Source organism: Callospermophilus lateralis, chromosome 7 (genome assembly GCF_048772815.1).
Source record: "Callospermophilus lateralis isolate mCalLat2 chromosome 7, mCalLat2.hap1, whole genome shotgun sequence".
NCBI lineage: Eukaryota > Metazoa > Chordata > Mammalia > Rodentia > Sciuridae > Callospermophilus > Callospermophilus lateralis.
Window position 1 is genome coordinate 124,400,478 of NC_135311.1, and position 71,387 is coordinate 124,471,864.

At 43.0% G+C, this 71,387-nt stretch overlaps 2 protein-coding genes across 2 annotated transcripts; one reads left to right on the forward strand and one right to left on the reverse strand.

Annotated features, from left to right (window-relative positions):
* The first annotated feature begins 8,607 nt into the window (after positions 1-8,607).
* Positions 8,608-29,982, forward strand: Rpa2 (replication protein A2). The gene is made up of 9 exons (XM_076863133.1): positions 8,608-8,879; positions 9,086-9,195; positions 14,748-14,849; positions 14,980-15,093; positions 21,773-21,847; positions 22,513-22,629; positions 27,597-27,704; positions 27,909-28,003; positions 29,315-29,982. The coding sequence occupies exons 1-9, from the start codon at positions 8,870-8,872 to the stop codon at positions 29,397-29,399; spliced, it is 816 nt and encodes a 271-aa protein (XP_076719248.1). The 5' UTR covers positions 8,608-8,869; the 3' UTR covers positions 29,400-29,982.
* Positions 29,983-36,979: 6,997 nt separating this feature from the next.
* Positions 36,980-52,836, reverse strand: Themis2 (thymocyte selection associated family member 2). Its single transcript, XM_076863134.2, has 6 exons — positions 52,743-52,836; positions 47,372-47,512; positions 44,763-45,173; positions 41,103-42,169; positions 38,153-38,312; positions 36,980-37,765 (listed from the first exon to the last, which is right to left on the reverse strand). Exons 1-6 carry the CDS (start codon positions 52,834-52,836, stop codon positions 37,710-37,712), a joined length of 1,929 nt encoding a protein of 642 aa, XP_076719249.2. The 3' UTR covers positions 36,980-37,709.
* Between the last annotated feature and the right edge of the window lie 18,551 nt (positions 52,837-71,387).

Consider the following 71,387-nt stretch of genomic DNA (forward strand, 5'->3'; position numbering starts at 1 on the left):
GCGTCTGATCTAAGGCAAGGCGGGGAATTTACAATCAACCAGTCTGACAAGCATAATACAAAGGCAGGGAGATCTACATGGCTTGACATCTCAAGGTAGGGAGTAAACTCAGATCCAACATCAATGAGGAGCAGCTGGGATTTCAGGGAGGGTTGTTATCTGGTCAGGAAGAGATGGGCATGGGTAAGTTCAAAGCACGGTCAGGAATCCCAGGCAAGTTTTTAAGACATCAAAGTATGGTCAGGCCAAATAGAAATCTTAGTATTGTAAAGTAAAACAAAAATGATCATGACTTTGTGATGAGGCTGTTAGACCAGGATGCAGAAAAAGACCACTGACTCCAATTAAAATCAAATTAAAGCAAGCTTATTATTTCAACTGGCTGGGCTGCCTCTCCCTCCCAAAACTGCGGGAACAATACAGCAACCCCAGCTTTCCTGCAGCCCAGCTTTATAGCCCATAAAGTTACACAAAGGGGGGTTACAGATAACAGAACTCTGACAAGCATCACACTAATGGTAGTTTACATTTTTTGCTGGCCCCAACATCAGAATTTATGAGGACCATTAGAGCCTCAGAGAGGGTTGTTGTCTGGCCAGGGAAGGCCAATATTTATGAGGTGTCACTAAAGTTTCAGAGAGGGCTGCTATCTGGTCAGAGAGTCAGGCATAGGTGAGTTCAAGGCACGGGCAGGCATTCCAAGCAGGTTCAGAATTTGCAGTAATTTATAGTAAAGTCGAAATTATCTTTTCATGGCTTTGTGGCGAGATGGCTCCCAATTTTAAGAAAAGATCAGGTTGGGTCTATCAAGGCTCCCAGTCTTTTTTTTTTTTTTTTAAGTTGTAGATGGACACAATATCTTTACTTATTTTTATGTGGTGCTGAGGGTCGAACCCTGTGCCCCACGCAAGTGAGGCAAGTGTTCTACTACTGAGCCACAACCCCAGCTCCCCCAAGGCTCCCAATCCTAAAATGGAATTAGGCTGGGTTCATCGAGCACCACATAAAAATAAATAAGTAAAAGTGTTGTGTCCATCTACAACTAAAAAAAAATATTTTAAAGAAATATTCAGGGCTGGTGTTGTAGCTCAGTGGTAGAGTGTTTGCCTTGAATGTGGAAGGCCCTGGATTTGATCCTCAGCACCATATAAAAATAAAATAAAGTTATTGGTCCATCTACAACTAACAAAAAATATCTTAAAAAGAAGAAGAAGAAATATTCAAACCATAACAGAAATCCTCATGAGGAGTGGGGAGAGTTTACATTGGGAAACTAATAAGTACTGGTAGGGAGGAATTAACTAGACTATGACAGTTGATCAGTTGGGGTAATTTGTGTTCTCACCTTTTTTTTTTTCTTTCAGTGCTGGGGGTTGAACTCAAAGCCTCACATATACTAGGCAAGCACTTTACCACTAAGCTACAATCCCAATTCTACATCTGCTTTTTAAAACCCTGTTCCAAGTAGATAGACAAGATTGCTTTTGTGGGGCGGGGAGCACCGTGGAAAGCCATATCACATTAAAGATAGCCACTTTCAGGCTTTTGTCCTCTGTTCTGTTAGTGAGGATAGTAAAAGTAGGGAGAGGACACCAGTGGGGTGGGGAGCAGACAGATTGTGTTCCAGAAGAGTCCAGGTCTTCTCTAGGAGTTAGCAGAGCCTCACATTGGAAGTCCTTGGATATTTGTTTGGGTTCAGTAAATATTGAGTGTGGATTAGACTGCAGGCCTTACAGACAATGTGGTGAGTAATGGAAGACTCTGTCCTGGTAGAGCTTGCATTCAGCAGAAGAATGGACACAACCCAGATGAATCCACAAAGCCCCCAAGGGGCAGAGCTGAGAGCCGCAGGAGAACTGTGGCCCCCAAGAACAGTATAGGCTGTATCAGCAGTGCCTACAAACCATTAAAACTAAAGCTCCATTCCTGTTCAGAGCCCTGGGTCACTCCAAGCAGAAAGACACCATCAAAAATAACCAATGAGGGCTGGGTTTGTGGCTCAGTGGTAGAGCGCTTGCCTAGCATGTTCGAGGCCCTGGGTTTGATCCTCAGCACCACATAAAAATAAACAAAATAAAACTATTGTGTCCAACTAAAAAATAAATATTTTTTAAAAAATAACCATCGAGACTGAATTTTCTGCCAGTCCAGAGGGCTTGGGCTCAGAGACCAAATAGTATTGATTTAAAAAAAATAAAGCTATGTGAATTTTCTTGTATGCAAACCTGTGGCCTGACTCACAACTTCTGGAAGGCTTCTAGGGCATCCTGAGATCCTTTTAGAAGGTAACCAATGGAACTGGTGGGGGCAGGGCAGGTGAGGGGTCTAGGGCCACCACCTCCCCAGGGCTGAGCAGGGTATTGGCAATGAGACTCAAAATTGGAATGAGGGGGAGAATCAGGAGCATAGGAGATTCTCATAAACTCACCAGAAGGGTACTGGGATCCCACTCACTTTTGACTGGGGTACAGGGCCTTCCTTTAAACACTCAGCTTTTTGGTCAGTATTCCCAAAAGCCCCATCACCATCACCACCACTAACCTATAAGACATCTTTAGGCAAGTTTTAAAAAGCACTTCTCTAGGCCTCTGTGTGAATTAGAAAAAGATTCCCTCAGGGGCTGGGGGTGTAGCTCAGTGGTAGAACTAGAGCCTTTTTCTGGGTGGAGGCCCAGGTTGGATCCCCAGCACCACAAAGATAAAACATAAGCAAACAGAAAGGAAAAAAAGAAAGGGAAGAGGGAAAAGAAAAGATGCTCCTATCCCTGATGAACACAGTTGGCACCAAGTGGAGCCAGAGGGGAGTCCTGTCCCACCCAGCCCTCTACCAGGAGCCTGTTACTAAAATGGTAGTGGCTTCTTTGTGGGCCAGGTCTGACCAGCTGGCCCAATCTGTGCTGGGTTTTCTGGGGAAGTAAACAGATCAGAAATCAAAGAAATCTTAATGATTCGGATTTTGCTTTTTTTTTTTTTGGCCGGGGGACCGTACTGGGGATTGAACCCAAGGGCACTCGAACACTGAGCCAGGTCCCCAACCCTGTTTTGTATTTTATTTAGAGACACAGTCTCACTGAGTTGCTTAGCACCTTGCTTTTGCTGAGGCTGGCTTTGAACTGGAGATCCTCCTATCTTAGCCTCCTGAGCCACTGGGATTACAGGTGTGTACCTCTGGCCTAGTTTAGATTTTGCCTTCTTAAGTACAAAGAATTCCCTTCTTTAAATGACCAAAAACATTTATTTGACTCTTGGTAACTGTAATTTTCAGAAAATCTCCATCACTCTTAAGGTAAAAGCATGTTGGGGTGATACTAACAAGAGGCAAGCAATCTTCACATTCACCTTTGCATAGCCCCTTCAATCCCATCAACTCAACAGTGTATACAAAACAAGCACCCTGGTGGCAAATCCCTCCAAGGAGTGGAGTGGTGGGTGGAGGCCAGCTCTCAAATGCCAAAGACCTTTGTCCATTCCTAGCCTTGGAGCCTCTGGGAAGGTAGGCTGCAGCTGTGGTAGATTTGGGGTTCAAGTTCACAGAGAACATAGTCCAAGAAGGTCAGGAATGGGGTCGGGACAGAATTTGTGAATGCTGACATGCGTCCCAAGCACTCTAAAGCAAAGGTACATTGCTCTTTTGCCCTCATAAAATCATCTACTCATTCTTCAAATGTTTATTAGCAGATACTGAGCCAGGTGCTGGTGAAAAAAGTATGAACAAAAATGTTTACAGTTTAGTGAGACAAAGAGGCTTTAGGCAGATTCACACAGATAAATGTAAAACCATAACTGTGTTGTTATCTGGTTTGGATGCCATTCTAGGACCTTGAACTTCTTCCTATAGGTCATAGGGAGCCACTGAAAGTTTTGGAGCAGGGGAGTGAAAAGATCATAGAATAATTATTCAAAATATTCCCTCTGCAGCAGTGACTGATCCAAAAGAATAAATACTTGATGATGGAACTGTAGGGACAAACGAGGCAAGGCACTGAAGATAGCAGGAAACAGTTTTATTTGGCTGCAGCCAGGTTCGGGGGCACAGCTTTTGCTGTAATCAATTAATCCCCTGAACCTCGAGTTCAGGGAATTTCAGAGTTTTATACCCAGTGTATAAGAGGAGGGGCTCAGAATTTCACAGTCTGCAGAAGTTCACATAAAAGCAGCTTTTTCTTTCACTGTTCTGGGCAAGTCAACTCTTTAAGGACAACACCTGAGAAGGGGAGAGCTTCTTCTCCCCTTTCTTTCCTCCCCCTGCCAGCTGTTACCATGGACCCAGTTGTAACTTATCTTAAAAATGTAGACATCTCTGTGAAGCCCAACTCAAGGCCAGAGGCCTTGTTTGCACATTTCTTCAAAGTACTATACTTGATATGTTTGTGAAAAACTAGTAAGGGGGTGTCCAGCACCTGGAATGCTGGTATCTTCTCGGCCAGGGCCAAGTAAACAGAGCGACACGAAAATAGGAAGTTTATCTACATTGAACTCTTTTGCAGAGACTCTTTTGCAGAGACTGCTGACAGTCCTAAAATCAGCCATGTTGAAGATTTCTGGAGAGGCCCAGTTAAGATTTTTCAGTTGAGAAAGGCTAGGAATGGACAAAGGTCTTTGCCACTTCAGAACCTGGGAGGCCTTAAATTATACCATAGAGTTGTTTCTGCTGTAAGCTGAGTTTTTGTAATTGCTGTTCTTTAAAGAACTCAAAGACAGCCAGGTGCAGGGACACATGCCTGTAATCCCAGCTACTCAGAAAACTGAAGCACAAGGATCACAAATTTGAGATCAGCCTCAGTAATTTAGCAAGACCCTGTCTCAAAAACAAAGGAAGGCTGGGAATTTACTGCAGAGATAGAACACCCTTGTGCTCAATACCCAGCATCAAACAAAAACATAAAAACAAAACAACAAACAGCATAAAAACAAAACAACAAACAAACAAAAGTCTCATAGAGAAATTCTAAATTTGTTCACAGCTGACAATATGGGCACAACCAAATATTCACTGAGGAAACATGCTTCATTCGTGGTTCTTCATCTATAGAGTTTCTTGTCACCCAGGTTCACTTTGAGAGTCAGTTCAGGGTTAACACATCTCTTTGTACAAGATATGCACTCATAAAATCAATAAATGTATGTTGAAGTAAATGAAGTTGACTAGATGAATTAAAAAAATAATGACAAACACACCTTAAATCTTCCCCTTTTCTATGACTTCTGCTTTATCTGTGCTTTATTTATTTATTGTACCGGGGATTGAACCCAGAGGTGCTCCACCACTGAGCTGCATCCCCAGCCCTTTTTTATTTTTTATTTTGAGTCAGGGTGTCACTAAGTCCTCCAGGCTGGCCTTGAACTTGCAATCCTTCTACCTCAGCCTCCCAAATCACTGAGATTATAGGCAAGTGCACTGCACCCAGTTTATCTGTCCTTTTCTTTCCCTCTGTGTCTGGTGTGGTTCGGGCCCCCACCGTGGCTACCTTGGTCTGTTAATCCAGTTTCCTAACAGATCTCCTTGCCTCTTATCTCAAGCAGCCCCAGTACTCCCTCACTCTGCCCACAAGATCATCTCAAAACCTGGAAATGATTTTGTAACTCCCCTGTTCTAGAACCTTCAGTGGCTCCCCATGGTTGTGGTAAAAAAGCAAAGTTCTTAGCATGACAACTAGATTGGGCACTATCACCCCTTTGTAGATTTCTCTTACTGTCTGTCCTCCAGGGTATACTTCTCTCTCGGTTAGTCTAAAATTACAAGGTTAGGGTTGTAGCTCAGAGGTAGAACATTTGCCCGGCATGTGAAAGCCTCAGGGTTCCATCCCCAGCAACACACACACACACACTGCAAACTTTTTAGCAAAGTGACTGTAAGCCTCTTTTTGTTACTATTTGATTGACAACAGTACCAAAGTACCAAGTAAGGGCTCAAGTGCTAACAAGGTTGAGGGAATGAACAACAACAACAACAACAATAACAACAACAACAACAACAAAAAACGAAAAAGTATAAGGAAAGACAAAGCATTGTGGGAAAGACTTGGGCTCAGGAGTTATGCATTGCTGAAATTGCTCCCAGCTCCTCTATTTAGCAGCTGTAACTAGGCTGACCACTCAGTCTCTCCAGAGTGGCCAAGTACACTGATGCAGTTCTCAAAGGTCAAAGGTGGCCCACACCTGTAATCCCAGTGGCTCAGGAGGCTGAGGCAGGAGGATCGAAAATTCAAAGCCAGCCTCAGCAACACCAAGGCGCTAAGTAACTCAGTGAGACCCTGTCTCTAAATAAAATACAAAATAGGGCTGGGGATGTGGTTCAGTTGTCGAGTACCCCTGGGTTCAATCCCCGGAACCCCCACAAAAAAAGAGGTTGTGGGGGACTGTGGTTGTAGCTCAATTGTAGAGTATGTATGATTTACTGGGTTTGATTATCAGCACTACATATAAAAAATAAATAAAATAAAGGTCCATCAACAACTAAAAATATATATTTTAAAAAAAGGATTGAGGACATAAGTCAGTGGTAGAGTGCCCCTGGATTCAATCCGCAGTAAAACAAACAAAAAATCACAGGAGTTGGGCTTGGGATGTGGCTCAAGCGGTAACGCGGTCGCCTGGCATTCGAGGGGCGCTGGGTTCCATCCTCAACACCACATTAAAAAAAATAAAATAAAGATGTTATATCCACCCAAAACTGAAAAATAAATATTAAAAAAATTCTCTCTCTTCTCTCTTTCTCTTTATCTTTAAAAAAAAATCACAGGAGCAATGACATAATGAGGTAGGTATTCTTCATAAATCAGCCAGAAACCTTGAATAGCACCTCTCTAGGGTATGTAAGTCATCTTAGTTTGAGTGAGGAGTGGAGGGGTGGGGCTATGTCCATGGGACAGGGTATTTCCTGTTTGTCTAAAAACAAAATTATGATATTTTGATTTAAAGTTGCTTTTTCTTTTTACTGTGCTGAGTATCAAATCCAGAGCCTCTCACATGCTAGGCAAGCACTCTACCATTGAGCTACACATCCAGATTCCTGATTTATTTTTAAACATTATGATCTTATTTGTTGAATTTATGACTAATTGAACCCCAAGTGATGCCAATGAACTTGAGTGTACCTTCATCTTAAATTCCCCAGAATGCTATAGTCTTTATTTCAAATATATTCATATTAGACATTAAAATATGCTTAATATCAGATTGTATGTTTCAACTACCTTCGGCTTAATAAACTAATGCCACCTTGGTATGCCTCAGTCTTCTGTCCTTGGCTATATCTTGTTTATTTCTCAGTGATTTGGGGGCTTATAGAATTACAGAATCTAAGAAAGAAGTGGTACAGAAGTTAACATCTGCAGATGTGCTGACTGCTGCTACTTTTTGTTTGGCCCACATTATGTTTTCCAAAATTTTAAATTTATTTATAAACATGTAAAATTCAGAAATTTTGACATTAGAAAAAAGATTTGTCATCTTCTAAAAAAAAAAAAAATTTGATGACCAAGCACCTAGCAACAGTTATTATAGCAGTTATTATTATTCTTGTGTGGTTTTTGTACAGTATAGAAAAAATATTTATTGAAAATTACCTGCTCCAACCCACCATATTTAGTTTTCTTGCCTGAACCCCAGTTGTCATTATGAGCTCTTGACCCAGTTCTAGTAGATGCAGTAACCACACCAGGTCATGGAATCAGCCTCCCTGGGCTTGAATGCAGACTCCAACAATTTAGCCTTTCTGTGCCTTAATTACGTCACTTGTAAAACTGCAAATAATAGCACATCACAAGATTTAGTAAATGTGGTAAACATGGTGGTTCACTCTTGAAACCCCAATGACTTGGGAAGCTAAGGTAGAAAGAATGCAACTTCCAGGACAGTCTCAGCAACTTAGCGAGACTCTGTCTCCAAGCGGTAGCGCGCTCGCCTGGCATGCGTGCGGCCTGGGTTCGATCCTCAGCACCACATACAAATAAATATGTTGTGTTCGCCGAAAATGAAAAAATAAATATTAAAATTCTCTCTCTCTCTCCTCCCCCCTTAAAAAAAAGAAGAAAAAAAAAGACTACCGTGTGAGTGGAGTTAGAGTGAGACAATTTGACTCCTTATGATAAACAACAAGCAACCCCCCGAGGGGTTGCTGGGAGGCTACCTAAGGTGTGCAAATGCCACATGACGATGAGGCCAGAACGTCAAACTGGGATCTGTACAAATGGCAATTTCGATTAAGCGTTGATAGCCCAGTGATATTTGGAGGGAACTTGAGAACATCGCGCAAAGGAAGTGACGTAAGGGGTCGTTCACTTGACAGGAGTGGAATTACGCGTTTTACGGAAGTGCTTTTTTTTTTTTTTTTTTTTTAAGAAAGAGTGAGAGAGAGGGAGAGAGAGAGAATTTTAATATTTATTCTTTAGTATTTGGCGGACACAACATCTTTGTATGTGGTGCTGAGGATCGAACCCGGGCCGCACGCATGCCAGACTAGCGCGCTACCGCTTGAGCCACATCCCCAGCCCGGAAGTGCTGTTTTGATTGGCTGTTTTCTTTAGATACCATCCTATCAGCATCTCGTACCTCCTTTCGTTTGCTTGTGCGACAGGTTTTGCCCTTAGTAAAGATGGCCGCAGAAGCTTCTGGTTCCACTTGCGGCTGTGCGCGTTTTTGGAATCCTGGCCTGAGGAGACAGGAAAAAGCGTAGGATTCGTGAGCGTTGATTGGCCGAAGCGAGAAACGTCCTTGGCGCTCACTGGCTCCGTCATTCGCGGGAAGGAATTTGTGGCGCCAGAAAAAAGTAGAAACAACGTTGTCGCAGCAGCGGGATTCTGAGGAGTTCGGCAAGCCCACCAAACCGGAACTTTCTGGACTTCTTTCCCAAAGAACTTGCGACCGACATGTGGAATAGTAATGATGGGTGGGGCGGGAGGAGGAGAGGCGCGGGAGGATTTAGCCTGAGCGCTAGCCTCGGGTGGGAGAGACAGGTGGCGGCGGGTGGCGCGGGGAGTGTGGTGGAGAAGATGAGGAAGATGGGGCAGTGTTTGGGAGGCCTGAAATTTCTGCTCCCAGATCCGGCCGACAGCACAGATACTAATACTGTCGTTCAAAAACAGGTGGATTTGAAAGCTATAGCAGCTCCACCACCTTTGGGGGAGCCAGCAGCTACACTCAGTCCCCGGGGGGCTTCGGATCGCCGACACCTTCCCAGGCTGAAAAGAAATCAGTAGGTTGAAAGACTTTGTTTTGTTTTATTCCATTCTGTTCTGAAGCTCTTCACTCACCCATAAGAGAAATTTTTTGAGGCGAAGTAAGAGTGTTAAACACGAACTGATGATGTCCCATGTCTTTATGATTAGATACTGTAAACTCTAAAAATGACATTTTCCGGGCTGGGATTGTGGCTCAATGGTAGAGCACTCGCCTAGCATGTGGAAGGCCCTAGGTTCGATCCTCAGCACCACATAAAAATAAATTAAAAAATAAAGGTATTGTGTCCAGCTACATCTAAAATATATAGATTTTTTAAAATGACATTTTCCCTAATTTCGCATCCGCAGTTCTTCGGCTTTGTTTTGAACTTGACCATAGTTAATGACTCAGTCTTGTGGAAAAACTCTGAACTTATGTTAATAACTTGTTTTACATTGTTTGTGTATTCAGAGGCTTTTTCTAATTAATTGTGGGGAGGTAACAAACTGCAGTGGAAAGAGCATGATTCTCTAACTTTGCTTGCAGCGGAGCATTGCATACTTTTCTTGACCCATTGTGTCCTATCGTTTTAGATGCAGAACATCTATAGAAAATGATAAAACTTATAGGACATCTTAAAATCGCTCAATTAAGTTTGTATAGATATCCTGCATAAAGAACAGTGAGTCGATGGAATATTATTAATCTTCTTGGGAGTCAGTTTGGCACCCACTAAATGAGGTTAACACATACTTAACCTTACAGGGTTGTAGTGAGACTTAAATACAAAGTGCCTTCCCAGTATAAAGGGTTCCTGATGTTATTACTAAAAAGAATATGGGTTTTAGAGGCAGAATACATAGGCTACAGAATTAATTTTGCCTTTTAAGTGGCAGTCTGACTTTGGGGAAGCAACTTGAAGCCTGTGACCCTTCACTTTTCACACTGGTTGATGGTACCAGTACTACTGATATCACAGGATGGATCTGAAAATTGGTAAAGAGAACTGTAGGAATGTGATCTATAGGAAGCTGTCTAAATGTTTATTCACTCTTAACCATATGCTGTTGAATTCATCTTGTAATACAGAATTGATTTGGCTTCTCTATAGGTGTCAGATGTGTTGTTAAAATTCAATATGAGCAGGTTGTATGTTGCCTTACCTAACACTTTTTTTTTTAATATTTTTTATTGGTTGTTCAAAATATTACAAAGCTCATGATATATCATCTTTCATACATTTGACTCAATTGGGTTATGAACTCCCATTTTTACCCCAAATACAAATTGCAGAATCACATTGGTTACACACTCACATTTTTACATAATGGCATATTAGTGACTATTGTATTCTGCTACCTTTCCTATCCCCTACTATCCCCCCTCCCCTCCCATCTTCCCTCTCTACCTCATCTTCTGTTGTTCAATTCTCTCCCTTGTTCCCCCCCCCCCCTTTCCCCTCACAACCTCTTATATGTAATTTTGTGTAACATTGAGGGTCTCCTACCATTTCCATATGCTTTCCCTTCTCTCTCTCCCTTTCTCTCCCCCCCACTCGTCTTTGTTTAATGTTAATCTTTTCCTCATGCTCTTCCTCCCTGTTCTGTTCTTAGTTGCTCTCTTTATATCAAAGAAGACATTTGGCATTTGTTTTTTAAGGATTGGCTAGCTTCGCTTAGCATAATCTGCTCTAATGCCATCCATTTCCCTGCAAATTCTATGATTTTGTCATTTTTTAGTGCTGCGTAATACTCCATTGTGTATAGATGCCACATTTTTTTTATCCATTCATCTATTGAAGGGCATCTAGGTTGGTTCCACAGTCTAGCTATTGTGAATTGTGCCGCTATGATCATTGATGTGGCAGTATCCCTATAGTACGCTCTTTTAAGATCCTCAGGGAATAGTCCGAGAAGGGTGATAGCTGGGTCAAATGGTGGATCCATTCCCAGCTTTCCCAGGAATCTCCATACTGCTTTCCAAATTGGCCTCACCAATTTGCAGTCCCACCAGCAGTGTACAAGTGTACCCTTTTCCCCACATCCTCGCCAACACTTATTGTTGTTTGACTTCATAATGGCTGCCAATCTTACTGGAGTGAGATGGTATCTTAGGGTGGTTTTGATTTGCATTTCTCTGACTGCTAGAGATGGTGAGCATTTTTTCATGTACTTGTTGATTGATTGTATGTCCTCCTCTGTGAAGTGCCTGTTCAGGTCCTTGGCCCATTTATTGATTGGGTTATTTGTTATCTTATTGTTCAATTTTTTGAGTTCTTTGTATATTCTGGATATTAGGGCTCTATCTGAAGTGTGAGGGGTAAAAATTTGTTCCCAGGATGTAGGTTCTCTATTTACCTCTCTTATTGTTTCTCTTGCTGAGAAAAAACTTTTTAGTTTAAGTAAGTCCCATTTGTTTATTCTTGTTATTAACTCTTGGGCTATGGGCATTCTATTAAGGAATTTGGAGCCTGACCCCACAGTATGTAGATCGTAGCCAACGTTTTCTTCAATCAGACGCAGTGTCTCTGTTTTAATATCTAGCTCCTTGATCCATTTTGAGTTAACTTTTGTGCATGGCGAGAGAAAGGGATTCAGTTTCATTTTGTTGCATATGGATTTTCAATTTTCCTAGCACCATTTGTTGAAGATGCTATCCTTCCTCCATTGCATGTTTTTAGCCCCTTTATCAAATATAAGAAAGTTGTAATTTTGTGGATTGGTTTCTGTGTCCTCTATTCTGTACCATTCTTACCTAACACTTTTAATTCAGAAGTATGTGTGGGTGGTGGTGGAGGGGGAAATTCACTGATAATTCCTATACATTTGGTCATTGCTTTATATTTTTTATGCAGATTATTTCATTTAGTTGTATAAGGTGGTTATTCCAATGTACAGCAGAGATTCATTGTATTTAAGGACATAGCTAGTGAGTAATTGGAAGCAGAGAATGCATATGTGATACTAGGCAGATTCAAAATCTGGTGAGCAGGAGCTTCTCTCTTTTTTTTTTTTTTTCTGGAAAATCAGAGGTGACTTCACTCACTGTCTTTTATTTATTTATTTTTTTGGTCTGGGGGATTGAACTTAAGGGCACTTGACTACTGAGCCATATCCCCAGCCCTATTTTGTATTTTATTTAGAGACAGGGTCTCACTGAGTTGCTTAGCATCTTGCTGTTGCTGAGGCTGGCTTTGAACTCAATCCTCTTGGCCCAGCCTCCTGAGCCACTGGGATTACAGGCCTGTGCCACCATGCCTGGCTTCTATTTTTAAAATTAAAAAATTTTACATGGAATCCAGGGCCTTGTGTACCAAGTGTAACTACTGAGCATACTCCCAGCCCCTGAAGTTTCATTTCTCCAACTTTTTCTTTCTTTTTTTATTTTTCTTTTTCTTTTTTAATTATTTTTTAGTTGCAATTGGACCCAATACCTTTATTTCACTTATTTATTTTTTATGTGGTGCTGAGGATTGAACCCAGGGTCCCGCACATGCGGGGCGAGTACTCTACCACTGAACCACAACATCAGCTCCAACTTTGTATTTCTTTAAAGAGAAAACAGGAGATGGATTACTAGTTCTTATTTTTTCTCAAACTTAACTATTTTTCTCCATTCTGGTTATTAGAATTTTTAATCTTAAAATCTCCAGTTTGGGCTATGCATTAAGACAGCTTCTCAGAAAAGAATGATGGTTAGTAAGTTAGATAAAAGCCCTCTCTAAAATGTTTCCTATGGATTATAAATTTGTTATATTTGGTTGAAATTTCCTATGCTGACCATTTCTTATCTATATTGTGATTTTTTATCATACAGTACTGTTAGAATAGCTCATGGTTCATACTGTTATGAATATTTAATTTAAAAAAATTAAACGTACTTTTGCAGGTACCTTTGATCAGTTCCTGACATACAGTATATGCTAAAAAAGAAAACCAAGAAATACCTGATTTAAGATGAATTAGAAGACGTTAACACCTCAACCATGTCCCATATGTAACTTTTTTTATGAGTAATAATATTTATTTAATATCTAGTATGTACAGAGATTGGTATTAGCACTTTATATACATTGTATGTTTTGCTTAGAACTTGAAAGGTAGAGACACTTACTTTCAGAACGGTGGCCACAGCTTCAAGCTGAGTATCTCCACATCTGTCCAGGCAGGGGGCCAGGAAGGGGAGCTGAGGAGATGTCCCCAGGAGGGAACATAGCTTTCTTTCCAGACCCTCTTGGTACCACTTCCTCTGTTGCACCTCCCCTACCTTGCCCCAGTTCACTGGACTCCAGACAGACTGAGCTACAGAGGGAAGTTAGGAGCTGGGACAAAACTCAGATATTAGGAGGGGGCGGGGAATGGAGGGCTGAGGGAGACAGGGCTCTGAGGAGCAGAGCACAGAGGAGAGGGTTGGGCTTAATGGGTCAGACCTGTTGTGCAAAGCCTCTGGCTCCTCTGCACCCATCTATCCTGCCATTGCCTATGGTATTTTATAAGTGAAGTTATGTTATGTTAATATTTATATTATTTTCAGAGGTTCTAGGATGTATGTCTCATAATCTACTATATTTCTGTTTTAACCTATCACAACTGAGATGTTCATAGTATTTTCAGCATAAACTAGGAACCTGCACAGAAAAGCAGCAAAGACATGGTTGTGGGGCCAGAAAGTACTCTAGACCTGTACTCAAATCCCAGCTCCATAGCTGTGGTTATGCCACCACCACCTGGTTTGACCCCAGCACTGCAAAAATAAAAAATAATTAAAAAAAAAAAAATCCAACTCAAGAAAACTCTTTTAGGAAATTGCTATTTCAAATTAAAAAATAAAGGGCTAGAGATGTCGCTTAGTGTTAAAGTGCCTCTGGGTTCAATCCCCACCAAAAAAAAAAAGTTGAAGGAGGCAAATCCTGTCTTACTTATCTTTATGTCACCCAGATTACCCCTTCTCAGTGACAGGCAAAAATAAGAGTTTATACTTTTGTCATGCTGCTTTAGGATATGATTTGAGTGTCTGCAGTAGAATCTTCTGTCCATCCTATCTTCTCACAATTAAAATGTCCAAAATGGCTGAGCTCTTGCCTCATTTTCCTTAGAAATTCCATCTGATTGTTAGAACATCTGTTCTTAAGAAAGCCATACATCTAACTTTTTGTTACATTTTATTAGAAGACTAGAACTCTAAAGTTCTATCTCTGCTACCTATTTATCAAACCCTTTCCCAATGCTTTGTCATCTCATCAATGTCCTGAACAGCCTGCCTTCACCGTAAAGCTGTGGTTTTTTCCTAAATGTTCTGCCAGCAGACCTTATCTTAATCTCCTTTGGGGTCTACATATTTGGGAAAATCCACAGTGCAACACAGACTCATTCTGTAGGAACTTTGGAGACAGGTAAACAAGTGTTTGAATTCCAAAACATTTGTTAGCTTTATGACCTTAGTTTCTGTCTGTAAAATAAGAACAATGAGTTTAATTTTGAAAGTTCATGTTCTAATTTATTTAAACTACTTGGCACATGGTGACTATTAAATGAGTGACAGTTGTTATTCTCTCAATTTAATTTATGTACAATGTTTTCTCTTCAGAGAGCCCGAGCCCAGCACATTGTACCCTGTACCATATCTCAGCTGCTTTCTGCTACTCTGGTTGATGAAATGTTCAAAATTGGGAATGTTGAAATTTCACAGGTGTGTAAAAGAATTTGTAGAAAAGTCACTTTATCATGAAAAGAATGAAATAAGACTTTTTTAAAAGTATATAAATGTTGCTTTGGTTTCCAGAAAAATTGAACTCTTGTATTTTTCCCTCCTAACCTAGGTCACTATTGTGGGAATAATCAGACATGCAGAGAAGGCTCCAACCAATATTGTTTACAAAATAGATGACATGACAGCTGCACCCATGGATGTTCGCCAGTGGGTGGACACAGATGTAAGCAACTGTTTTTGGATCAGGGTGGGGTTACTTTGGAGATATTGAACTCTTTTTTTTTAGTCTTACCTTTTAAAGGCTTTTCTTATAAAAATAATATATAAGCAAGATATGAAAGGCAGAAACCCTAAGGTGAAAGGATATTTGACTATATAAAAGTTTAAAACCTGAATTTCGTAAAATACTGTAAATTAAAAGGGAAGTGGCAAGAGACAGTAGAATGTAAAGTTCATGAGAAGGATTTTTATCTTAGTCACTAATGTATCCCTAGGCGTTGAGTAAGTATTGTTTAGATGAATGGGAAGAGTATTTGCACATTTTACAAACATCTAAATTATATATATATAAATTTTTTTTTTTTAGTTGTATTTGGACACCATACCTTTTTTTTTTTTTTTTTTAATGTGGTACTGAGGATTGAATCCAGGATCCTACATGTGCTAGTGAGCACTCTACTGCTGAGCCACAACCCCAGCCCCCTAAATTTTTAATTAATAAAAAACACTACAGGGGATGGGGATGTAGCTCAGTGGTAGAGTGCTTGCCTAGCATATGTGAGGCCCTGGGTTCAATCCCCAGCACCATAAAGAAAAGAAAAAAAGCAATTGCACCTTACAGAAGTGAACAATAGAAAATGCTCGGATAATTTAAGAAAGACAACACAGTACAAATGGTGACAACAGTAACAAAAGCATTGCAATAATAAACATTGAAATTTTTTTAAATATTTATATTTTAGTTGGATGCAATACCTTTATTTTATTTATTTTTATGTGGTGCTGAGGATCAAACCCAGGGCCTCACACATGCTAGGCGAGCGCTGTACTACTGAGCTATAACCCCAGCCCTGAAATAATTTTCTTTTTAATATCTTTATTTATTTATTTTTTCATGGTGCTAAGGATTGAACCCAGCACCTTGCATGTGCTAGGCAAGTGCTCTACCATTGAGCCAAACTACAATCCCCTGAAATAATTTTTAATGTTTTAGATTGGCAAAGGAAAAAAACAATATTGTCTAGTTCTCGTGAGAACAACAGCTAACACAATATCTCTACTACTTAGAAGGCACTTAAACAATAATTTATTTGTCATTGTTTTTCTAAGGAAATGGATGCCATATAGTCTTGAGAGTATGAGTATAAACTGGTATAACTTTTCTCAAAAATAAGCCTGTATCAGAATAGTCAATCATAAAAAATGTTGACCTTGAATGCCATTATTTCCATTAAGGAAATAATTCAAGACACATACAAAGATTCAGTTTAAGAATGTTGATCATATTTTCGAATGGTGGTCTAGGCCTGTAATCTCACTGTTTGGGAGGCTGAGGCAGGAGGATCATAAGTTTGCCTTGGCAACTAAGTGAAGTTTTTTTGTTTTGTTTTGTTTTGTTTTTGGTACCAGGTATTAAATTCAGGGGCACTTGACCACTGAGTCACATCTCCAGCCCCCCACCCCCTTTTTGGTTGTAGATGGTCACAATATCTTTCTTTCTTTTTATGTGGTGCTGAGGGTTGAACCCAGTGTCTCACCTGTGAGGCAAGTGCCCTACCACTGAGCTACAGCCCCAGCCTCCCAGCCCTTTTTTATATTTTATTTAGAAACAGGGTCTCACTGCATTGCTTAGCTCCTCACTGTTGCTGAGGCTGGCTTTGAACTCATGACCCTCCTGCCTCAACCTCTCAAGCCACTGGGTAAAAGAGTCTTTTAAAATAAAAAAAAGAAAAGAACTAGGATGTAACTCAATATAAAATGTCCCTGGGCTCAATCTCTGGTACCAGGAAAAAAAAAATACTGCAAATGATTTAGAAATATATGTTGTCCAAAAAAAGTGTGCTCCATAAATTGTCGAGGAAAAAATATGTTACAAGATAGTATGCATAATTTGGCTGTGTTGTTATAAAGTAACATGAGCATATAAAAATGGAGAAAAGAATGAAAAAGAATATTTTTTTTTTTAAGTTGTAGATGGACACAATACCTTTATTTTGTTTATTTTTTTATGTGGTGCGGGGGATGAAACCCAGTGCCTTATGCATGCTAGGCAAGCACTCTACCTCTGAGCCACAACCCTGGCCCGAACACATGCCTTTTTATCCTTTTCATTTTATTATTTTTTCATTGTCTCAGGTTTTTTGAGGTGGGGATCTTGCTATGTTGCACAGGATAAACAAATTCCTGGGCTCAAGTGATCCTCCTGCCTTAGTTTCTCCAATAGCTGTGACTGTAGGTGTGTGCCACCTCACCCAGTTTTGTGGTTTTTAAAATGTATTCATTATAGCATATTTGGAATAGACATTTTTAAAAGCTGTTTTCACTTCAAAAACCCCAAGTCGTCTGTGGATATATAACTTGATAGTTATGGTTTTTCTTTTACTTTCCAGAAAAATAGAGGGAAGTTCATTTAATTGTTATTATTGAAATGCCAGTTGTGAACCAAACTGAACTTTGTTCCAGATATACAAAGATCAAAAGATACAGTCCCTGCCATCAAGTGGGGAGGTGGTTACTACAGATACCTAATACTACATTCTCATACAAAACATGCCATGCTTACTTATAAGACATTTTAAGGGCTGGAGATGTAGCTTAGTGCTACATATATGATCCCCAGCACCACACACACAAAATAAAAACATTTTAAAAATCACCTGGGGGCTGGGGTTGTGGCTTAGTGGTAGAGCACTTGCCTAGCACACATGAGGCACTAGGTTCAATTCTCAGCACCACATAAAATAAATAAATAAAATAAAGGCATGTGTCCATCTACAACTAAAAATAGAGCTGACTATTATAACACATTTTGGTAACTAGCTTTTCATTCATCTGTCTCAAATGTCTGTACATAGAGTTGTACACATATATTTTTTACCAAATATGTTATGCAACTGTTTTGTAATCTCTTTTCATGCAAAACTATGTTGTGAAACTGGCTTTTTTTTTTTTTTTTTTTTCTCTCATAGGTGAGCACCATACCTTTATTTTGTTCATTTAGTTTTATGTGGTACTGGGGATTGAACCCAGGGCCCAATACATGCTAGGCAAGTGCTCTACCACTGAGCTACAACCCCAGCCCCATGAAACTGATTTTTTAAATAATAGATAGAAGCTGGGCACAGTGGCACACACATATAATCCCAACAACTTGGGAGGCTGAACAGGAGGATATCAAGTTCAAAGCCAGCCTCAGCAACTTAGCAAGGCCCTAAGAGCCAGGCACTGTGGTACATTCCTGTAATCCTAGTGAGACCCTGTCTCTAAATAAAAAACCAAATAGGGGTAGGGATGTGGCTTAGTGGTTAAATACCTCTGGGTTCAATACCTGGTATCAGTAAACAAATAATAAAAAATATAGATTTGCATCATTTTTTAATTACTGCCTATATCATAGTAAGAATATATTGTCCTGTAACAATGGACACTATTAGGAAACATTTATCGTGTTTCTAATCATTTACTGTGGTAGACAATGTCCCAGTGAGGTGTTTTGTTTTGCTTTTGTGGTGCTGGGGATCTGAACCTAGGGCCCTCACATGTGTTAGGAAGATGTTTTATAACTGAATTATATCCCCAGCCCCACCCATGAGTTGTTTTGTGTGTGTGTGTGTGTGTGTGTGGTGGTGGTGGTGGTGGTGGTGGTGGTGGGGATCTATACCAGGGCCTTGTGCATATAAGGCAAGCATTCTACCAACTGAGCTATATCCCCAGCCTAGCCCCCATGAGTATTTTTAAATAAATTTCTTAATGATAACAAAGTATTCTTCTTAAGATGAAAACCTAAAATCAGGTTTTCTAGGTTATTTTTTTTTTACTGTCTTCCATAAATGTACCAATTCACTCTTCAGTAGTACATGAGAGTGCCCAGTTAATCTCCACACCATTTTTTTTTCCCTGCACTCCTTTCTAATAGTTTTGTGAATCTTATATTTTTACCAGTATGATAGTTTTTAAAAATTGTCTTTTCTATGAGAATTTTCTCATTCTTATTTTATTTCTTTGGCTTTAGCAAGATTTTTTTTTTAAATATTTATTTTTTAGTTTTAGGTGGATACAATGTCTTTATTTCACTTCCATGTGGTGCTGAGAATCAACATGCTAGGCAAGCACACTACCACTTGAGCCACATCCCCAGCCCAAGATTTTTTGTTTATGAGTTTTTTAGCATAATTGCAAACCACTTCTGTAGTGTTTTTGTTATTGGTAATGCTAGAGATTAGGCAGATATTCTGCCACTGAGCTACAACCCCAAAGTGTTATATTTTAATTATCCATATTTCCTTCTGTTATTTTTGTGGTTTCTTCTCTTTTATAATTTGATTTAAATATGGAATACAATTTTAGTAAAAGAAGAGATGTAGAGATCCATTTGTCCTTTTCCTACCCGGTTTTAAAATGCTATCTGTGGAGCCAGGCACTGTGGTACATTCCTGTAATCCCAGTGATTTGGGAGACTCAGGTAGGAAGATCGAAAGTTCAAAGCCAGCCTCAGCATCTTTTTTTTTTTTTTAATAGTAATTTTTTTAAAAGAGAGAGAGAATTTTAATATTTATTTTTTAGTTTTTGGCAGACACAACATCTTTGTTTGTATGTGGTGCTGAGGATCGAACCCGGGCCGCACGCATGCCAGGCGAGCGCGCTACCACTTGAGCCACATCCCTAGCCCCAGCCTCAGCATCTTAACAAGGCCCTAAACAACTCTGAGACCTTGTGTCTAAATAAAATACAAAAAAGAGCAGAGGATTTGGTTAAGTACCCTGGCTTCGATCCCTGGTCCAAAAAAAAAAAAAAAAGTATTTAATGGGTCTCCCCCCACCCCATTCTAGGGATTAAACTCAGGGCCTCTCACATGAGCTATATCCTTAACCAAATTTGGCCTCAAATTTGCAGTCCTCCTACTTCTGAGATTACAGGCATCTGTCATGCTCAGCAGTTTTTAAAGTCATAGATTTATATAATCAGAAAAGAAATTTAAAAGTTAGCTAATATAGTTTCCTTATAAGTAATATGTACATGTTCTAGGAAACTCAAAAAGAAATAGTTTGCCAGGCCTAGTGGCACATACCTGTAATCCCCATGACTTGGAAGACTAGAGCAGGAGAATCGCAAATTCAAGGCCAGCCTCAGCAATTTACTGAAAACCTGTCTCAAAAAATAAAAAGGGCTAGAGATGTAGCTCATTGGTAGAATGCACCTGGGTTCAATCCCCAGTACCAAAAAAGAAAAAAGAAAGAAAGAAAAAAAAAAGATAGTAAAATCATTTGTAATTGTCCCAGTTGGCCATTGTTAATATTTTTAGTGTATATTTTCCCCCACTAGAGAAGTCAGCTTTTATTCATTTGTTGCTACTGTTCTTCGTAGACAGTGAATAGAATTCTGTCTTACTGCTTTCAGTAATGTGAAGTATTTAAGTGCATATTTTCAATCTCTGAAACTGCTGTAGTTACTATTCCTGCCTTTTAGCCCAGTAGCAAATTAAAAGGATTGTTTAAAATTAAAAATAAAAGTTGCATAGTTTTGGTTTGATATTTAGGATGTTTTAAATTTTTCAGTAGTTTTTTGGGGGAGGGTACCAGGGATTGAACTCAGGGGCTCCCAACCACTGAGCTACATCCTCAGCCCTGTTTTGTATTTTATTTAGAGACAGGATCTCACTGAGTTGCTTAGTGCCTCGCCATTGCTGAGGCTGACTATGAACTCTCCATCCTCCTGTCTCAGCCTCCCAAGCCGCTGGGATTACAGGTGTGCACCACTATAACCATCATATTTTTCAATATTTTAAATATGATGAATTTAAAACTTACTGCATGTTTTAAATTATTTCCTTAAACTCCTAAAAATAAAATTGCCTTGCTGAAAAGTATCCACCAGAAAACTATGTGCCTGAGAGCAGGGAGTACCAGAAGAGTATCACAGCTGGTTTATTTATTTTAGTTGTAGTTGGACACGATACCTTTATTTTATTTATTTATTTTTATGTGGTGCTGAGGATGGAACCCCGCGCCTTGCATGTGCTAAGCAATTTCTCTACTGCCAAGCCACCAACCCCAGCCCCTCAGTCCTTTTAATTTTATTTTGAGACAGGATCTCATTAAGTTGCTTAGGGCCTTGCAAAGTTGCTAAGGCTGGCCTTGAACTTGCTATCTTCTTGTACCTCAACTCCTGAGTCACTGGGATTACAGGTGTGCAACACCACTCCTGGCAGCCATTTGCTTTTTTTTTTTTTTTTGGAGGGGGGTGGCCTGGGGGTACCAGGGATTGAACTCAGGGGCAAACCACTGAGCCACATCCCCAGCCCTATTTTGTATTTTATTTAGAGACAGGGTCTCGCTGAATTGCATAGCACTTTGCTTTTGCTGAGGCTGGCTTTGATCTCACAATCCTGCCTCAGCTTCCCGAGCCACTGATTATAGGCACACACCACTCGCCCAGCTGTCTGTTTTTTTTTATGATGGGTATGATAGAACTTTGAAACTGGAAATTACACTTAGATATTTTATTCAAGTTTTTGAGTTTTACAAAAATGTAAGTTCTGAAAGGCAGGACAACTGGTTAATGCCATTTGAGGATTTAGCTCTTTTACTTTATAATTTTCTTTTTCTGTATATGTTAGAAATTTTAGAGACACTTTCACCAGCATCATCAAAACCTTGGTGATTTGTTTGTATTTTATCTGTTAGGACACCAGTGGTGAAAATACTGTAGTTCCTCCAGAAACATATGTGAAAGTGGCTGGCCACCTGAGATCCTTTCAGGTAAGGTCATAATAAAGTGGCGATTTAAATGTATTTGCATGAAATAATTTCTGGATTCATATATGGGTTTAGAATACTTATAATAATAAGTCTCCCTAATTAATGGGAAGTTATTTTATTATTTTCTTCTTCAAGAGGAAATAACTTTTTCACTTTAATACACAAGTAACAACGGTAGAGAACAGAATCTCTGCCTACAATTGTCAGTTATGGTGTCCATTAGTGTAGAAGGGAAAACACTAGATTTGGAGCCAGGAGACTATAAACTGTGCTTGGTTTTGCAATCTTTTCTTTTTTTATATATGTAATATACATATAACTTGTAGATGAACACAATATCTTTGTTTTATTTATTTATATGAGGTGCTGAGGATTGAACCCAGAGCCTCCCACATGCTTGGCAAGTGCTCTACTACACAGCTACAACCTCAGCCCTGGTTTTGCAATCCTGAGCAAGATGTGAATATCTCTGAGCTAGTTTTGTTTGTTTATTCATTACTGACTATATTTGGATTACCCTGAGTAAAAAATTTTAAGGATATAACAGTTATTTTCTTCACATTGGCAATATTTTATAAGCAAGAAAAAGGCCACAATGTTTTAATCAGAAATTAAGTTTGAATCTGTTCATCCTTTACTTACATTTTTCCACTTTATTCTAATAGAACAAAAAGAGCCTGGTAGCCTTTAAGATCATGCCCCTGGAGGATATGAATGAATTTACCACACATATCCTGGAAGTAGTCAATGCGCACATGGTGCTGAGCAAATCCAACAGCCAGGTGAGTAGCTTTACTCTTTGCATTTTTTCCTTCCCTGAAAGAACATAGAATACTTTAGTGCTCTGGCTTTGATTTCCTTGACATTTTGAAGGTTGAGCCAGAAGAAAGGCATCTCTCAATCCCTAACATTTCCTCCATGACTTTTGCTGTTGTATTTTATTCCAGATGAAGCATTCATGTTTTCAGAATTATGAGTTATTCTGTCCCCTCCAGCCCTTGATGATTGAGGCCTAAGACAATCCTCAGGTAGAAAATAGTTATAGGCTGAGCTCTTAGCTCCCAGATGTCAGTTTGTATTCAGAGAAAAATCCCAAATATGATAGCATTTTGCTGCTTATCTTCCACCCTTTTGCTCGAGTAGGGAAAACTATGCATTGTTATTTTTTCCCTGAAATCATATGTCTTGGTTTGAGTTGAAATATCTCCATATTATTTTTTGTTGTATGAATTCACTTTGGTGAGTCTCTCTAGGACCACTCAAAGGGTTTGTTATTCTAGTATTAGAAAATCCTCTGATGATTTGAGTTGGCAAGGTGCAGGATTGGTTATGGTAGGAGAAACTGGAGAACTGAGAAGCTATTAAAGATGTTATTGCAGAGGCTGGGGTTATGGTTCAGTGGTAGAATGCTTGCCTAGTACACGTGGGGCACTAGGTTCGATCCTCAGCACCACATAAAAAATGAAATAAAAATACTGTGTCCACTACAACTAAAAAATTTTAAAAATAAAAATAAAGGGGAAAAAAAGATGCTATTTCTTCTCCTCTATGCCAAACACTGTTAAGGATGCAGAGAAACTCATTCATTCCTTTTTTGGAAAAATATTTATTAAGCCTACTAAACACCAATCATAATTCTAGACCCTTGGAATATAGCTGTGAACAGATGGATAAAGTATCTGCCCTCTGGCAGAGAAGCAGGCAGTAAACAAAACTAGTATGTAGTTTTAGGTAGTTAGGTGCTCTGAAGTAAAGCAGAATAGAAGACAGAGATGGCAAAAACAAGATGGTACAATTTTCAATAGGTGAAGAACATTCTAAGGAAATAGGAAGTTCAAAAGCTCCAAGTATGAAGCAAGCTTGCTATGTCTTGAGACATACAAGGAAGGTGGATCAGAGTATGTGGAATGGAAGAAGGATATAGGCAAGGATACAAGACCCACATCATGTAGGGCTGGGGATATGGCTCAACAGATTCAATCCTCAGTATTGCAAAAAAGAGGGAAAAGGAAGTGAGAAGGGAAGGAAAGAGGAAAAGAAAAGGAAGTGTTAAAAAATTATTCCTAAGATTGGGGCTTGAGGAGGTAGATGGAGAAAGCGTATTTAGAAAGTAAAATCCAGAGCTCTGTTTTGGACTTGCCATGTATGAGATGCCTGTTAGATATCTAAGTGGGCAGTTGAATATATAAGGTCTGGACTCAAGGGAGAGTTTCGAGGCTAGAGATTCAGCCTTGAGGGCCATCATCATGTAGGTAATATTTCAAGTCTTGAATTACAAGAAAGCTAGGAAGTTCAGAGGCCAGAGGTCTGAGCTTTGGAACACATAAGCCTTAAGAAATCTGGAAGCAGAATAGTAATTACTGAAAGTCATCAAAGTCTGGCCCTGAATTCTTGGGCTGAAGTGATCCTCCTGCCTCAGTCTCCTAAGTAGTTTTCTGAGGTATATACTATAAATGTGCATCACCATACCTGGCTTTGGAGAATGTTATGAAAAAAGTATTTCAAGAAGTAGCTGGACACGGTGGCATTTCTGTAATCCCAACAACCTGGAGGCTGAGGCGGGAGGATTACAAGTTCAGTGCCAGTCTCAGCAAGTTAGTGAGGCCTTAAGCAACTTGGTGAGACCTTGTCACAGAATAAAAAAGGTCTGGGGATATGACTTAATGGTTAAGCACTCCTGAATTCAATCTCCAGTATCAAAAAGGAAGAGGGAGTAGAGATAAATTGAAGAATGCTGCCTGAAGTCAAGTAAGATAATGAAAGAGGTTACTGTGGGAATTAGAAATGTGGATTTTCAAAAGAGGGGCTTTCGTAAATAATGGGGAAAGTGGGTTAAATAAACTGGGATTGAGTAAAAACTAAATTTTAAAGTGTCAGATATGGTAAAAATGGTTTTAAAGTGAGAATGAGTGGTTAGGGAATAAAACTGAGCGTAACAATAATATTGAAGATTATAGTAGAAGTTTAGATCCTTTATCTCCATGAAAGCATTGATAAATGGCAAGCACATGAGACAACAGAGAAGGATTTCAGATCTCATTAAGAAAGCCCCCCTAGGGGGGCTGGGGTTGTGGCTCAGTGGTAGAGTGCTCGCCTAGCATGTGTGAGGCACTGGGTTCAGTTCTCAGTACCACATATAAATAAATGAACAAAATAAAGATATTATGTCCATGTATAACTAAAAAAATATATTTTAAAAAAAGTATTACAAAGCTACAGGAGTCGAAATAGTGTGGCACTGGCATAAAGACAGACAAGTAGATTAATGGAATATTAGGTCCATCAACAAAAAAAAATACATATTTTTTTTTAAAAAGGAAAGCCCCCGTGCCTAGGATTAGGCATGTAGCTCAGGGATGAAGCACTTGCCTAACATGCATGAGGCCCGGGGTTTGATTCCCCAGCACCACAAATGACTAAATAGAAAGGTGAGCCACTTGAAGCAGGAAGTAAGGTGTATTCCACAAAGGTATTTGGATAAGAAACAGCCTGCAATTTAGTACTGCTGGATTGTAAAATGTAAGCCTTCTTACCAGGAGGCAGTGTGAAGGCATCTAGCTTGAAAACAAGGAATGATGATTGGATTTTGCTTAAAATAACAAATATACAGTGGATATTATTGTATTAAGGAGCCTCCTGTTTGGATAGGATTTCTTGTGGTATGCTTCCACATTGCTCTTATATCTGCTGTGGTGAGTATGCAATATTTTAGACTCTCTGTCAGTCTTATTTTTTCAGTTCAATAGATGAAATATAGACAGCAATCTCATGTCAACCAGGCCTGTGCAAAAAAAAGATGAACTGACTTGTTTAGGAAAGTGACATGCAAAGAGTGCAATGGGTTCTATCATAGTAGAGGAACCAGGGGTTGAAGCCAAGAAGGAAAATAGCTAACTTGACTTGGGGAATGTCAGTGAAGGCTTTACAGAGGCAGGAATTAAGTTGGACTTTGAAAGATGAGGAGTGTTTAGCAGGTAGACAAGGGGAAGAGCATCCAAGGCAGGACACAACATGTTTAGGACAGAGATGTTTCAGGATGGCAAGATCCCAGGTGCAACTGGGGAGTAAAATGTGTTGAGAAATCATGGATAAGAATAAAATACAGATTATGATTTCTTTTGTGTTATCTTGAATATATAGGTGTTTCATATTTTCACAGGCAGAGGGAGCTACTTGAAAGCTTTTTAAGTGGAGGAATGAGTTGATCACAGGACTTAAGACTTGTAGCAATGGAGAAGGTTGATTGGAGTTTGAGAGACTTGATAGAGGATGAGAGGTTCCAGTCACGAGTCTAGGCTAAGGAGGATCAATAATAGACTCTCATGACATTGTGGGAAGGTAAGAGCATGTACACTTGTAGATAGCTCAGGTCCACAGGATTGGATTTCGGCTTGGATTTGCAATAGAGGTGGCATATAGCAGGGCAACCTGATTTGGAGAGAAAAGTAATTTTTTTTTTTTTTTGGTAGTATCTGAGATATATAGGTGGCTGCATCTTATAGGTTAGGTAGGTGGCTGGCAGTGAGAATTTATGACCTTAGGAGGCTTGAGGAAACACTTGATGGAACTGTTAGCTTTTGGGGGAGACATGTAGAAGAGGAGGCTAATGAGGGATACTGAGCAGTTGCAGTTTAAGAGGTAAATGGAGAACCAGAAGAATATGGTGTCAGGCAGCCTAGGGAAGAACACATTTCAAGAGGACTAAGGTCAGCAGTCTCTGCTTCTTGAGGGATCAGGTGTTGTGAGGACTGAGCCGTGGCTAGTTGGTTGAAAAGTCACTGGTGACTTTGGTGGGAATGGTTTCTGAGGTATATATTTAGGAGAACCCAAATAGTGGTGGGCTGAGGAGTAAATAAGGAGAAGGAAAATGAAAGCAACGATTATAGACTACTTGTTTGAGAAGTTTGATGGTTGAAAAAAAAAGGAAGGAGGATGTTGGGGACTATGTCTTTTCTCTCCCTGCTTCATGACAATCCATAAATTATTGAATGACTGAGCCCTGAGGAGACCATTACAGCAAATCTCTTGAGTAATTTTCTTCTTGGTGTTTCTTTTCCTCTGGTTCCTCTCACATGAGAAAGAAAAGGAGGAGCCAGAATATCTTCCTCTTTTTGATACCATATGTGTAAGAGGGTTACTTTTGCATCCTATGAAGTATTCTTTAGATAATAGCTGTCCCTTCCCATATAAATGTAAGTGGTTGTTAACTAGGAAAACTCTGTTTTGTCCAGGGCGGGGCAGTATCAGGGATTGAACTCTGGGGCCTCGACCATTGAACCACATCCCCAGCTCTGTTTGGTATTTTATTTAGAGAAAGAGTCTCACTGAGTTGCTTAGCACTTCATTTTTGCTGAGGCTGGCTTTGAACTCGAGATTCTCCTGCCTCAGAACACGCCCACGCCGCCCAAGCCAATGGATTATAGGCTCACACCACTGTGTCCAGTACATTTAAGAAAATTCTTGAAGTGCTACTTACAAACAAGTTATGTGAGAGAGCATTTTTTTTGTTTTGTTTTGTTTTGTTTTTAAGAGTGGGGGGAGAGAGAGGGAGAGAACTTTTTAATATTTATTTTTTCAGTTTTCTGTGGACACAACATCTTTATTTTATTTTTATGTGGTGCTGAGGATCGAACCCAGGCCTCGCGCATGCCAGGCAAGCACATTACCGCTTGAGCCACATCCCCAGCCCCGAGATAGCATATTTAACTTTGTGAATTTTCTAATGTTGTGAACTTACTTTTTAATTCAGCCCTCAGTAGGGAGAGCATCTATCAGCAATCCAGGAATGGGGGAAGCAGGAAACTTCAGTGGGAATAGCTTCATGCCAACAAATGGCCTCACTGTGGTCCAAAACCAGGTAAACTCCCTGAGGGGCTCCAGAAATGTGAAACACAGACAAATCCTGTTATTTTCTTAATATACTAATGTTACCTTAGTGTCTTTTTGTTGTTGTTGTTGTTATTGTTCTTTTGTTTTTCTTTTTCACCTATAAACAGACTCAGGTTTGCAAAGGGGAACTTGTTTGAGTTTTTAGTAAAATATTTTTAATTTGAATTGTTAGGTGCTGAATTTGATAAAGGCTTGCCCAAGACCCGAAGGGTTGAACTTTCAGGATCTCAGGACTCAGCTCCAACACATGCCTGTAGCTTCAATCAAGTGAGTATTGGTCACCATGAGCTAGGACACCAGAATCATATCATTTCACCTCTCTAGTATTTCCTGGTAATGAGAAGTGAGTTAAAAAAGTAGAGTTGTGACCTATTGACAGAAGGAAAATGGTTCAACCCAGGAAAAACTAAAAAAGAACTCAAAAAGATAGCACTACCCTCACATCACTGATTCATTTGCTCATTCCACAAATACTAAGGTGTATTACTTATGAGGGATATAATTCTGAGCAAAAATTGATCTAATGTTTTTTGGGGTTTAGTCTGAAAGAATCTTAGCTCCTGATCATCAGGTACACATTCAGTGCGTTTGGTGTTCCTGTCCCCACGATAGACATGTGAGTGCATTAAGCTATTAGGACATGAAGCCATTAGACAGTCCTTCCTACACCCTTGACCTGATTCCATTTTAGATAAGCAGTCTCTTAATTCCAGCATAATGAGCTAATAGAACAATTGGAGTGTGATGGTGCTTGTAATAGTTGTTACTATAGATCAATTGATACTCCAGGCTGAGGTTAAAAATGCTGATGTGCTGGGTGTGATGGCCAGCAACTCAGGGCAGCTGAGGCAGGAGAATTGCAAGTTTGAGATTAGTCACAGCAACTTCTCAAGGCCCCAAGCAACTTAGCAAGACCCTTTCTCAAAATAAAAAGGTCTGGGGATGGAGCTCAATGGTAAAGTGCTCCTGGGTTCACTCCCTAATATCAAAAAGAGAGAGAGAAAGACTGATGTGTATACTAATAAGATTTAATGTGCAAGCTGTACTACAGCTTTAGAATCTTGTTCCACTTTGCTCAGACTGATATTTAAGTGAGACTATTTTTTTTGCCTTTCCACAGTTTGGGAGAGGGATCCAAGGCAGCCCTAATAGCTCTATGTTTTACAATATTACTGACGTTCTCCCTGCAAGAGCCTTGTATGTGCAGAATGGCTATGAATTTTTCTTATGAAAGATAGAAAGTGCAGAAGTAGGTAATGTTTGCATATTTGGCCATATCCAAAGGAAGTTTCCTTCCTTTCTTTCTTTTTTTTTTTTTTTTTTTTTTTTTTGTACCAGGGATTGAACCAAGGGGCACTTAACACTAACCACATTCCCAACCCTCTTTTATATTTTATTTAGAGACAGGGTCTCTCTGAGTTGCTTAGACGCTAAGTTGCTAAGGCTGGCTTTGAACTCACAATCCTCCTACCCGAGCACTGGGATTACAGGTGTGTGCCACCACACCCAGCAGGCAATTTCCTTTCTATTACACTGGTTTGAAAGTGACCCCCCCCCCCTTTTCTTTTCTCTTTCTAGGCAAGCTGTGGATTTTCTTAGCAACGAGGGACACATCTATTCTACTGTGGATGATGATCACTTTAAATCCACAGATGCAGAATAACTGGATTTCATTGGGTACCTGAGCTATTTCCAGCTGGATCTGTTTGCACAGTCCATTGCCTCCAGCTCTGTATATATATGGTCAAGTGACTTCAAAGAAGGAGATTCATCTGTAAAGAGTTTTAGCTGGCTTGAAACTTACTGACTGCTTTTCTGTTTTTGTATTTTATGGTTTTGAAGCTCAAAGGGAGATGGACAGTTGACAGGGATGTAAACCAGGATGGAATTTCTCAAGTTTCAAGTAAGCTCATTAGGATACCAGGATAGATGGGATTAGAAGAGATGCGCTACCAAGAGAGTTGGGCGTTTACTTAACACCTGGGAGTTTCTGTTCTTGAAGTTTTTCTGTTCAAATGAGCAGGATGAGGGTCTGTGGGCAGAGCACCAACCAAGGAACCCACTGCCCTCTGTCTATTTTTGTTTCCCACTCTGGTTCTATGGTTACTTTCAAAATTGCACTTTTGTTCCCCTTCTTGCCTTGTCTGCTGCTGAAGGTGGGTTTATATGAAAATGAGATTTAGCATGCTAGCATTATAGGACGGAGGAGAAGAAATGTTAAATAAAACAGTTCTGTTATTGCTGTAGCTTATGAAAATGTTGTTTTTATTCTAATCTGCTATGATGCTACTTTATCATTGGAGGCAGTTAGCAGAGTAAAACTTGAATCTTGGCTCCCACATTTTAGTAAGGATTTTGTTCTTTTTGTGGGGGAGAAGGTTACCAGGGATTGAACCCAGGAATATTTAACCACTGAGCCACATCTCCAGCCCCAATTTTTAATATTTTCAGACAGGATCTCCCTGAGTTGCTGAGGCTGACCTTGAACTCATGATCCTCTTGCCTCAGCTTCTGGAGCCGCTGGGATTACAGGCATGTAATCCTTCATTTTCCCTTTTATGGAGAGAAAACTGTTATCTTAGAGATTTAAGACAACATTTATGAAGTATAACATGCAAATAAGAACTTTATGGGCTGGGGTTTGGCCCAGTGGCAGAGCGCTTGCCTAGCATGTGTGAGACACAGGGTTCGATTCTTAGCACCACGTATCAATAAAGGTCCATTGACAACTAAAAAAAAAATTTTTTTTTAAAATCTTTATATCTGCTTTAACTCTTTATAAATGAGATTTAACAACTGTTTAGAGAAGACTCTACCCCCTGGCTTCTAAAGGTGAACATCCAGTTATTTTCTGCATGTGCATAGCAGTTCCCGTTTGAGTAGTTATGCAAATGCTTAAAACTTGGTCATCCACTGTGATATTTGTAAATGTGTCCATTCTTGGAAAAAGAAGAAAGAACCGTGGCTAAAGACAGGTTAAAAAAATTTGAATTTGTAACATATGATAGGCTACTTGAATGAGTGAACAACTTCTCTTTCTAGTTATTACGCTGTCAGGCTTCCCTTTCAGAAGGGCAAAGTTATGGCTGTGATTCTTTTTTTTTTCTTTAATAATTTTTTTATATTTATTTTTTAGCTGCAATTGGACACAATACTTTTATTTCACTTATTTATTTTTATGTGGTGCTGAGGATCGAACCCAGGGTCTCGCACGTGCGAGGCAAGCACTCTACCCCTAAGCCACGACCCCAGCCCATGGCTGTGATTCTAAGAGTACAGAAGTTCTCCTAGAAACAGAAAAGCAGTCAGTAAGTTTCAAGCCAGCTAAAACCCTCCACACTTTTGGATTTTTTTGTTTATTTGTTTTTGTAACTGTGATTGATTGAACCCAGGGATTCTCTACCACTGAGGTAGACACCCTGCCCTTATTATTTACTGTTTCCCAGGCTGGCATCAAACTTGTGATATTCCTGCCTCAACCTCTCAGAATTTAGATGATGACTTAGCAATCAAAAGAACTTGCTCATTAATTGAGTAAGTGTTGGATACCAGCTGTGTCAACTAGGGAATATAAAGCACAATAAGAGATTGGCATAAGCTGGCATAATGATGCAGGCCTATAATCTCAGTGACTTGGAAGGCTGAGGCAGGATGATCACAAGTTCAAGACTAGCCTGGGAAGCTTAGCAAAAAGCTGTCTCAAAGTGAAAAATTAAAAGGGGTGGGGATGTAGCTCAATGGTAAAGTACCCCTGGATTCGATCCTCAATACCCTCCCTCCTCCAGCAAAAAAAGAGGTTGGTGTCATGGGACTTACTGGGGCAGCATTCCCAAGAGCAGAGAATAGCCTCATAATAATACTGACCTCCCTGCCACTTTGGCATTCGACAGTATACCAGGAGTTGTGTGATTTCTTTATTTTCTTGTTTGGTACTGGGGATTGAACTCAGGGGCACTTGACCACTGAGTCACATCCCCAGCCCTATTTTATATTTTATTTAGAGACAGGGTCTCACTGAGTTGCTTAGTGCCTCACTTTTGCTGAGGCTGGCTTTGAATTCAAGATCCTCCTGCCTCATCCTCCCGAGCTTCTGGGATTACAGTTGTACATCCAGTGAGTTGTGTGATTTCTGAACACTACAGGGCCTGTGGGGCTAAGCAGTCTGGAGAGCAAGCCAGGCCATTCCTCAGCAGAATGGAACTTAAGCCTTCTTGCTTCTGCTCTGTGCAAGCAGGAAAAACTTGCATCTTGGGCATTTGTGGTCCCCTGATAATGTCTGTCTTTTGCACAGAAGGAACAGCAGTTATTAGAAACCACCCAGTGTCAGCCTAGCAATGGGTCCATCCTACTCTTAGGAGAATCCTTCAGGTCTACAGGTGGGAAATGAGGCCCCATGAAGAAAAAGATAAAAACAGTTGGGGGTAGGATTTAAAAACTTGGTAGTTAAAAAATTTTGAGCCAGCTGGGCACAGTGATGCATGCCTATAATCCTAGCAACTTGGGAAGCTGAGGCAGGAAGTTTGCAAATTTGAAGCCAGACAGGTCAACTTAACTACCCTTAGAATTAAAAAAGGCTGGGGATGCAGCTCAGTTGTAGAGCACCCTTGGGTTCAATACCTAGTACCAAGGGGAAATTTTTATATTTATGTTAAGCTACTTAGAGATTATTTACATTAATATGTCAATACATTATAAAGCATTAAAAATAGAAATGAGGGCTGGAGAATGTAGCTTAGTCATTAAATGCCCTTGGGTTCAATCTCTGGTACCAACCCCCAAAAAAGAAGAAGAAATATAAAGGGATATATAATACCTATGTTCTGTTCCCATGTCCTGTGAACTACCTTGGGAGACCATGACTCAGGAGGGACATCCCCAGACCCATTGTAACACCCTCCCAACCTCTCCCTAGGAGCTATTCAAGAGATTTTTTAAAAGCACCCAGAAACCAGTATCTGCCTCCAGTTTTCTGCCAACCCTTTTTCTTTTTGCTCTGATAATAGTCTACAGTTGTGGTTTTTAAGTAAGTTTTCTTTTTAAGCAGTGCTTTTGCTAATGAAAAATTGCTTCTTTTCTCCACACTGCAGCATTTGGTTACTCAAAAAGCCCGTTTTGTAAGAACTGTCTGCCCTCCTATTGTGGCTTTGATATTTATCTTGCTCAATTTTATGCCAAGATTGAATGCAAACATGGAAAAGAAAACTGGCATTTGGCCAAGGGTTCAGTGCCAAGAAGGCACTTTTTGTCTCAGTCTTATTCTCCCATAATACTCTCTTCCTGAGGGTCCTATGCAGTGTAGATTAATCTCTCTGGAGGACGGCATGGGAACTGATGGGTAGATGAGTTTGGGATGCCAATGCTAGGACTGTAGTAGCCTAAAAGAGCCAGTCAGAAGTCACCTAGAGAACTCCATACAGGAGTATGGTGCCGGGAAGACCTGTGAAGTGAAGGAGGTCCAGATAGCCCAGCAAGAAGCAGGCAAAAGAGGACACATAAAGTGCAGTGCCTACAATCCAGAGCTAGAACTCTGATCTTCTCAGGTCCTCCCTCAGTTGGAGATTCAGAATATCTTTTATGTCTGTCTTCACTGCTGACCTAATGTTTAATTCCATAACTACCAGGTAACCAAAGTTTCAGCACTTTCAGGAAATGGTGATCTTACTTAACAAACTTGTTGAACTTGGAAGCTGAGGTAATCTCTGCAAAAACAAGAATTGGTATTTGTTACTTTATCTCTACTGCACTGGATAGGGGAGGCTCTCCAGCAGCATATTGGCTCTGTAGTGTAGGGCCCTTTTTTTTTTTTTGTACTGGAGATTGAACCCAGGGCCACACAACCACTGACTCACATTCTCAGCCCTATTTTGTATTTTATTTAGAGACAGGGTCTCACTGGGTTGCTGAGTGCCTCACCATTGCTGAGGCTGGCTTTGAACTCATGATCCTCCTACCTTAGCCTCCTAAGCTGCTGGAATTAGAGGCATGAGCCATTGTGCCCAGCCTTTTTTTTTTCTTTTGATAGTGGGTATTGAACCAGGGATGCCCTGCCATTATCTCCATCCCCACCCCTTTTCATTTTTTACTTTGAGGAAGGGTCTAAGTTGCTGAGGCTGGCCTCAAGCTTTTGACCCTCAGCCTTCCAATTCAAAATGGGATTAAAGCCATGTATCATAGTACCTGTTGGTTGGGAATGACATTTTTTAAAATTTTTTTAATATGACTGCAGAATGCATTACAATTCATATTACACATATAGAGCACATTTTTTCATATATCTGGTTGCATACAAAGTATATTCACAACAATTTGTCTTCATACATGTACTTTGGATAATGATGTCCATCACATTCTACCAACATTTCTAACCCCTTGCCCACTCCTTTCCTCTCCCACCCCTCTGCCTTATCTGAACTTTGTCTTTTCCTCCCGTTCTCCCCTTCTTTCCCCACTGTGAATCAGCCTCCTTTTATCAGCAAAACCATACGGCATTTGTTTTGTTGGGATTGGCTGACTTAGCATTATCTTCTCCAACTCCATCCATTTACCTGCAAATGCCATGATTTTATTCTCTTTTATTGCTCAGTAATATTCCATTGTGTATATATGCCACATTTTTTTTTAACCATTCATCTACTGAAGGGCATCTAGGTTGGTTCCACAGTTTAGCTATTGTGAATTATGCTGCTATAAGCATTGATGTGGCTGTGTCCCTGTAGTATGCTGTTTTTTAAGTCTTTTAGGTATAGACCAAGAAGAGGGATAGCTGGATCAAATGGTGGTTCCATAGGATTCTCCATACTGCTTTCCAGATTGGCTGCACCAATTTGCAGTCCCACCAGCAATATATGAGTGTGCCTTTTTCCCCACATCCTCGCCAATACTTATTGTTGTTTGTATTCATAATAGCTTCCATTCTGACAGGAGTGAGATGAAATCTTAGAATAGTTTTGATTTGCATTTCTCTAATTGCTAGAGATGATGAACATTTTTTCCTATATTTGTTGATTGATTGTATATCATCTTCTGAGAAGTGTCTGTTCAGGTCCTTGGCCCATTTATTGATTGGGTTATTTATTTTTTTGGTGTTTAGCTTTTTGAGTTCTTTATATACCTTAGAGATTAGTGCTCTATCTGGTGTATGAGGGGTAAAAATTTGCTCCCAAGATGTAGGCTCTCTAGTCACCTCACAGATGGTTTCTTTTGCTGAGAAGAAACTTTTTAATTTGAATCCATCCCATTTATTGATTCTTGATTAAGGAAGTTGGGGCCTAATCCAACATGATGAAGATTTGGGCCTACTTTTTCTTCTATTAGCTACAGGGTCTTGGTTTAATTCCTAAGTTCTTGATCCACTTTGAGTTGAGTTTTGTGCATGGTGAGAGATAGGGATTTAATTTCATTTTGTTGCATGTGGACTTCCAATTTTCCCAGCACCATTTTTTGAAAAGGCTATCTTTTCTCCAATGTATGTTTTTGAACCTTTGCCTAATATAAGACGATTGTAATTTTGTGGGTTAGTCTATATTCTGTACCATTGATCTACCAGTCTGTTTTGGTGCCAGTACCATGCTGTTTTTTGTTTTGTTTTGTTTTGTTTTTTCACTGTTGCTTAAGGTCTGGTATAGTGATGCCACCTGCTTTACTCTTCCTGCTAAGGATTGCTTTAGTTATTCTGGGTCTCTTATTTTTCCAGATTAATTTAATGCCTGCTTTTTCTATTTCTATGAGGAATGCCATTGGGATTTTGATTGGAATTGCATTAAATCTGTATAGTGCTTTTGGTAGTATAGTCATTTTGATAATATTAATTCTGCCCATCCAAGAGCAAGGTAGATCTTTCCATCGTCTAAGGTCTTCTTTGATTTCTTTCTTTAGAGTTCTTAGTTTTCATTGTATAGATCTTTCACCTCTTTCCTTTTTTTTAAGAATTTTTTAATTTTTTTTTTAAATATTTTATTTCTTAGTTTTTGGCAGACACAACATCTTTGTTTGTATATGGTGCTGAGGATCGAACCCGGGCCGCACGCATGCCAGACAGGCGCGCTACCACTTGAGCCACATCCCCTGCCCAAGAATTTTTTAATATTTGATTTTTTAGTTTTTGGTGGACACAACATCTTTGTTTGTATGTGGTGCTGAGGATCGAACCCAGGCCGCACGTATGCCAGGCGAGCGCGCTACCACTTGAGCCACATCCCCAGCCCCTCTTTCACCTCTTTCTTTAAGTTGATTCCCAAGAATTTTATGTGTGTTGATTTTATATCTTGCTACTTTGCTGAATTCATTTACCTAGTTCTAGAAGTTTTCTGGTGGAACTTTTTGGATCTTCTAGGTATAGAAGCAGGTAATGCTAATTTAAGTTCTGGAAATGACATATTTTAAACATGGTATGAATATCATTACTAGAAAACAGTGTACACGTGTAGGAAGAGTACATAGTAGAGACAGACACAGCTGCATGATCTTGGTCAACAATGCTACTATTAACATGTTTAGTGAGTATTTACTGTGTGCCAGATACTGTGCTAAATGCTTTGTAAAGATATCTCACTTGATCTTTAAAACAGTATTGTTAGGTAGATAACTATTAGTTTTATGTGTCAAGAAATAAACTTAGCTGGGTGTGGTTGTGCATGTCTATAATCCCAGTACCACTGGAGACTGAGGCAGGAGGATCACTAACTGAGGCCAACTTCAGCAAGTTAACAAGACCCTCTCTCAAAATTTTTAAAAAGGAGAGGAATGTAGCTCCGTGGTAGAACATCCTGGAACTTCAATCCCTGGTATCAGAAGGCAAACAAACTGAAGCTTAAAGAGGTTACAATAACTTGCTGATAGTTAAAGCTGGTAGGTGGCAAGCTGGGATCCTAACATAGGCTCTTGCTTTTGGGGAATTCACCCTTATTTACTGTCTGCATTAATCTTTCTCCTAATCTTTAAAAATCAAGCCATTGTCTGCCTCTAAGAGTTAAGGAATTGGATATGGTTTGTAAAGGGTCTGGCGTACAGGCAGAAGTTAAGAAAAGATAAAAGATACTCATGTAGAAATCTAGCCAGGTGTGGTGGTGCATGCCTGTAATCTCAGCAACTCCAGAGGCTTAGGCAGGAGGATCACAAGTTCAAGGCCAGTCTCAGCAACTTAATGTGGCCCTAAGCAATTTAGACCCTGTCTCAAAAAATAAAATGTGTTCCTGGGTTCAATCCATAGCACTAAAAAAAATTTAAAAAAATTAAAAATCCAGATGTTACTTTTATTACATGTTTTTAGAAGAAACAATATTAATAGTCACTTATAGCTTTAACAATGTCAGCACCACCTATTGAAACCTATTAGTCTTCCACAGCTTTGGGTCTCCACAAAGTCTTTTCATGTGTGTTTTGCTGGGAATTGGATCCAGGGCTTCATGCATGCTAGGCAGTGCTCTACCAACTGAGCTATATTCCCAGCCCCTCCCTTAGATTCTTTTTGAATTGGCTCCCCTAGTTCTTGAGAACCAAAGTCCTAAGATTTTGTTCTTTAAGCCAGATCCACACACATTCATACAAATCCCATTTAGCAAGTGCTGATCATGTGCCAGGTGCTATCAAGATGAGGATGACACAGTCCTAGCCTCTGAGGGGCAAAAAACCTGGGAGGGTTGGCAAACATGAAGGGCCCTCAATGCAGTGTGGTCAAAGAAGTCCCCTTTACTCAGTGAAGGTTGGTGGCCTTTCTGACTTCTCTGTACCCACCAGTGAGACAACTGGTAGGGACGGACACAAGACTGAGTAGAGCCCAGCTAGCTCCTCTGGATACCAAAGCTCAGGCTGAGGGATCCACAAGCAAGGAGCTGGTGCAGTGTCTGCTGTTGAGTTCCATTCTCTGCCTGAGTGATTTCTCAGACCTTGTGCCAGATGTTGGAGGCTTTCAAGGATTGGCTGGTGTCCTTATTCCCCAAGATGCAGCAGTTAGGAGGCTCAGCTTTTCCAGCACCTAGAGGGTTTTCCGAAAGTGCTCAACTATTTCTTCATAATCATGTACATCGGTATCTGCAAAAGCATTCCAAGTCAGTGAGAATCTTTGGCATTAGGCAAGTTCCTTCCCCTCTACAGTTTCCTCACTTGAATAGGGAAGGAGTTGGCCTGAGTGTTCTGGGTCCTTAGTAGCCAAGAAACCACAATTTGTTCTTTGAACACCTCAGCTACTTGGTTTGTCCTGTGTGCCATGGGGAGGGTAGTGTGTTGGGGATTGAACTTGTTTCTTTGCCAGGGCTCTTCAGCCCAATGGGAGAGAGACAAGGGACCTTCCTGGCTCAGCCCTCAAATTGGGACCACTGAGGTGATAACAGTGCATTTTCCTGATGTACTGAGCAGCAGAGAAACAGGGTAGGAAGGGGAGAAGCAAGGACAAGGTGGGCAGGCATATAAGGGACTCACCTGGATTCTCTGTTTGGGACTCAGTGGGCCTGAGGCCCTTTCGGGTGGTAACCTTGCTGTACATATCTGATTTGTCCTTGAAAAACTCTGGCAAGGTCTTCGCCTTTAGTTTGGGCAGCAGAGAGATCTTGGGATGCTTTGGTTTTGAGACTTTAGAAGACTTTGGGAGAAAAAACAGAAATTAATAAAGGTTGCAAGGAATGGCAGAAGAGTCCATGAAGTATAATTTACCAACAATGGTCACTTCTCTCTACTTGCTTTTCAGGTTAAGGCTTCCCAGGAAGCTTGTTTTTGGTACAAGCACATAAAATACTTGGTGGGGTAGGAAATATAGGGTTGGGGACTAGAGGCAGGGTATCCCTGAGATTCTCCACATAGGGAGCCAGTGAATGGCCTTTAAATCTGTGGTTGGAGGATGGGGAGAAACAAAGTGGAGAGACCACGAGAAGATAATCACAAAGCTTCAGAACAAAGCTGCTGGTCTGAGGGTTCCAAGTGGACTTTCACTGAACTACCATAGGCCGTACATGTGTGCACACTGAATCCTCAAGTAACTCTCTGAATAGGGTCTGTTTCAGTTTTCAATTTACAAATGAAGGAAGAGTTGTGCCTTGTCAGCTATCCCCACAGGGCAGAGGTCCTAAGTGGGGCCAAGGATTGGACCCAGCACCACATTGGTGACCTATGAAGCCAGTGGCCTTTTCACCACATCTTGCTTTAGAGAGTGAACAGTCCCAGTCCCCTGATCACAAAGGGAGAGCCTGGTGTCTAGAGAAGAGTAGGAGCTGTTCAAGGGCCATAGCAGTGATTCCTTGTGGAGCCAAGGCTGGGCCTGAGGGCTCTCGGTCCTTTGTGCAGTATTCTTTCCAGCACAGTCATATGCCTGTTTCAGGGACCCCAGTCTAGCCTGTCAAAAAATGACTGTCTCACCCCTGCCCACAGATGTGAGGACAAGACCACTCAGTACTTATCTTCATAATTTTTACTGCTATATAGCTACCAACATGGTACTAAGTACAAGACCCAAGGTCCAAAACAGCATGCTTGTTAGTTTGCAAAGCATTTGTTTTATAGCTCTCTGCTCATTTTCTAGGCAGAGCAGTAGTAGTTAGGTGCACAGGCTGTACGGTCACACCTGTTTTTAAACTTAGCCCTGCCACTCCAGATGTTACTTTTATGTTGAACTTGCCTTTCTGTGCCTATTTTCTCAATGAGAAAAAAGAATATTGGATTCTGCTGGGCATGGTGGCACATGCCTATAGTCCCAACTACTCTGGAAGCAGAAGCAGGAGAATTGCAAATTCAAGGCCAATCTGGGCATCCTGGTGAGACCCTCCCTCAAAATTAAGAAAAAAATCTGGGGATGGAGGTTTGGTAGAGTCTTGCCTAGCATGTATGAGGCCATGAGTTCTATCCCTAGGGTAAATGGTTTACCCTGGAACAGCTCCCTCCTGTATTTAGTGTAAGAATGTTCAGAAGTGAAATAGGTTAATAAGAACTATAACCTAATCAGTGGGTTAATCCTTTTGATAGATTATTTTTCATTTTAAAAAAATTTTTTAGTAGTTGATGGGCTTTTATTTTATTCATTTATCTGTATGCAATACTGAGGTTCAAACCCAGTACCTTACACATGTAGGCAAGCACTCTCCCACTGAGCCACAACCCCACCTCTGGATTAATAATTTAAATGGATTACTGGGTGTAACTGTAGGCAAGTGGTGTGTGCTTGGAGGAAGTAAGGCACTGGGGCATGGCCTTATGGGTTAAATTTTGTCCTGTTCACCATGAACTGAGTAGCTCTCCACCAACCTCTCCTGCCATGATGTTCTGCCTCACTTTGAGCCTAGAGCAGTAAGAGTTACCAGCTATGGACTTAACCTCTCTGAAACCATAAGTCCAAAATAAACTTTTCCCCATCTTAGGTTGTCAGGTATTTTGGTCGTAGTGATTAAAAACTTAACACCCAGCACCACGGGGGAAAAAAAATAAAAGAATTGGTTCCTACCTCAGGTGTACTGAGAGTAGGTGAGCTAGTGCTACAGAAGACTGCCACGGAGTAGGCGCTCCCCTGGAAGGCAGCTAACAGCAGCAGTGCTGGTGAGGCCATCTCAGGCCTCACCAGCACATGTGGAGGAGTGGCTTGTGCTGGTAGTGGAATGTAAACCTGGTAATGTAATGTCTGGAATTAAGCCTGGTCTTGTGACTATGCTTGGGTCATTTGTCACACCTGATTCCCTGTGGTTCAGTTCAATGGAGCTCACTGGCCCTGCAGCAGGTGGAGTTCCTGCCCCGCCCCACCCCCCAGCTCTCTAGCCACAGAGCCTGGAGCATAACTGAAACACCAGGGGACTCTGAGCCTCACTTCACCCCATGGAAGAACGGTGCTGGCCAAAGGCCGTTTATGTGCACGTTGCCAATAGGAGTCCTGGCCCCCTGTGTGAGGCTTCAGGAGTCCTTGGTGGGTGGAGTGGGGACTGCAGAAAGGGTTGTGGGAAATGGCTCAGGAAGGCCAGACTAGAGTCAACTCAGAGGACACTAATGCCATGTGGAGTACATGGAGTCATGGCCTAGCAATAACCAGAGAAGGATTGGGGAGGCTTCTGACAGCTGTCCAGGAAAGCTCAATGAGGCTGCTGGAACAGTGTAAGTGAACAATGCTGAGGCTCAAAGTCCAGAGTGACAGCAGGTGGCAGAGAAAGGAAAAGAACCATAAAGTTGGAATCAGCATGGTTATGCTCAAGTTTAGGCCTCCCACTTACTAATTGGACTTTGGGTGAGTCTCAGGGCCTCAGTTATCAATCATATGGATAATCACACCAACCCTAGGATGGCGAGGACTGAAGGTGAGTAGTGGGGCAAACTACAAGTTAGAGAAGCCTGGCAAAGAAGTGACAGAAGAGCCCCTGAGGAGCCTGAGAAGGGACCCCTCCCTGCTGTAAATTGGTACCTCGGTGCTTTCCTCCTTGCTGCTTGTTTTCTGCTCGTTGAGGTTCTGGCTTTTCGGAGGCCTGGGCGGGGGTTCCTGGTTCTCACAGGCTGGTAGCTTCCGAAGGTTGTAGTAGAAGGCCTCTGACAGCTCCTCCACCGTAGCCACCGGCAGCAGCCCAGCCGGCCACTCTGGCTGCTTTTCGGTCTCCACCACAGTCAGGTCCAGCCAGCGGGGAGGGATCTCGAAGTATGTCCCTGGATTGGAGTCCAGGCCCACCACCAAGAACGGCTCTGTGATCTTCTCCTCTAGTCGCAAGCCAGGGAAGGAGACCAGGGGATCAGCAGGGTTGCTGGAGTCCTTGGCCACCACCTTGACCTCACAGGGCAGGGAGAACTGGGCAGTCAGATCTGCCAGGCTGTAGCGCCGGCTGTCATTCCTCTCCTCCACAAAGCCACCAGGCATGTAGAGGGGCAGCAGAAGCCGTTCTTGGTCTTCCACCTCTTCATACTCTTCATTTTCCTCCCCAGACTGGTCATTCAGCCGCTGACAAACCAAGACATCTATGTCCTGGCCTTGGGCCCCATAGACTTGGCCAGACCCTAGCACCTCCAGCCGGTCACCCACAGCCAGAGAAGAGAACTCAGGATATTCCTCCTTTTCCCCTTCACAGTCTTTTGTGACCACCACCCGGAGGGGCTGACCTGGCTGGAGAGCACCCAGGAGGTCATAGGCTGTGGGGAACTCCCGTGGCCGGAGCCGCAGCTTGCCCTGGTAGGCCGCAGAGAGCATAAAGTGTCTGGGCACCTTCCGGCCCTTGCTTGAGGCCAGGACCCGCCACGGTGGTGAGGCCAGGCCATAGATGCAGAGCTTCTGGCCTTTGCGCAAAGAGCCCACCCACGGGCTGAGGAAAATGGGGGGTGCCTCTGGAACTTCCAGGATCTCTGTGGAGAGGGGGAAGGGGCCCCCCTGGGCCAGGGCCTCACTCAGCAGCAGTGGTTTGATGAAGTGGACATTCTGGGAGGAGGCGGTGACGTCCTGAACATCCACCTCCAGCGTGGAGGGGATCTTGACGATGGTCTTGCGCACTGTGGGGGGAGGTCAGCTCAGGGGTGCACCACACAGACCCGGTGATGGACCCCACCCCAGTAAAGAGCATTGTCAGTACTAGGGTCTCCTTCCTATTGTAGCTTTTCTTTCCTACCAGCATTTTCCTCTTGTACTAGATTCTTTGCCCTCTCTTTTCCTTAAGCCTCTTTTTTTTTTTTTAAACAAAACCACTATTTTTAAACATTAATAGAATAGTTTAATGTACCCAATATCCAGCTTCAACTTTTAACTCATGGCCCATATGCTTCTGTCTGTATCCCCAGCTACTGCCCCCCACTAGGTTCTGACTCAGAATAATCACATCATGCCATGGGTGCCTATTTCAGTGTTTTCTCTAAAAAGGGGGATAATTAAAATTTTTTAAATGCTATCACTGGGCTGAGGTTGTGGCTTAGTGGTTGAGTGTTTGCCTAGCATGTATGAGGCACTGGGTTTGATTCTCAGCACCACATAAAAATAAATAGATGTTTCTATCTACAACTAAAGAAAAATATTTTTTTAAAAATGCCATCACTGCTTCTAAATAATTGTTTGATAATTCCTTAATATCCTAATAGCCAATCAGTTCAACCACTTTTTTCTCTTTTTAAAAAAATTATATTTATTTATATGCATGCTGAGATAGAACCCAGTGCCTCACAAATGCTAGGGAAGCACTAGACTACTGAGCCACAACCCCAGCCCAGTCCAACCTCTTCTTAAATTTTAATTTTAAATACAATTTCATAAAACTTCCTGTCCCGATACTTTCTGAATTTAAACAGAAAGATAAAAACTATTGAAGAAAAAACACTTTGGGCAACTTATTTCTTCACCAGGCACTGATTTGCATCCTGATGGATAAACTCAAGAAGTGGCTCTAAAAGACTATGAAGCAAACTGGCCCATCACTGTATGGTTTGATCACAACACATGAAAGATAGGGCAGAGAATACTCTCCCCATTTTACAAGTGAGGACACTGAGGCTTAGAGGGTGGTGACTTGGGACTTTTGCTCCACACCAGAGGAGCTGATAATTTGTTGAAGCTGGGAGATGTTCATATGGGGTGTTTGTTATACTGTTCTTTTTCTCAGAATAGTAACCTGAGTTGCCTTGTTATTCCAGGCAGCCTGCCAAGCCTCAGCCACCACTCAAGTCCCCAGACTATGGTCCCTTACGCCCATTTACCAGAGTGGTTTCAGGGCATCCTGGGAAACAACTTCAGTTCCTCGACAGGAAGTGTTCAAAAGGAGTCTAAAACACCTTATACCAGAGAGCAAGAAAATCTGTTCAACCCCATAAGGTCTATCAAAAAGATTCAGGAGCCTGAAGCTGTGGCATGCACCTGTAATTCCAGCGACTCAGGAGGCCGAGGCAAGAGGATTACAAGTTTGCGGCCAGCCTTGGCAATTTAGTAAAAGCCTGTCTCAAAATAAAAAAATAAAAAGAGCTGGGGATGTAGCTCAGTGGTAGAATCCCTGAGTTCAATTTCCAGTACCCCCCCCAAAAAAAAAACAAAAGATATCTGGGGTCTGTCTTGAAATAATCAGGTGGAGTAGGGATGGGTAGAAATGAAACAAGGAGGATTGTGAGTGGTCACTGTGATGCTGGCTGGCAGGTCATGGGGCTCCTTTTACTTCCCCCCTGCTTTAATTTGTTTGAACTTTTCCACTGTAAAAAAATTTAGGGCTTGGAGTGCAGCTCAGTGTTAGAGTGCTTGCCTAGCATGTGCGAGGCCCTGGGTTCTATCATTAGCACCACCTTTTAAAAAAAGAAAAAATTTTTTTTTAGTTGTAGTTGGACACAATACCTTTATTTTATTTATTTATTTTTATGTGGTGCTGAGGATTGAACCCAGCACTGAACTCGTGTTAGGCGAGTGCTGTACTGATGAGCCACAACCCCAGCCCATCACCACTTTTTAAAAAGATTAAAGAATCACACTTGGCGCTATGGTTTGCAGTCAGCCCAAACTGCTCTGCAGGTAAATGCCAGAGAGCTGAGCTGCAAATAATCTGTGCTCCAGGAAAGAGGCCCAGGCCCTCATTCTACCTCAGCTCAGCCTTAGCCTCTCACTAACCAGCTTTGGCCAGGTTCTGCCTGTTTTCTCAACCCTGATTTGCATGCTGCCACCAGCCTGAGAAATACACCAAGAAACAAGGAGAAACAGCTGGGGGTTCACTGATCGTATCCTCTGGTCATTCAACAGAGGGGGGCCTTCAGGAGCAATCCTGCTCTCCCCAAGTCAGGAAATGTTCCTCCCAAACAACTGGTCAGCTTTTCGCTTGGCAACAACTTCAGTTCCTGGAGAGGAAGTGTCTCTTTGTACCAGCTGCTAGCAATCTCAGAACCCAACTTCTGCCAGTTCTACAAAGCACTCATGTTTATCTCATTTTCTTATTTCCTTTTACACCAAATTCCCCACTGGGCACTTTTATTTGATACATGTGTATACTGGGCAAGCCACCTGGTACCCCTAAGAGTAGGGAGACATCGCCCCATGGAGGGATGATGTCTTCCATCAGACCAGCTCCCCAGGGCCCTCTATCCCCCCACATCCATCTCCCCCACCCCCGCCCAGGCTACTCACTGTGCATGATGGCTTGGACTTCATACTGGGGCCTCAGGATCAGGGAGTTCCAGGGAAGGCTTGGACAGGTAAACATGCCATCCTTATAGGCTGGGTCCTGCAGAACCTGGAGCAGGGTTTGGGGGGTGCCAGGCTTCCATCTCCAAAAGGGCCCCTTCTGGGACAGGGGCAGGTGCAGGACAACCTGCTTGGCTCCTGACACCAAGACACAGCGTGCACAGTGGGTCCCATGATGCATTTCCACAGCCTCAAGCATGAGGGGCTGGTTCTCAGTCACCACCCTGTTCTTTGTGACAATGCTGTGGGTTGACGTGAAGTAAATGGGCAACTGTATGGAGCTCTGAGTTGTATCACAGACAAGCTCTTCTAGGGTTCTGAAGCTGTGGGGGCTGGTGAGAGGACTGAAATGACCTGTGGGATTCAGAGGGAGGGAAAGTCAGGATGGGTGCAGATCTTATTGGATCCACATCCTGGTCTGGCCCTGCAGACAACCCAGCCAGAATACCCTGAGGGTGGGCCCACATCTGGACATCCAGGCTGCAGAATTGAGGGACAGAAGGCACAATGACAGTGTGAATGGACAGTAAGGGTCAGAAGTGGTGACAGAAGAGGACTGTCACCAGAGGCAGAGAACAGAACAGTGTACCCTTCCCCAGAAGACACAGACGACTTCCAGTTTCCCACTTCAAGACCTCTCTGCCTCTCACTTTGCCAACTTGTCATTTCTACCTGATGCCACACCGCAGCTCCAACCCCACATATCCAAAACCTGTTGTCCCCCCACTCCACACCAGGGGTAGTGCCATTGTCCCTCTCTCCAAAACTCCAGGAATTACTGGCTAAAGTGTTTTCAGGTCACCACCCTACCCCTTGTCCTGTCTGCTAGCGCTCTCTGGCTGCTCTTCCGCTGTACCCCCAGCCAACAACCATTCATCTGCCACAGTGGCCTAAATGCCCATCTCCAAAAGCGATGTTTCCTGCACCAAAACCACAACTCAAATCTAACCAAGGAAACATCACAAAGCCTGGACTGATGGGCATTCCACAAAAGTACTGGTCTAGGGGCCAGTGGTGGAGCGTGTACTTAGCATTTGCAAGGTCCTGGGTTTGATCCCCAGCACCAAAAAAAAGAAAAAAAGTGTTGATCTGGAGTCTTCGAAATGTCCATATCAAAACAAAGGAAGTCTGAGGAGATATGCTAACCTGAAGGAGACTAAAAAATAGGACAGGCTGGGCACAGGCCTGTAATCCCAGATACTTGGGAAGCGGAGACAGGAGAATGGCAAGTTGTAGGCCAACCTGGGCAGTGTAGTGAGGCACTGCCTCAGAATAAAAAATAAAAGAAGCTTGTACAGTTCAATTCCCAGTTCCAGAAACAACAAACAAAATGTCACTTGTGTATTTAAAAGCCTCACTGACTGCTCAGCACCTTCAAAACAGAGACCAAGTCCAGTGTAGTGGCCCACCCCTGTAACCCCAGAAACTCAGGAGGCAGGAGGATCCCAAATTCAAGGCCAGCCTCAGCAATTCAGTGAGGCTATAAGTGACTTATTAAGACTGTTTCAAAATAAAAAATAAAAAGGGCTGAAGGTGTAGCTCAGTGGTAAAGTGCCCCTGGGTTCAATCCCTGGTACTGAAAAACTAAAGAAAGAAAGAATAAGAGACCAGGAGCAGGGGTGTGGCTCAGCAGTAGAGAGCTCACCTAACATGCGTGAGGCCCTGGGTTTGATCCTCAGCACCACATAAAAATAAATAAAGAATAAGAGACCAAACTGTGCTGAGCCCACCTCACAGCCTCAGGTGGTCTGGCTCCTGCTCACCTCTCTCAACGTCCCCTCTCCTGGAATCCACACCCTTTCACATCAGCCTAGAGCAAGTCCTCAGAGTGTGCTTGCTGTGTGCCAGCCCTGTTCCACGTCACACACCCAGCTCCTTTAATCCTCACACCAAGCCTAATGCCCTCACTACAGAGGAGGAAGCTATGGCCTAGTGAGACCACAGGAACTTGTGGTGGTCAAGAGATAATAGCAGATCTGGGATTCCCATCCAGGCTGCTGTTGAAGGTCTGGGCCTGGTACAGGTCTCGGGTGATCACTGGGTGCCTTGGGGTTTTTTAAACACCACATATACATGTGCATTTCAAGCTGGGACCCTTCTTCTAGCTTGGGAGCCACTGCTTCCAGCAAGCCTTACAGAGCTCTGGCAGGGCAGGTTTCTGCACCCAGAGTCCTCTCTAAAGTATGTGCCTATTCAGCTGTTGTCCACCCCTCACTGCCACCCTGGAAGCACCTGGTTCATCCTGAGTTCCACACTCCTGCCCCTGCTAGGGCCTGTCATATATGGGTGTTGGCAGATGTTTGATGAGTGAATATGTGAGTGAGCACAGAGACTGGCCCCTGGCAAAGGCTTGGAACAGAAGCAGACGCGATCAGAGTGTCAGACTGCTCTGAAGTCACTCATCCTTGGCCTTGAGGCTGGATAGTGGTGGATGTGAGAACTTCGTGTGTAAAGCCAGAGGGGTGGGAGTAGGTACTGGGATCAGCAAGCACACCCACAAGTGACCCACTGGCATGCCTGGAGGGTGCCAGGGGAGGCAAAGGTGTCCTTACCTTGAAAGTTGGGAGGGAGCTCCAAGGTCTGACCTGTCCCTGGATCCTCACAGATCACCTTCTGGAGGCAAACCTGGATGACCTTGATCAGGTCCCCTGTGGAGAGGCAGCACTCATTCCCATCGATCTCATAGATGGAACCTGTGGAGACAAGGACTCAGTTTCCTCATTTGGCAAGGGCCAAGCCCTGGGTGGCCTGTGCCCTGTTCCCCACGGGCTCTGCTCTGCTGTACCTTTGCATAAATTGCTGCCTAGAATGCCCTTCCCCGGCCACCCCTCCTCTGCCAGCTGGCTCAGCCATCCTCAGGACAGCCCTGTCGTTGCTTTCTCTTAGCGTTAGTGCTGCCTTCTCTGGCCTTTTTCACATGGCCGTGCCTCCTAGCATGAGCTCTCAGGTAGGACTGGTCCATCTCGGCATCACTGCCGCCAGCATGGCCTGGCTCTGACTATGTTAAAACCATGAGTAAAAAATCCAGTGACCGTCAACTCCCTGACTGTACAGCCTCAGAGAGAGTCAGTGGTTCCTGCAGGTCACACAGGTAGCCACCAGACTCTCCTAACACCTTGCTTTCTGCTTCAAATGTTTTTTGTTTTTTTTTTTTTTTTTTTTTTTTTATTGTTGGTTGTTCAAAACATTACATAGTTCTTGATATATCATATTTCACACTTTGATTCAAGTGGGTTATGAACTCCCATTTTTTTTTTTTTTTTTTGTATCAGGGATTTAACCCAGGGGTGCTGTGCCACTGAGCCACATCCCTATCCCTTTTTGTTTGTTTTTTTTATTTTTGAGACAGAGCCTTGCTTAGAGCCTTGCTAAGTTGATGAGACTGACCTCAAACTTGCAATCCTCCTGCCTCAGCCTCCTGAGTTGCTGGGATTACAAGCATGCACCACCACTCCAGGATAGATGAGTTGCTTTTATTTTTTAATTAATTAATTAATTAATTAGTTTTGGTACTGGGGATTGAATCCAGGAGCACATAACCACTGAGCCATATCCCCAGCCTTTTTTAAAAATATTTTATTTAGAGATAGGTTATCATGAATTACTTAGGACAGCTTTGAACTCATGATCCTTGATCCTCCTGCCTCAGCCTCCTGAATCTCTAGGACTAAAGAAATGCACTACCACGCTTATCCTGATGAGAGGCTTTTAAAGGAAGCACAGTAGTTAGTGGAGGCCACTTAAGGCCCATTGGCCAAGGTTCTGGGTGCCACCTACAAGTTTGGCAGCTCTGCTTTCCTGTTTTAAATTGCTAAAGCCATGCAGAGAACTTAGAAGATGCACAGTAGAGATCTCTCACCACATAGAATACACAGGCTCCCCATCCAACTGATGGCAGACAGAAAACTGCAGGTGGAAGGCCTTGGGGCCACCTGACGCCACCCTATTCCCAGGGAACCCCCAGGAGAATCCCTCACACTGGCCCAGAGAACTTTACTCATTTTTTTAGGTTCATTTTAAAATTTGTTCTTCTTAGATATACATAACAGTAGAGTGTATTTTGATATATTATACATACATGGAGTATAACTATTCTAATTAGGATCCCACTCTTGTGATTGTACATGATGTGGAGTTTCACTAGTAGTGTATTCACATATGAACATAGGAAAGCTATGTCGATTCATTCTACAGTGTTTTTTATTCCCATCCCCCCTCCATATTTCTCCTTCCCCCCATTCCCCTTTGTCTAATCCACTGAACTTCTATTCTTCCCTCTACTCCCTTATTGTGTGTTAGCATCCACATATCAGAGAGAACATTTGGCCTCTGTTTTTTTTTTTGGTATTGGCTTATTTCACTTAGCATGGTAGTCTCCAGTTCCATTCATTTACCAGCAAATGCCATAATTTCAGTCTTCTTTGAGTAATATTCTGTTGTGTATATATATCACACTTTCTTTATCCAATCATCTGTTGAAGGGCACCTAGGTTGATTCCATAGCTTAGTTATTGTGAATTGAGCTACTAAAAACATTGATGTGGCTGTGTCACTGTAATATGCTGATTTTAAATCCTTTGGGTATATATCAAGGAGTGGGATAACTGGGTCAAACAGTAGTTCCATTCCAAGTTTTCTAAGGAATCTCCATACTGCTTTCCAGAGTGGTTGCACTAACTTGTAGTCCCACCAGCCAACAATAATTGTAGTCCTCGCCAACAATTGTTGTTATTTGTATTCTTTTTTTTTTTTTTAAGAGAGAGGGAGAGAGAGAGAGAATTTTTTAATATTTATTTTTTAGTATTTGGCAGACACAACATCTTTGTTTGTATGTGGTGCTGAGGATCGAACCCAGGCCGCACGCATGCCAGATGAGCGCGCTACCGCTTGAGCCACATCCCCAGCCCCCTTGTATTCTTCTTTTTTTTTTTTTTTCTTTTTTCTGTACAAGTGCTGGGAATTGAACCCAGGGAGGGCCTTGTGCACGCTAAACAAGCACTTTACCAACTAAGCTATATTCCCAGTCCCTACTTGTATTCTTAATAATTGCCTTTCTGACTGGAGTAAGATGGAATTTCAGTGTAATTTTAATTTGCATTTCTCTAATTGCCAGAGATGTTGAACATTTTTCATATAATTGTTGTTCATTTGTATTTCTTCTTCTGAGAAGTCCCTGTTCAGTTCCTTTGCCCATTTATTGATTGGGTTAAAAACAAAAAAAAAATTTTGATATATTTTAAAGGGGGCAGGGGATTATATCTCAGTTGGTAGAGTGCTTGCCTAGCATACACAAGACCCTGGGTTTAATCCCCAGCACCACCAAAAAAGAAAAATTTGATATTGATTGGGTTATTCAATTTTTTTGGTGTTAAGTTTTTTGAGTTCTGTTTATCTATCTGAGGTGCAGGTGGCAAAGATTGTTTCCCTTTTTATAGGCTCTCGCTTCACATACTTATTTCCTTTGCTGTGAAGAAGCTTTTTAGTTTGATACCATCCCATTTATTGATTATTGATTTTACTTCTTGTGCTTTAGAAGTCTTATTGAGGAATTCGGTTCCTAAGCTGACATGATGGAGAATTGGGCCTACATTTTCTTCTAACAGGTGTAGTCTCTGGTCTAATGCCTAGGTCCTTGATCTACTTTGAGTTGAGCTTTGTGCAGGGTGGGATTTCAATCTACTACATATGGATTCCCAGTTTTCCCAGCATCATTTGTTGAAGAGGCTATTTTTTCTCCAATGTATGCTTATGGCACCTTTGTCTAGATAACTGTATTTTGATGGGTTTCTGACTTCTATTCTGTTTCCACTGGTCTTTGGATCCGTTTTGGTGCCAATACCATGCTGTTTTTGTTACTACAGTTCTATAGTATAATTTAAGTTCTGGTATCATGATGCCTCCTGCTTCACTTTTCTTGCTAAGGATTGCTTTGGCTCTTCTGGGCCTCTTATTTTTCCAAATGAATTTCATGACTGCTTTTTCTATTTTTATAAAGAATATCACTGGAATTTTAAAAGGAATGGCATTAAGTCTGGGTAGTAAGGCCATTTTGACAATATTAATTCTGCCTATCCAAGAACATGGGAGATCTTTCCATCTTCTAAGGTCTTCTTCAATGAGAGCTTTATTCTTACCCCAGGAAAATGCCCGCATGCTCACCACATTCCGTCTACAATGTGAGGATGTGGATCGCCCCCAGCCGGTGAGAGCAGCAGCTGCAGAGCTACACATACCTGACCCTCTGTTAAGTGCTACACATGCATCACTGCATTTTAAACCTAGGCGTGCCCTGGAGAAAGGAGCAGTTTCTCATTCTTAAATAATGACTTAGACTGAAGAGGTTGAGTGCATTCGTCAGATGATCAGGTAACAGAAGGCTGAACTGGGATCAAGCCCAAGGTAGCTGCCTCCAAAACCAGTGCTCCTAACTACATAGTCAACTAGTCCAGAGTCCCCTGCCCTGTGCCTGCCCCTATCGGAATAGCCAACTGACCCTCCTCCACACTCATCCCATCTGCACACTCACACCCTGTCAAGCTCTTCTCTAAACACGTCACTGGGACTTCCGCCATTTCCCACCACCCTAAGTCAGGCAGAATGAGGAAACTCAGATATTGTGACATGGGCAGGCAAGAGAGCTGGGAGGTAAGAGGAGCTTGGTCCCAGGTTGGGGGAAGAACAAACAGATCCCAGGTGCCTGTCTGCAGGAAGCCCCCAGAGGTGAAGTCAGAACTTGAACTCAAATCCTTCAGATTCCCAAATGGATTTGGAGAGACCCAGCATGAAGTGGTGCCCCTCCAGCCTCAGGCAAGCCTTGGGTGGTCCTCTGTGTATCTCAGTTTTAGCCTAGGATCCATTTGGGTCCTCAGAACACTGCAGGAAATGGCAGTGGCGCAGAAAGTGCTCCTCCAGAGAGGGAGCAGGATGGCGCAGGGCACTTCTGCAGAAGAACTGCGCACAAGTCAGGAGCCTGCACCCCACCCCCAGCACTCTCAGATCCCTTCCTCCTGCACCTCCCCTTCTTCCACTTTGGCCCAAAGTTTCTCCCTCCCCACAGAGCAGCCTAGCTTTCCATCCACTGCCTGTCAATCCCTCTAGTTCTTTCAGGCAATAAATTATCACTGTGCCTCTGCAGGTGGGCTGTGGGCAGAGAGCGATGTGCTGGTGAGCCAAGAAGCAAAGAGCAGGGAGGTCTTCCCCGAGTAAGAGCCGTTTAAGTTGAAAATTGAAGACCGGTCAGATCAGGTACTGCCCACCATCTAGCGAAGGGCCAAGAGGAGATGAAGCAGGGGGAAGACAGAGTAGGGAGAAGTGTATGGCAGAGATGGGAGGACCGACCTGTCACTCAAGCAGTTGGGGGGCTGAGATGTAACTCAGTAAAGACGCACTTGCCTGCCGGGTTCAAGCCCTAATCCCCTGCACTACAAATGATCAACCAACAGCAATGCTCCAGAGCGCCCTGATGCCGCTCCCTGGGCACAGTCCCGGCTTCTCAAAACGCATAGTGTATGGGGCTGAGGTCGTAGCTCAGTGGTAGAGCGCTTGCCTCGCACAAGTGAGGCCCTGGGTTCGATCTTCTGCACCACATAAAAATAAATAAATAAAGGTATTGTGTCCATCTACAACTAAAAATAAAAATTTAAAAAAAAAAAAAAACGCACAATATGCAAACCGTGGTTCCACCAGGTCTTGGCTCGCTTCCACCCACCTCCCGTGCCGAACTCACTGACTTCCCAGCACCACCTGCAAGACAGGTCAGCGGTCCCCGATTCCACGAAAGCAAAAGCTGAGGTGCAGAGGGGTTGATTGTGGCCCCAAACCACCAACCCTGGGCTGTGGAGGCGTCAGCATTCGAAGCCCGGCTGAGGCTTCCCTAGGTTACAACGCCCTCGCCCCACACCTGGGGAGGGCCCGGCCACTCACCCTCCAAATAGACTCCGGAGTAGACCCGCAGCACGCGCGGGAGGGAGGCGGTGTCCACGGAGCGCACGAAGTCCTGCAGCGGCACCGGCTCCATGGTCCCCGCGGCTCTTTGCGCGCAGACCGAATGGCCCCAGCCCGCCAACCCGGGAGAACCGGGCGGTGCCTCCCCCCCGCCCCCCGACACCCACGGCCCCGCCCACTCTAAGCCCCGCCCCCACCGAGGCTGGCACGGTAGGAGCCGGGTCTCTAGAGGACGGACCTGGCGCCCTTGGTGTAGTCACTTCCTTCTCCTGGTCTCAGAGTCCTCATCTCTGAAATAGGACCAGGCTCCATGACGCACGTCTGTAATCCCAGCTCCTCGGGAGGCTGAACTGGAGGATCGCAAATTCGAGGCCGGCCTGGGCAATTTAGCAAGATCTGTCTTAAGAAAACAAAAAAGTAAATAATTAAATACATATGTACATATATATTCACATTTTTATATTTGTATAAATACATATTTATATGTTTATATATTTATATATCTTATATGTATTACATGCCAGGGGAGCTAACCACTGAGCTACATCCTCAGTCCTTTTTATTTTTTATTTTGAGTCAGGGTCTCGTTAAGTTGCTGAGGCTGGTCTTGAACCTGGGATCCTCCTGGCTCAGTCTCCCAAATTGCTGGGATTACAGGCATGTGCCACCGTGCCCGATTGGCCGTAGCTCAGTGGTAGAGCTCTCCCGGGTTTAATCCCAATACCAAAATAAATGAATAAATGAAATCAAATTCTGTCATAATACCTACCTCTCACATTGGTCTCACGATTTAGAGCATCTAGATCAGGATTTGACACTGGAAGGTGACTAAAAGCTGTCCCCTCCTCTCCAGTGTGACAGTGATGTACCCCCTCTAGATGGGGCAATGTGAAGACTAAGATGGAGAAGCCCCAGACATCCACCTCCAGGGTGCCAGCGATCCAGTGAGACAACATAGCCTATCTTGTGTAGCTCTGGGTCTCCAAGGAGAGACAGTCCTGCCAGTTAAGTCTGAGGAAGAAGGTATAGTGTCAGTTCTCCTGGATCCCCCTCCAGGACACTCAGTGGTCCTCTATTTGGACATCATTAGTGACAGGGAACTCATTCCCTTTTCAGAATGCCCATATTCTTTGGACAATTCTAGTTAAAAAATCTTCCTTGGACTAAAGAGAAATCTGCTTGGGAGAGAGACCACCCACTTCTGATTCCAGAGACAGCCTAAAGCTTTGCCATTTCTGCATCCCTCTGGACTCAGAACAACACAGGTTCAAATCCCAGATCCTCCTCTGGTATGTTATAAGTCCTTAGGTGAATCATCCTGATTTTTTGAACCTCAGTATCCTCATCTGGAAGACAGGACAGGGAAAGAATCTTAGCTGTTTGTGAGGATTAAATGAGCTGATATAGGCATTGTGCAAAACGCTTTATTTAGTTTTTGTTGTTATTGTTGTTGACTATAAAACTGATATGAGCCTTTTTCAGTACTAGGGATGGAACTCAGGGACCCCATTCTATCACTAAGTTGCATCCTCAACCCTTTATAACTTTTGAGACAAGGTCTCACTAAGTTGCTGAGGTTGGCCTGGAACTTGTGATCCTCCTGCCTTAGTCTCCCCAGTAGCTGGAACTACAGGTGTGCATCATCAATCTTGGCCTAATAGAAGACCTCTAATCCGAGATAATAAACATTTTCAATACAAGGAATAAGTCTGAATTAAGGAACATTTATCAAAAACCCGTTTTTTCTTTTCCTATCACCCAAACATAGCAGCATTTTGCTGTTTTTGACTAACTTGCTGAGCTGACGTCAAACTTGCCATCCTCCTGCCTCAACTTCCCTAGTTTCCGAGGTTACAGACATGTGGCACCTCCCCGGCCTCTCAGTTGTTCTTTCTTTTCTTGGAGTCCTGGGAATTGAACCCAGGGTTTCACACATGCTAGCCAAGTGCTCTACCGCTGAACTACACCCTCCACCCCCTCGATTATTTTGTTTATTGTAAAGCTGCAAAAATAGTACAGATTTTAAAAATATCACACACCTAGTTTCAGTTTCCCTTTCCATCTCACATTACCAGGGTGCAGTTTTCAAAACAAAAAAGCATTACATGGCAGTAACTAAACTGCAGACTTACAGGGATCTTAACTGTTTTCCTATTAATGTCCTTCTCCTCCAGAAGTTTACAGAGCTCCTATCATGAATGTTTCTGTCTCTCCTTGTTCCACTTTTGACCTTTGGGTTATGGATTTAGGGGAGAATACTGCAGAGCTGAAGTGACATCGTTATCGGGGAGCATGCGATATACCCACGATTATCACTGATGATGGTGACCTCGATGATTTGGTTGAGCTGGCATTTCCAGGTTTCTCCACGTTAACATCTCTGCTTTCCCTTTTCAACCCCTGTCCTTTGGAAACAATTCACTAACAAGGGGCTGGGGATGTGGCTCAAGCGGTAGCGCGCTCGCCTGGCATGCGTTCGGCCCGGGTTCGATCCTCAGCACCACATACAAACAAAGATGTTGTGTTCGCCAAAAACTAAAAAATAAATATTAAAATTTTCTCTCGCTCTCTCTTAAAAAAACAAAAAAACAAAAAAAACAACAAGTCACTAACAAGCTCACACTCAGGGGAAACAGAGGGGAAGCATCCAATAAGTATTTGGAATTCTCTAGGGAAGACTTGTCTCTTCCTCCTCATTTATTTATTTATCCATTCATTCACTCAATTATTTACTTATATCAGTAGATAAGCATGAATATTTATTTTATGGTTAAACTAATAATCTGATAATGTAATATTTATTTTGTCACTCTAATTCCCATCTTTGGAAGTTCCTTCAGAGTAGCCCCTGAATCCTTCAACCAGCACCACTGTTGTGGGGGGGGGGGGGGAGTACCAGGGATTGAACTCAGGGGCACTCAATCTCTGAGCCACATCCCCAGCCCTATTTTGTATTTTATTTAGAGAGAGTGTCTCACTGGGTTGCTTAGTGCCTCACCATTGCTGAGGCTGACTTTGAACCTGTGACCTTCCTGCCTCAGCCTCCTGAGCCACTAGGATTACAGGCCTGCACCACCACACCTGAAGCTACCCTATCTTTAAAATAGGATTGGGCTGGGGTTGTGGCTCATTGGTGGAGCACTTGTCTGGCATGTGTGAGGCCCTGGGTTTGATCTTCGCCTCCACATAAAAATTTAAAAATAAAATAAAGATATTATGTCCAACTACAATTAAAAAAATTAAAATAGGATAATGATCAAAACCTTCCAGGGCCCCTGCCCCTGTCCTAAGATCAGTCATTTCTTCCCAGAGTCTCATTCTTTCCATCAGGTAAACCAAGATCTGGATGCTGGGAGTGTCCCTGGCCACTGGATTGTCTATTATTTTTGTTAGTCTTTTTCTTTCCTTGAATAAACATTTATGGACACCACAATTTACCCCAGGACTCAGCTGAACTCAGATACAGTCCTAACCTTCGAGGAGAGGCACCTGGCTGATAACATTCAACAGAAGATTTCAGATTCCTTATTTTGTCTTGCCTTCATCTTTTGAGCATTTTTCCATGTTCTAGAAAATATAGTTGTTGGCTAGACATGGAGACACACACCTGTAATCCCAGCTGCTTGCAGAGGCTGAGGCAGAAGGATCACGAGTTCGAGGCCAGCCTCAGCAACTTAGCAAAGACCCTCAACAATTTAAGGAGGCTCCAACTCAAAAACAAAAAAATAAAAAAGGGCTGGAGGTATAGCTCCATGGTCAAGCACCCCTGGCTTCAATCTTTGCACCACAAAAATAATAAAAAATAATGTGTAGCTATTTATTTATTTGTGTGACTCTTTGCTTCCAGTTTCCTCAGCAGTCACACAGTTGGCTCCTGACAGGCAGGGACCTGGCTATATACCTACCTTGTCCCCCTACCCTCCTATGTGTAGGGAGACAGGGCCTCACACACAGTAGGTGAACAATTAACCAGTGTTGTCAATGGCTGATGGCTGATGGGTAGAAAACAGTTCCTTGGGATAGATTCATGAAGTGGAATTTCTGGGGCAAAGGGACTGCTTGTTTTTACAGCCCCTTAAGGGCATCTTTAGTAATGAAGACAGTTCGCTGTGCCTCTGCTGGGCCAGATGAAATAGCAAAAGAGAAGGACTTTGTAAGAGCTGAAAGGAGGGATATACAGAGGAATATGGGAGGCCTGGGCCCAGGAGAGTCAGTCGAGCAGAGGAGATGGAGAGGAGGGGGCACATGTCCATGTTTCCAGCAATACCAATAGGTGGATTCACTAAGCCCAGACTCTCAGTAACCTCTGTACAGACATTCTCTCATTTAGTCCTCTCTACACATAGGCAAGGCAAACATGATCAGCCCCATTTTACAGATGGGGAAACCGAAGCTTAGAAAAGTGAAGGGATTTGTCTGCGCATGGTGTCGCACACCTGTAATCCTAGCAACTTGGGAGGCTGAGGTAGGAGGATCACTGTCTCCAGGTCAGCTTCAGCAACTTAATGAGGCCCAGGCTCAAAATAAATGAATAAAAAGGATTGGGGATATAGCTCAGTGACAAAGCATCCCTGGGTTCAATCCCCAGTATCAAAAGAGAAAAGAAATAAAAAGTAAAAAAAAAAAAAAAAAAGGAAAGGGATTTGCATAAAGTCATGCAAAATCAAGATGCTAGCATTTTAGCCCAGCTCTCTAGGCTTCCCCTGTAGACCAAAGAAAACAGCAGTTTCTCACGTCTATTTCACGTGTATCAGCCAACTGTGGAAGCCTCATGGATTTCTGCTTAGCCCAGAATTGCAGTAGAGGGTGAAGACTTAAACAAACAAATAAACAAACAAACAAACAAACAACAAAACCGGGCTCAAATCCTGGCTGCACCACTTCTTGGCTGAATGACCTTAGCAAGTTCCCTAGCCTCTCTGAGCCTCAGTCTCTCCTGTACAATGGGGACTGTCAGCAAAAAGGCTACTGCAATACAGGCACAAGCACATGCCAAGCTCTTGATGTCATTGCCAAGGGCCTGCGTATCTCTGACACATCTTAGATGAGATCTCATCTCACTCCTCCTGTCACCTCACTTCCTATTTCGGAAAGTGAGACTGAGTGGGAAACTTTTCTTGCGGTTGCACAACATGTTGATGGAGGAACAGAAACAGAAACGCAAATGCTGGGAACGATGGTTACAAAAGGCCATCTGTAAGCGTTCATTTGTTTCCTAGATTTCTCCATAACATGGTTTGAATACTTTTATATTAATGAATGTAACAGAAATACTCTCCACCGAGATGTCTGTCTGGGACTGTCTGGGAGTGTGCTCCCTCCCCACACAGATGCTCCCCAGGGAAAATGGGTCACTCTTGGAAAGAGATGCTCAGTGTGGGTGTGTCCCCTCAACTAGCTGTGACCCTTAATAGAGCCTCAGCCCCTCCTGGTTCCCTGACTATAAGGACAGGGGACAGTAGAGGGCCTTCAGAGCCTCTGGGCAGGGTGAAGGTGAGGGGAGGTGGGGAGGAGAGGTGGGAGGGATGAAGAGAGGAGGGAGGAGGGGAGGGCCTGAGAAGGGCCTCAGCCCAGCCCTAGGGCCAGATGCAGATGCAGGGATACCCTAAGAGATGGAGAAAAAAAGGGAAAACAGAAATAAACTCTCTAGAATTAGTCCACTTTGCCCGCCCTTAATGACTCCTTTTTTAAAATTTATTTTTTATTTTTGGTACCAGGGATTGAACCTAAGGAACTTAACCACTGAGCCATATCCCCAGCCCTTTTTATTTTTTACTTTGTGACAGGGTCTCACTAAATTGCCTAAGGCCTCACTGAGGGTGGTCTTAAACTTGCGATCCTCCTGCCTCAGCCTCTCAAAATGCTGGGATTACATGGGATTACAGGCATGTGTCACTGTGCCCGACATGATTTACTTTAATTTTTTTTTTCTTTCTTGCAGTACTAAGGTGGAACCCAGGGCGTCACACATGTTAACCATGCATTCTACTGTTGAGCTTGCTTGCTTTTAGTTGACTTTAAAAATTACCAGTGTTAAAATAAATAAATATTAAATGAAAAAACCACCAGTGTTAGTTTGAGTACTTTTATATTAACAAATGTAACAGAAATACAATCCCAGCAATTTGGGAGGCTGAGGCAGAGGAGGATTGCAAATTCAAGGCCAGCCCCAGCAACTTCAGAAGGCCCTAAGCAACTTAGTGGGACCCTGTCTCAAAATGAAAACTAAAAAGGGCTGGAGATGTGGCTCAGTGGTGAAGCAGCTCTGGGTTCAATCCCCAGTACCAGCAGTGAGGAAAATCACCAGTGTTACAGGTAAAGCTAACACCTCCCACCTGTGGGCCACGGCGGTGACAGCTGAAGTCTGATCAAGCATGCTCAAACCACTGATTACTTCCTAACTTCCAACCACCTTTCCATGCGTCTCGGCCCAGAAATATTCCCAAGTCCCCTCCGGGAGGTAGATTTGAACCATGCTCTGTTTCTACACTCGTTCTCCTGGTTGGTATACTGTGCAGCCTGCAGAGCAAGCCTGGTTCAGTAAACGTGGGGTTCACAGACAGATGTTGCAGAAGCAGTAATTGGGGAGGCAGGGGCTGAGCAGAGAGAGTGGCAGCTGATGCAGGCAGAGCCTTAAGTGAAACTTGAAAACTTGGACCTGGGGAAGTGGCGTGGAGCACAGAAGTCTTGCTTCCTTTCTTTCTTTTTCTTCCCATTTTTTGGAGGTTCCAGTGCTAGACAAGTGTTCAACCACTGGGCTACATTCCCCAGCCACCACAAAGAGCATTTTGCCCCTGTCTCTTCCTAACTGGGACTGACTGGCAGCTGTAGTCCTGCTCCCTTGTGTCAGATACATCTCTCTGAGGGATCACAGCCCTGAACCAGAGAGCAGAGACCTGGCCAGTCTCTGGGAGCTTTGTTCTAACACTAGAAAAACATCTGTGCGATTTCTAAGTATTACGGCAGCAGCTGGGGCCATTATCCCCTTTCAGCAAAGATTAAGTAAAAAGTTATCTCTTTGTCAAAAAATTAAAAATGCTTAAACTTTTTTCTTCTTCTTTTTTTTTTTTAAAACTTCTCACTGGGTGTGTCAGCATAGGCCTATAATCCCAGTGGCTCCGGAGGCTGAGACAGAAGTATCTCGAGTTCAAAGCCACCCTCAGTAATGGCAAGGCACTAAGCAACTCAGTGAGACCCTGCCTCTATATACAAAATAGAGCTGGGGATATGGCTCAGTGGTTGAGCACCCCTGAGTTCAATCCCCGGTAACCCCCCAACTAAAAAAAAAAAAAAAAAAAAAACTTCTGAATGAAAAAATATGCAATTGCCATTATGATTCAGCATTTCCATTTCTGGGTGGATACCCAAAAGAATTGAAAGTAGCACCTCAAATAGATCTCAAAGCAGATATCTCTACCTTGTGTTCACAGAAGCCAATAGCAGAACTAACTTATGTCTGTCAATAGATGAATGAATAAGCAAAATACAGTGAAATACACTGGGCACGGTGGCACATGCCTGTAATCCCAGCAGCTCTGGAGGCTGAGGCAGGAGGATCATGAGTTCAAAGCCAGCCTCAGCAAAAGTGAGGTGCTAAGCAATTCAGTGAGACCTTGTCTCTAAATAAAATACCAAAGAGGGCTGGGGTTGTGTGGCTCAGTGGTTGAGCGCCCCTGAGTTCAAGCCCTGGTACCCCCTTCCCCCAATACGTAGTGAAATACATGCAATGTTAGATAATTCTGCTACTAAAAAGAGGGGGAAGCTGGGTTGGGGCTGTAGCTCAGCGGCAGAGCACTTGCCTAGCATGTGTGAGAGCCTGGGTTTGATCCTCAGCACCACAACCACATAAAAATAAAATAAAGGCATTCTGTCCATCTACAACCACAACTACCAAAAAAAAAAAAAAAAAAAGAAAAGAAAAGAAAAAAAAGGTGGGGGCGGAAGCTGGTTGCAGTGAGAAATGCGTGTAATCCAAGCAGCTGGAGAGGCTGAGGCAGGAGGCTCACTAAATTCAGCCAGCCTCAGTAATTCAGCAACGCCCGGAGCAAACTTGCAAGACCCTGTCTCTAAATATAACGTAAAAAGGGCTGGAGATATGGCTTAGGTTCAATTCCCAGTACCTAAAAATAAATAAAAGGAGGGGGATTCTGGCTCATGCTACAACATGGATGAAACTTGAGGAAGTTATGCTCAGTGAGCTGTCACAAAAGATAAATGCCATGTGATTTTACTCATCTGCGAAACCTAAAGCACTCATAGACTAAAACAGGGAGTAGAATAAAGGTAACCTGGGGACAAAAGAAGAAGGAAATGGAAAGTCGTTTAATGGGTAAAAGTTGGAGTTTTGCAGGATGAAGAATATTTGGAGGGCTGGGGATGTAGCTCAGTTGGTAGAGTGCTTGCCTCACATGCACAAGGTCCTGAGTTCAATCCCCAGCACTGAAAAAAAAAAAAAAAAAATCTGGAGATCTGTTGTACATCATTTTGATCCAAGTATATAATGTGTAATGATCAGATTAGGGTAATGGGTGTATCTATCACTTCAGACAAAAATTCTTTCTTTGAGTTGGGAATGTTCAAACCCTCTTGCTAACTGTTGTACAGCTGTATGAACGTGCCTAATACTACTGAACTATACACTTGGCAAGAGCTTAGATGGGACATTGTGCCAGGCCCTGGGTGTGTGTTTTACAGTCTTCTCAAACTGTTCGTAAACCTAAGACCAATGTGCAGTTATTTATTCTTCAACAGTAGTCTGGCTAGTACCAAGTGTCAGGTTGAAAACTAGGTTCCCCAGAGTGTGGGAGTGTAGCTCCATGTCCCGTGGTAGCATGCTAACCTGTGGGAAGTCAAATAGCCTTCTCCTTCTTCTTCTTTTTTTGTAAGGGGGATTAAACCCAGGGGTGCTTTACCACTGAGCTACATCCCCAGCCACTCCCCACTGCGGTTTTTTTTTTTTTTTTTTTTTTTTTTTTGAAACAGGGTTTCAGGAAGTTGCTGAGTCTGGCCTTGAACTTGCCTCAGCTGCTGAGATTATAGTGTGCAACATCGTGCCCACTTTGGGGGACTTCTTGCTTGTCCCTAGGGCTCTGATATTTCATGTGCTCACTTGTCTGCAGGGCTTTCATTCTTACTCCCAGGATTTTGTGGATTTTTTAAATCTGGGGACTCAGGTTCCTTGATTCTGGAAACATCTGTGATTCCTTGTTTTTATTATTTCTTTCAGGAGCTCCTTTTAGTCAAATGTTGGATCTTCTGGATCAATTCTTTATCTCTTCACCCTTTTGTTCTACTTTCTACAAGATTTGGTAGATTTCATCTTCTTTTTTATATTAATATATTTTTAATTGACACATAGTAATTGCACATATTTATGGAATACAGTGTGGCATTTTGAAACAAGTTTATAATGTGTAATGATCAGATTAGGGTAACGGGTGTATCTATCACTTCGGACAAAATTTATTTCTTTGAGTTGAGAATGTTCAAATCCTCTCTGCTGTTTTGAAATAATCAATTAAAGCCAGCCACAGTAACACACACACACCTATAATCCTGGCTACTCAGGAGGCTAAGGCAGGAGGATCACAGGTTTGAGGTCAGGCTCAGAATTTAGGGAGATACTGTCTCGAAATAAAAACTGAAAAGGACTGGGGACATAGTTGAGTGGTAGAGCACCCCTGGGTTTAATCCCCAGTACCAGGATTAAAAAAAAAAAAAACAGTCAAGTCATTATTGCCAACCATAGATACCTTACTGTGCTAGAGAACAGAAGTCATTCTTCCCATCCATTCATGCTGTGGTACCCACTAACCATCTTCTCTCCATCCTTCCCACCCCACACTTGATGCTAGAGGTGGGATTTTTTCTTAAAGTTTTTCAATTGTAGATGGACACAATATCTTTATTTTTTTAATGTGGTGCCTCACTCGTGAGAGGCAAGCACTGATCTACAACCCCAGTCCATGGAGGTGGGATCTTTTGTTTTGGCAATGACAGAAAAGAGGCTGAACACCTACAGGCCAGGCTCTAATTGGAGTTTCAGCCAAAGGACACAGCACTAACCAAGAGGGGAACCACACTGTTCCTGAACACAGGGAGATGTAAGCTTTTATTGATTGTCTGGGTGGACTGATTTGGTAATTTTTCATTGTTCAAGGGTAGGGCTTCAAAAGATGTTTTTTCTTTTTTCTTTTTCTTTTTTTAGCGGGGAGGTGGGGGGGGGCTACTGGGGATTGAACTCAGGGGCACTTGACCACTGAGCCACATGTCCAGCCCTATTTTGTATTTTATTTAAAGACAGGGTCTCACTGAGTTGCTTAGGGCCTTGCAAAATTGCTGAAGCTGGCTTTGAACTAACGATCCTCCTGTCTCAGTCTCCCCAGCTGCTGGGATTACAGGCATGGGCCACCATGCCTGGATTGTTTTTCTTGTGCAAACATCCTGGTTCCTGCCCTCATGAAATTGGACATTAAATTTATCCTAGGAACTGCTGTATTTCTTCCACTGCAGCTGCCATCCGGCACCATCTCCATCTCTAGTTGGTTGGACTGTGATAGCTGCCCAGAGAACACATTTATCTATCGATCTATTATCTATCTATCTATCTATCTATCTATCTATCTAGTTATCTATCTATCCAACCATCCATCCATCCCAGGGATTGAACCCATCAGGGTTCAACCACTGAGCCACATTCTAAGCCTGTTTTTTTTTTGTTTTTTTTTTTAATTTTTTAAATTTTGAGACAGGGTCTCACTAAGTTGTTGAGTCTGGCCTTGAACTTGTGATTCTCCTGCCTCAGCCTCTGGATTCATTGGGATTATAGGTGAGCACCACTGTGCCCAGTTTATACCATGCTTTAGTGAGTAACAGGTCAAGGGTCCAGGAGTTTGTCTTCTGTCTTTTTGTGGTGACCCCAACAGTTTCATTTTCTTATTTAGTTTATTCTTGCTGGTGAAGCCACCCTTGTTTTCATGGGGCAGCTTGTTTTGGGGGTTGGTAAGATTGTTTGGGAGAGGGAGCCAGGAGGGAAGAACACATACCCTCTTTGAAGTGGGTAACAGCCTCAGGGGGCCACCACCCTCTGTCTTCACAGTGTCCCTGGCTGTCCCATACCCTTCCCAGGGTCTGGTGACCACTATTCTATTCTCTGCTTCTTTGCAATCATCTTTAGCTTCCACGTGTGAGAACACCTAGGGTTTGTCTTTCTGGGCCTGACTAGACTTCATCTAATCATTCTGATACTGGAAGCTTGGTCCTTGTCCCTGATGCCAATCCAATAAGGAGGACAAGGTTTTGAGAAAAAGAAAAAAAATGTTTTATTGCTTTGCTAGCAAAGGAGACAGAGGGGACTTCTATCCCAGAGGCTATGATTCTGTCAGGGGGAACAGTAGGCTTTTAAAGAGGTGATTCAAAGGCTCAACTTCAGCTCTGCAGTGTGGGACTGGAGATTCATTTGTATTCTCATGAGATGGTCTTGCTTCTACAGGTGCAGACTCCCAAGTCTGGACTCTTTCATTCTTGAGGTCTGTGAGTTCAAGGACAGATAACTTGGCCTAAGATGGGAAGAAGGCCAGTCTTGCTTCCCTCGTGATTAGGAAGTGGAAGAAGAGAAGAGGAAGGGGGAAATAAAGTCAGTTTTAAAATAAGCCATAGTGAGTCACACATGGTGGCACATGCCTGAAAACCCAGCCACTTGGGAGGCAGAGGCAGGAGGATTGCAAGTCCAAAGCCAGCCTCAACAACTTAGCAAGGCCCTAAGCAACTCAGCGAGACCCTGTCTCAAAATAAAACTTAAAAAAGAGCTGGAGATGTGGCTCAGTGGTTAATGCCCCTGAGTTCAATCCCTGGCACCAAAAGTAAATAAATAAGTAAGTAAAATGAGCCACAGTGGCAGAGCATTAAGTTTATGTTCAAAGTACGAAGTTAACCCCTGTTAAAATTCTATCATTTAAAAAATTTCCTGCTTTCTCTATTTTTCATTTCCAGGAACTTCTTTAAAATTCCTCTGATAAGTGCACCCTGTTATTTCATGCTTGTCATATATCATGTAGGAGAAGGAAGTTGCCAAAGATCTTTTGCTTTGACTCACCCTTCCAAAGAAAAAAGCTTAGAAGTTATTAAGAGATGTCAATTTAACATGGCTCAAATTTTCATGGCTCAACTGGTTAAGAGCCAATTGTCATCACAGACTTAATTTCTGGAATGTAACAGTTACTCCCACAGGGAGCAGAGCAATGGGGAATCTAGAATCTGGTTGTCTTTTAGGACTCTTGTATAAACAGGTCTTTCTGGAACAGATGTATAGTAACAGGGCTCTCTCTCTTTTTTAAATATTTCTTTTTTAGTTATAGGTGGACACAATATATTTATTTTATTTTTTTGAGGTGCTGAGGATCAGACCTAGGACCTCACACATGATAGGTGAGCGCTCTACCTCTGAGCCACAACCCCAGCCCAACAGGGCTCTCTTTTTTTATCAATAATCTTGCACATTGCCACACTGATCAGGAAAACAGGATTGATTCTCCTGTGAAGTTCCTGTTTTGATCCTTATTTTATCTGAGTTTTAAACAGCTTTCTTCCTTTTTTTTTTGGTACTGGGAATTGAACCCAGGGGGCACTTAACCACTGAGCCACATCCCCGGCCCTTTTTTGAATTTTATTTAGAGACAGGGTCGCTGAGTTGCGTAGTGCGTTGCTAAGTTACTGAGGCTGGCTTTGAACTCAAGATCCCGCCTCAGCCTCCCAAGTTGCTAGCATTACAGGTATGAGCCACTGTGCCTGACTCTCATTCTTTTTCTTTTTCTTTCTTTCTTTCCTTCCTTTCTTTCTTTCTTTCTTTCTTTTTTTTTTTTTTTTTTTCTGGTGTTGGAAATTGATCTCAAGGCCTCCTGTATGCTGGGTAAGTGCTCTACCACTGAGCTACCCCTGCCCTGTCTACCCCCAGCCATTAAACTCATTTTGGGGATGGAGAATAACAAATATTTCTGTTTCTGTGGCTTCAGAGGAGAAAGGACAGTTCATTTTCCTCTTTATGAGACTGGTTTTTGAAGTAGTTATTAACAAGAAATATTTTCATTCCTAGAGCCAGGAATTGGCCTTGCATCTGTTTGCACTATAAGAAAGAGCAGGCCTGCTAAAGTTCTCTCTGATATGAGGATGCTAATACATAATAAATGGGGTGGGGAGGGAAGAATAGAAGTTCACTGGATTAGATAAAGGGGGATGAAGGGAAGGGAGGGGTATGGGAATGGGAAAGACAGTGGAATGAATGGGACAGAACCTTCCTTTGTGCATATGAATACACCACCAGTGTAACTCCACATCATGGACAACCACAAGAAGGGGAAGTTATTCTTCAAGTATGTAAGATATCTCAAAATACATTCTACTGTGGCTGGGATTGTGGCTCAGTGGTTGAGCACTTGCCTAGCATGGGTGAGGCCCTGGGTTTGATCCTTAGCTCCACATAAAAGTAAATAAAATAAAGGTCCATTGACAACTTAAAAAATATTTAAAAAATACATTCTACTGTCATGTATAATTAAAAAGTACAAATAAAAAGAAAGAAAGAAAGAAAAGAACAGAACTGAAGAGGTCAAAGTTTAGAACTAGGGCTGGGGTTGTGGCTCAGCGGGAGAGCACTGGGTTAGCATGTGCAAGGCCCTGGGTTTGGTCCTCAGCACCACTAAAGATAAATAAATAAAATAAAGATATTGTGTCCAACTAAAAAATAAATATAAAAAAGGTTTAGAACCAGATAAAAGGCCACATTATTTAATAATTTCATTATTTAACCAAAATGGAATTGGGAGCACTTGACATTTTTCTGCAATATTGTAGTTTAAGACCAGAAACACCTCCCTTGGTCGGGGTATGGTGGAGCCTGCGTATAGTCCCAGAGCTTGGGAGGCTGAGGTAGAGGACCACTTGAGCCTAAGAATTCAAGGCCAGCCTGGAGATGGTAATCCCCAAGGCAGAACAAAAAGTCTTCCTAGAAAATGGAGTTCCTGTTTCTTATTCTCTTCCTGTGTGGGGGTGATTTGGGTGGAAAAAAGGGAAAGAAACTGCCCTCTTGAGAAGGCAAACTTTGGCCTTCTAAATTGTGCTGTGCTCCTTCCTATCGTGGGACATTTGCATATGTACTTCCTCCACTAGAATATATACCACCCTTCTGGGTAAACATTTTCACGCTTACAGTTTCAATTCAAGCATCACACACTCCAAAAGCCTCACTGAGCCCCCAGAGTACCTCCCTGTTACACACTTGCACATAGTGAGCATACTGCGTAAAATGATCAAATGCACTCTCTCTCTCTCTCTCTTTGGTACTGAGGATTGAACTGAGCTACACCCCAGCCCTTTTAATTTTTGAGACAGGTCCCGCCAAATTGCTAGGTCTGGCCTTGAATTCATGATCCTCCTGCCTCAGCCTCCCAAATTGCTGGGATTACAAGCATGTGCCACCATGCCTGGCTCCATGGTTTCTCTTCTTAATATCTCTTCCCCAGTCAGCCTAAGTCCCATGAAAGCCAGGCATGTCTCTTTTTCATTTGTCTCTACAGAGCCTGGCATTTGTTGAGTAGTTAACTGGAAGATTCTGGAATGTGGGGTCTCACCTTGCTTCTGTAGCCACACTTTCCTCTAGGTCCATGAGCATGACCCCTTCCTCTCAGGTAGAGAGACATTCCCTGGGAAGTTCAGAGCCTGAGTATCTGGCTGGTCTCCGTCACAGTCCCTTCCCAGGGCTGCAGGACAAACTAGTGTCCAAATAACACTCAGATAATAGCTGTGACTCTCTCTTAAGCTTCAGTTTTCCTAGCTGCAAAGAAAAGAGATTGAAGGTGAAGGTCAGAAGTCCTCTTCCCCTGTTTCTTAGGATTTCCTGGTCCCTATCTCAATGCCCATAGCAGCATGCCTGCTCTGATGTCATCTGTCCCCTCTAGTTAGTCTGTCCTCACCATCCCTAGCCTGGACATGACACAAACTTGAGTCTTCCTGTATCTGGGGCTGGTGAGAAGGCCTGGGACCCTGGGGAGTGGGGAGGGAAACCTGGCTGGCTCTAAGCTTGTAACACTATGAGATGCAAGTTTTCTCCTTTCCATTTTCAGACAGGAAAGCTGCCACCTGGAGAGGAAGCTGTGTGCCTAAAGCTCTAGGCCAGGAAAAGAATGAGAACCAGTGAGAACCCCCTCCCCCACCCTCCATCCCCCACCCCGCCCTGTAGCTCAGTGCAGAAAGATGCTTTGGGCAAGTTCCCTTTCTCAGACCTCTGAGCTCCACAGAAACTCCTCACTCTGTCTCCTTGGGGCTTCTACTTCCCCTAGGGGTTTCTGACTTTCCTTGAAACTTAGTGTGGCATTATCTCCTCCAGCACTCCTGAGTCCCTGGGTTCAGGGCTGAGACCATATGGGTGGCACAGATGAAGGGCCACAGCTCTGAATTTAAGCTGTTCTTTCTAGCTGGGAGGGAGGGTGTTGTTAGCTGCCCACTGATGGGGAGGGATCCAGGGACCTGCTGGGGAGGAAGGAGAAGGTCCCCTCTCAGGTATGCCCCTATTTCTGGCCCATCTATTTAGGGTCTGCATGAGGTTGCCAGGAAACAGAGTGGGTGAGAATTACTCAAGCAGCCCTTCCTTCTGCAGCCTGGGGAAGAGTGAAGACTGCCCAGAGGAAGTGCTGGGTGACTGAGGGTGACTGAGGGTTATGGAAGACAAGGGGCAGAGAAACGGAGGAGAGCACATTGTAGAACTGAAAGAAACTGAGTGGGAGGCAGGGAGGGACTGGTCACGTGGGGGTCAGGAATGAGTTTGGCCTTTGTCCCAGAAATTTTGGAGAGTGATGTGATGTGAATTGCATTTTTACCAAGATTCTGGTCTAGGTGTAGAAGAGTCTGGTTTGGCAGGCAGGGAGAGGGAGACGGGGTGGGGCCCAGCCTGTGGCAGATGGGAGAGGCTTGGGAGGTGGAGCTGAGGGTGAGGGACGAAGCCCACAGTGTCTGGGTGAAGGTGCTCACCCCTGTTGCCTGGGCAAGGCTGCTTTCAACTCTGGTCAGGGTCTGAGGGGTGGAGGTAGCTGGGGGTCATCATGACAAGCCTGTAGTGCTTGCCCTGCAGTCCCGCTGTAAGCATGCAAGGATGACCGTGGTTTGGATATTCTCTAGTGACCACCCACAATGGCCCCAGTCCTGTGCTTTCTCAGAATAAGAGGGGTGAGGAGGTTTGAGTCCCTGGGCCAGGTTGCTGTCGCCACCTACATGTGGTTCTGATTCGAGAGAGTACTGCTGCTGCCGTCTGTGCTGGGGCCTCTGTCTCTTTCTTTTGTTTTCTAATTTATTTGTTTTTGCAGCACTGGGGGATTGAACCCAGGGCTCTCTACCTTAGCCCTGTTTGTTTATTTATTTATATGTGGTGCTGAGGTTTGAATCCATTGCCTCACACCTGCTAGGCAAACGCTCCACCACTGAACCACAACCTAACCCTTTTTGTCCAAACTGACCTGGAACTTGTGATCCTCCTGCCTCAGCCTTCCCAGTTGCCGGTTATAGGTGTGCTGCACCCGCGCCAGGCATCTTTGTCTTTCATTATGGTAGGAATATTGGCAAGTCTTAATGCTGCTGTGAATGGCCTGGAGGAGAAGTAGTCATGGACAGTGTTGTGGGTGAGGGAGGACAGGCTGCACAGAGTCACAGTAGTGAGAGGGGGAGGCCAAGGCAGCCAACCTGAGATGTTCTCTTCTAATGGGCACCTTTGGCATCTCACTTGCACTTCCTGTTGGGAACCTTGTCCCCAGGCAGTGAGAGCAAGTATCTATGAAGAGCTCCCTAGCCCTAGCCTGGCCTAGGTTTAGAGACTTAATACTTCAAGCCCCATTTACCACAAAGGGACCAGAGATGGCAGTAAAAGGGATAGGAAACTGGACTGGGGATATGGCTCAGTTGGTAGAGTGCTTGCCTCGCATGCACAAGGCCCTGGGTTCAATCCCCAGCAACACAAAAAAAGAAGGAGTAGGAAACTGAGTAAGAGAAAAATCAGAAAGAGACCTAAATCCAGAGCACTCTCGGACTCCAGAACAGACAGGGCAACAGCCCTGTCAGGAGCTGCCCTGTGCTATTCACAGTCCAACACATCAGGGCCAGGCACCAACTCCTGCTTTATCCTATGCCTGCAGTATGACCTTGATCTAGATGCTCTGAGCCTCAAGTTCTCCATCTGTAAAATGAGGATACTACCAACCCCCCCGCCCCGCAGTGCAGGCAGACAACACAAAATGCCTGGCAGAGTGGCCAACAGTAAGTCCCAATAAGTCAGATTAGTTCCCATCCCTGTTTGCCCAACTCCTGCCCTGCAGCCCTAGAGGTCCTAGCTGGTTTCCATAGTGGTTCCAAGAGTGGGTGCAGGCCCCCACCTGCTGGTGGACTCTGGAACTGCACCTCTGAGCCCAGGGGAATGCCTGACTCCAACCACCTCCAGGGAAAAGGCAATGATTTTATTCCCTAGCAAAAAGAAAACTCTGGAGGTATTCAAGGGACTTCCCATCATCCCATCACATGCCAGGGGCTTCAACCCATTCTGCCCCATCTTTACTTCTTTAATTGCCCCTGTTTGGAGTGGCCTCCCCTCCATCACTTGGAGACATGGCCCTTTTTGAAGATACCCATAATGCTGTTAGCCACAATCAGAATTAATGGGAACATGCAACACTTGGACTTGTTTGTAGATTTGCTAAAGTGAACATAGAGAGGAGTGAAAGAGAGAGAACTAGAACACCTTCCTGAGTGTTCAAGAGGCCAGGCAGGGGTATTTTCTAGTATCTGAACCCAACCACTTACCATCCTTGCCTAAAATACCTGAAATTTCCCCAGGGAAATCTCCTCTCAACTCTGGGTGAGGAAGGTGGGCTGGGAAATGTTTTTTTTTTTTTTTCCTAAAATAGCTATACAAGCATTCTTTTTTCCCCGATTTTCTGTTTTGTAGTGCTGGTGAATGAACCTAGGGCCTCCAACTTTCTAGGCAAACACTCTACCACTGAACTATATCCCCAGATCCCCAGTCCTTGAATTTTTTAAATAAAGGAAAAAATTGCTTCCTGGTATTTTCAAATTCCCAGAGGGCTTACAGGGTACTCTCCTCCCTCCTCTGAAATGCTGCATCCCCATGCCATGTCCTCCTTCCATGCTTCACAATGGTCCCTCCACCTGGGACTCTGGTCCACACTCCTCGGCTGCCAAGTTCCTAGTTGTTCTTCCATGCTCATTCATCTCAGTGTCATCTCCCTGGATGCCACCCTGACTCCCCAGGTCTTGCTGTTCTCACTCTCACCTTATCTATTCCTGCATTAGAGCTCTCAGCTGCCTAGATAACACCGTGGGTGGGGAGTGGCTCTTTCTTTCTGGAACGTGGGCTTCTTGTGGGCCGGGATATTACATTTACATATGTCCAGCTCAGACATTCATCCTTGGCAGTTTAATGCAGTGAGTCCACACTAGCAAGGTTTGCTCACCACCAAAATGAGGAATCTGGACAGATCTCCTGAGTTATTTTTGACCCTGGAATCCCAACTTGCTTATGATAAGCAAGCAGTCTTCAAACAGCCAATTCTGAGCAGGGACCCCAGGCAC

What these genes read in the sequence shown, in the direction of transcription:
- Rpa2 (XM_076863133.1), top strand. An exon ending in GGAATGTTGAAATTTCACAG is followed by an intron (nt 14,850 to 14,979) that starts GTGTGTAAAAGA and finishes CTCCTAACCTAG; the next exon opens with GTCACTATTGTGGGAATAAT. An exon ending in GCCACCTGAGATCCTTTCAG is followed by an intron (nt 21,848 to 22,512) that starts GTAAGGTCATAA and finishes TTATTCTAATAG; the next exon opens with AACAAAAAGAGCCTGGTAGC.
- Themis2 (XM_076863134.2), bottom strand. Translation starts at nt 52,836, where the DNA reads ATGGAGCCGGTGCCGCTGCAGGACTTCGTGCGCTCCGTGGACACCGCC. An exon ending in GCTCCCTCCCAACTTTCAAG is followed by an intron (nt 45,174 to 47,371) that starts GTAAGGACACCT and finishes TGAATCCCACAG; the next exon opens with GTCATTTCAGTCCTCTCACC. An exon ending in AGTCCAAGCCATCATGCACA is followed by an intron (nt 42,170 to 44,762) that starts GTGAGTAGCCTG and finishes CTCCCCCCACAG; the next exon opens with TGCGCAAGACCATCGTCAAG.